Raw genomic sequence first — 72,089 nt, forward strand, 5'->3', positions numbered from 1 at the left:
GAAGGGTTTGTAACATCCCAAAAATTTCAACACAAAGAAAATGAATTTTACTTATTTCAAATTTTGGAGCCAACAAAAACTTTATTTAAATCACTTGATGTGCATAGTGCTCATGCAAGTATGTAGTGATCCTTGCCATGTTGGTATGTTGAAGTGATGAACATGTTCTTAAAAACCTAAACCTTGCTCTTTGAGGTCAACAAGAAACAATTTAAAACGGAAACAAAATAAGAGAAAAGGGCATATGAGAGCACATAGCCAAAATAGCAAACCTTGACCTATGCCATCATACTTTACCTAAATGGTTTGAAACCATCACTCAACTCAATCTAACCCTAAATGAACCCAAATGAATACATATTGGATCAAAGAGAAATAAAGAAAAAGAAAAGAAAATAAAAATAGCAACACATATGAGGCTATGACCACTTTTGCAAATCTTTAACTTAGGCCATTTTGAATTGTGTCAATGGTTTGGAAGTGTTACTAAACTAATAAGAATAACTTTTGAATCAAAGAAACACAAATCAAATCAAAAGAAAAATCAAATTCAAGTTACATGTGATAATGGTCACATGTGACATTTTTAGCCTGATGCCTACTTTGAGCCCCTGTATTAAGAGATTTCTAAACTAAAACCTCCCAACTCTTTGCACCTCATCCAAGACCTCATCAAGATGAACAACTTTGGTAAAAACCACCCCTACAAATTCTTTCTAGATTTCAAAATATCATCAAGCAAAGTAGCAACACCAAAACAGATTCTAGATTATGTCACTTTTGTTTTTTCACAAATCAACTCAATTTTGCACACCACCACCACCATTGTGTGCCAGATAATATATAAATCAACTCCACCAAAAATCTTTGCAAAATTCAAAAATAATTTTCTTGCGGCCATTTGGTCGAGCACCTTGTGTGCACAACCTTGCCAACTCAATACATGCTATAAACTGCTGGGTATTTGCCTAAACCGTCATGCCCAAGTCAGCTTGTACACCCTCCTCGAACCCCTGGACCAAAGCCAAGCCTCCTAGATCAAGTACATACATGATATCTTGAAGAACATGACCATGCCGTGGCATGTCATGCCTTTCCCATGCCACTCTCCTCTCTGGTCAAATCCACCGTGCATCACCATGTCCTGGAGCTTGCCCTTCATCCCCTGACCCTGCTGGTACAAGCCATAGACCAAGGAGAACAAGGCACGGGCCAGAACGCGACGTGCCCAGTGGCGCCCAGGCATGCCAGAGCGTGCACGACCCAGCCACTGGACACGCCGGTGCACGATCTCTCCCCGTCGATGCTGACCTACCCAAGCCCTCTCCTCTCTCACCCAGCGTCACCACGGTACCAGCTACCTACTAGACAACTCCAATCGGACGCTGGCACCCTGTAGACGATGAGCTCATCGACGACATCCGCCTCTGTCTCGCCGGACGATGACGTCGCCTGAACGCTACCGTGCACCATTTTCCGCGCCCTGACGCTCCCCAGGACCACCTCGACGTCGCCTACAGTGCTATGACGTCGTCGACGCCCCTCCGTCACCGTAGCGTCGCATCCGTCGTCGACATGGCCGCACCCCTCGGCCTCCTCGACCCGCTATAAAATGGAGCCCTCCCTTCACCCTCTGAGCACACCATTCGCATCCCCTCTCCCTCCTGAGCCTCCTCGACTCCTTCCCCTCCCCAATTAAGCCCTCTCTCGCCAGAATTTAGCCGGAGTCCGCCGCTGCAGTAGCTCGACGACGCCGACGATCCCGAGCACCCCTGGAGCCGCCGCGACCCTCCTTCGACTCGCCGTCGTCGACAACGTCGATTGCCCGCCTTGCCGGACTCGCTGGACACCGGTAAGACCCCTCCCTGGACCCTCCATGGCCGCCAGTAAGCTAGGGTTCCATCGAGCTCGTCTCGAGGACGAGGACGACCCACAGCCGTGCGATCGTCTTATAATCCAACGGCTACCCTCGCGTACCCTTTCGCATGTTTTAAATAGAAGCTGACAGGTGGGGCTCACTGTCGGGCAGCCTGCTGCACGCCAGAGTGAAGCTGGGCCGGCCCGTTAGCGTTTCCCGCCTTAGCCCACGAATTTGAATTCGTTTATTTCATTTTCACCCAAACTCAATACTGGTTGCTCTGTTCAAAGTTGAATAAAAACAAAACTACTAATCCAAATGAGTTGATTCCAATTTTAGGTGAAAGTAGATGAAAAGATCTACCCAACCCCACCGGTCTCAACTTTAGATTCATTGTAGAACTCATGTAGTAAAAATAACAAGGCAGTAACTTTTCAAACTTCAATGATTTATTAAAAATCAACCATAAATGATTTTGAGTTGATTCCAACTCTCATAAATCAGATTTCATATTTTCTAATTGATTATGCAAAAATATGACATGGTTGTTTCACATGATCATGGGCTAGAGCAAAATAATGGCCAGGTGGCCATTTCTAGTCCATTTAAATTACCCAAAATTATTTATTAAATGGTATGAGATGTATCATCTCATTTAAATCTTTGTCTCAAGTAATTCAATGTGAGGTAATAACTTTAGTATATAGAACCTCATATTAAATTACCTTGTGATATTAAATTGTTCCAAGTATTATTTAAATTGTATGAGATATAGTATCTCATTTAAATCTTTTTCCCAAATGATAAATATGAAGTATTGACATTAGTCAACATGTCTCATACTTATTATTTGAGGAGATTAAATCTTAACAAGATTCAATGAGAGGAATTTATTTCTCAAAGGAAATAAATAGAAACCCTAATAAATATTTCAATGAGAGGAAATTATTTTTCTTAAAAGAAAACCAATCCAACCACAATGTTAATAATGGTGTGATGCTAGATTAGCTGGTGTGAGCTTTTTGAGTATTAAGTCTAGCAATTAAGTTTTGTTTGGTGATTGTATGCCTCGTATCCGTTTATAGAAGCTAGTACCGAAGGCTACGAGGAGGAGGAGGTCTTCTACGAGGAAGAAGAAGAACACTTTGATCATTGTACCAACCAAGGCAAGCTATTACCAATGCCAGCAAATTTTATCATGAGCAAGCTATACTCTTGCAAGTTACCCTAGTGCAAGCTCAACTTGAGCAAGGCACTCATACCCTACTACTTTGTGTTTTACTTTACAAGTCCCAGTTTTTATCTCTCAAAGCTTTTACTTTGATTCCCAAGTCTTACTTTTACAGTTAACTTGAGTCTAGATAAGGAGTAGTGCAAGAACATCAAAGTTAGCCTAGAGAGCTACAAGCTAGTTAGCACACCTCATGACTAGTTGCTAGTGCTAAACTAAAAGTGACTACTCTAGCTGGGAACATGTGAATCTTTTGAATTTGAAAACCTTGGAATGATGAGTCATTCTATTGAAAGATTTTGAAGGTGAATATGACTTGAATGACATGGTGATTTTGATAAAAACTGATGATTGGGTTCGGATGCGATACCATTCCAATTCTTGGGTACCCCCACAATACCTGATTATGGGTAAGGCTTTAGCTGGAAATTTATGTGTCTTAGTATGGGTTCCCTCTGAACAAGCGTCATAGGGGTTATGCCGAGGCTGTCTCCGTTAAAAGTGAAATGATGTGAAATGAGGTGAATGTCCTACCCAAGCCCTGTGCAGTTCCCAGGATAGCAGTTGGTTATCACTGGGAGGCCAAACTCATGGGGAGGTGCCTATACTAGGGTGTGTAAATGAAAGGTTAATGGTTGATGATCCGCATACTGAGTTATGATTATTCAGGGTTATCCCTGACGGATGTAATCAAAAGTTGTGGCACAAGTGTACAACCTCTGCAGAGTGTAAACCTATTCGAATAGCCACGTCCGCGGTCATGGACAGTTGGAAAGGCCATACTGTTCCGTCATCAGAACTTTTCAAAATATGACGGGTGACTTGTGACTTGAACTTGAAAGGTGACTTTGACTTGAATCACAACAGAGTTGTGGAAATGACACTAATATTCCCACTTGAGTTAGTAAGGCAAATAAAGAGTCTTTTATTACTAAGTGCTTCTGAAATAAACCTGGCTTTATGCAAATGAACCTAGAGCTCAGAACCCCCTTACTATAGTTGATAGTGCTTACACTAGTATTAGTTTGCAAGTACTTTAAAGTACTCATGGCTTTGTCCCTGGCTATTCAAATGGCCAGACTATGAAGAGGAGAACCAGTACCGGGAAGATGGACAGCAGGACGTCTATGATAACTAGGACTACTCCTGACGTCAAGCGTTGCCTGTGGAACAGATGGACCGCTACTACGCTACTTCCGCTGGTGTTGTGTATTGGATCCTTAGATCCACTATGTTGTATTAAGACTGGATCATGTGATCCTTTGATGTAAGACAATTATGAGTTGTAATGAATGATGTTCTGTGATATCAATCTATTATGTCTCGCAAAAACAATATTCCTGGGATTGCGATGTATGGCATAATAGGCATCTGGACTTAAAAATCCGGGTGTTGATAGGATTGGATGACCTTTTGAGCAAGCAAAGGTCAAACAATCAAAAGTTTGTACTTGGGTATGCTCCCAAGCCCTACAAGAAGAACAACTACAAGAGGGAGAAGCCCGCTCAAAAGAAGAACAAGAAGGTCACTAATGTTGGCAAGGCCACTAGTGGTGACCGCACGGGACCAAACAATCACTATGCTTTATTTGTTGTTTATTATGGTGATGTTTATGCTAACTATGTTGGACCTCGTAATGGATATGCTTATAGAGGGTACTCAATTTGGGTACCAAAAGATCTTGTTGCCATGACTAGGGAACCCATTAATCGATGGGTTCCTAAATCCTCTACTTGATTTTGTAGGGGTATTCCTCCGGTGGTCCAAAATGGGTGTTTGATAGTGGATGCACCAATCATATGACCGGAGGAAGAGGTGTGCTTGACCAATTTATAGAAGATATAAACAAGAAGTCAAGCATCACCTTTGGTGACAATTCAAAGGGAAAGGTACTTGGGTATGTCAAGGTGGCAATCTCTAAGGACTTGTGCCTTGAGACGGTAATGCTTGTTGAATCCCTTGGCTATAATTTGCTTTCTATATATCATCTTGCGGATGCCGGTTATAATTTATATTTTACTAATTATTGTGTGAAAGTCTTTAGGAGTGATAATCTCAAATTGGTCCTTGTTGGATATGTGGAGAACAACCTTTACGTGGTTGACCTCTCGAAAGAGAGCCCCTCTCCCTCCACATGTCTAATGGCGGCCAAACATGACGAAGGTTGGCTTTGGCATCGCCGCCTTGGTCATGTCAATATGAGGAATCTCAAACAACTCCTAAAGGGTGAGCACATTGTTGGACTAACCGAAATTTCCTTTGAGAAAGATCGTGTATGCAGTGCATGTGTAGCCGAAAAGCAACTCAAGAAGAGACATCCCATCAAGAGCATTGTCACCACATCTAGGCCTTTGGAGCTCCTTCACTTGGATCTCTTTGGGCCATCACATTATGATACTCTTGGTGGGAGCAAGTATGGACTTGTAATTGTTGATGATTACTCAAGATACTCTTGGGTCTTTCTCCTTAAGTCTAAGGATGAGACCCATAGAGAGTTCATCATCTTTGCCAAGAAGGCTCAATGCATGTATGAATCTGAGATCAAGGTGATTAGGACCGACAATGGCACCGAGTTCAAGAACTGCACCATGCAAGAGTTTGTTGATGATGAGGGCATCAAGCATGAGTTTTCAGCTCCTTACACCCCTCAACAAAATGGTGTCGTTGAAAGGAAGAACCGGACTATTATTGAGATGGCAAGAACTATGTTGAGTGAATTCAACTCACCCCATAACTTTTGGGGAGAAGCCATCTCTACGGCTGTCCACTACTCCAACCGGCTCTTTCTTCGCCCTCTGCATAATAAAACTCCATACGAGCTTCTTACAGGTAACAAGCCTAATGTCATGTACATTCGTGTCTTTGGATGCAAATGCCTTGTTAAGAACAATAAGGGGAAGCTCGGTAAATTTGAAACTAGAACTGTTGAGGGTACATTTGTTGGATATGCGGAGAACTCTCACGCCTATAGATACTACAACAAGTCCACTGGGACTATTGAAGTATCTTGTGATGTGGAGTTCTTGGAGGATAATGGCTCCCAAGTGGAGCAAGTTGATCCATGTGTTGCAGGTAATGATGATGATCCATCTAGTGCCATCAAGCTTATGGGCATTGGACACATCCGGCCCACAGAAGTTCACAATGATGATCAAGATGATGGAATAGAAGTATCAAGCTCGGCACAAGTTGAGCCTAGCTCAACTCAAGCTGAGCCATCAAGTGCAACTCAAGATTTATCCTCTACTCAAGATGAGCCACATTCCGAAGAACAAGAAGAAAGCCCTCAACCCACTGAGCAAGACCATGATGGTGATCAAGAAACATCCTCAACTCATTATCAAGCTCAAGTTGTCCCTCATGATCATGTACTAGCAAGAGATGAATTTATTGATCATGAAGGAACCATTCGGAAGATCAAGGCCGCTACAAGGGCAAGTGACATGAAAGCAGATCAAGTCCTTGGTAGCATCTCGAAAGGAGTGGTAACTCATAGACACCATGCATTACTTATCACTTATTGTCAACACCATGCTTTTGTGTCTAGTTTTGAACCACTCAAGGTACATGAAGCCTTGGTTGATCCGGATTGGGTAATTGCCATGCAAGAAGAATTGGAGTGTTTCACTCGTAATGAAGTATGGTCTCTAGTTGAGAGACCCAAAGATCATCGCATCAATGTCATTGGGACCAAATGGGTATTCAAGAACAAGCAAGATGATAATGGTATTGTTATAAGAAATAAAGCAAGGTTAGTGGCGCAAGGGTTTGCCCAAATAGAAGGTATGGACTTTGAGGATACCTTTGCGCCGGTAGCCCGTCTTGAATCTATTCGTCTTTTGCTTGCATTTGCATCCTTTCACAATTTCAAACAATATCAAATGGATGTGAAAAGTGTATTTTTGAATGGTCCCCTAAAAGAAACCGCATATGTAGCTCAACCCCCGGGTTTCGAAGACCCACGCCGACCCAACCATGTGTATTTACTCCATAAGGCACTTTACGGTCTCAAGCAAGCTCCACGTGCTTGGTATGAGTTCCTTAGGGATTTCCTACTACATGATGGGTTTTGCATGGGTACGGTCGATTCCACCCTTTTCACCAAGCGGGTTAAAGGGGGTGGCTTATTTATATGTCAAATATATGTTGATGATATTATCTTTGGTGGAACTAACCCCAATCATAACAAAGCTTTTGAGCTATTGATGACTAGGAAATTTGAGATGTCCATGATGGGAGAGTTGAAGTTCTTTCTAGGCTTCCAAGTGAGGCAACTTGCAAAAGGCACCTTCATCTCTCAAGAAAAGTATGTGAAGGACATGCTCAAGAAGTTCAACATGACCAATGCAAGCCCAATGAGGACACCCATGCCCATAAAGGGGCAACTTGGCTCATGTGATGGTGAGAAGGATGTGGATATAAAGGTATACCGTTCCATGATAGGATCCTTGCTCTACCTTTGTGCCTCTAGGCCGGATATCATGCTAAGTGTAGGGATGTGTGCTCGTTTTCAATCTGCTCCTAAGGAGAGCCATTTGATGGCGGTCAAACGGATTTTAAGATACCTTGTTCTTACTCCTACTCTCGGGCTGTGGTATCCAAAGGGGTCAACCTTTGAGCTCATTGGCTATTCGGATTCCGATTGGGCCGGTGATAAGGTTGACCGGAAGTCTACCTCCGGGGCTTGCCAATTTATTGGCCGGTCATTGGTGAGTTGGTCATCCAAGAAACAAAACTCCACCGCTCTATCCACCGCCGAAGCCGAATACATATCCGCGTCATCTTGTTGCACTCAGTTGTTATGGATGAAGCAAAACTTGAAAGACTATGACGTGTCTCTTGGTACGGTGCCTCTTCTATGTGACAACGAAAGTGCAATAAAGATCGCTAATAACCCGGTTGAACATTGTCGCACCAAACACATTGACATTCGCCATCACTTCCTGCGTGACCATGTTGCCAATAGGGACATTGATCTCACTCATGTGGGGACAACGTACCAATTGGCGGATATTTTCACTAAGCCTTTGGATGAAGCCCGGTTTGTGAACTTGAGAGGAGAACTTGGTATTCTTGATCCTAAAAACTTAGATTGAATAACTTCTTGCACTATATTCTTGCATTTATCTTGCTATCTAGCTTAGAGGTGCAGCACATATGTGGATAGTCATCTTACCATGTCTTGGTATGATGCATACCTATGTGTGCAACATAAATAGACCCAATGTCATTATATGGACCCAAGCATGTCTCTTCGAGGTCTCATGACAATTGCGCTTTAACATAGGGGGAGTAATCCCCCGCCCCTCATTAAGCCTCATGTGCAAATTGATTTGACTAAATAAGGCAAAATGATCTTATTGCAAAAACTATTTCAAAATGATTTATGATTCTTGATATCCTTCGAATCATGCCCATTGTTGCTATTTACATCTTGTTTGGATTTCACTCCAATGGGTATGCCTAGAAAACCTTGTGTTTCCTACCCCATGTCTATGCTCATCTCATCATCTATCTATCTATCTATATGTACATGTCATCTTCTGAGCATACACACACACAATTGCACAAAGAATAGGGGCAAAACGAGGCAAAGCAGTAGTGGCCGGTCTCTGGCCCGGTCGGACCGGCCTCTGCGCCGGGCCACCCGGCCCCAGGCCCGGTCAACCGGGCGGCCGACCGGTCGTGCGGCAGATTTAGTGGGGAGGATGTTACCCTTTGGGTGTTCTTCTTCCTCACTTCCCCCCTCCACCATAGACACCATAGGCGCCGCCCCTTCATCTCCACCTCTCCCTAGGGCTATCCCACCAATAGATCCCTCCCAAACTTCACCAAACCATAGATCGGGCATATTGGATCATCTCCACCAAGGGATTCGGTCTCCTTCAAGCTACACTTGGAGATCTTGAGGATTTGGCTCTCAAGCCTACTCTTGCTGTTGTCCTTGTTCCTTTGGGCAAAGAGGACCATGTCTTCGGGGGGATTCAAGTAATGATGGCCGTGGTACCATTTCCAAGAGAGGGAGGCATGAGAGGCCCCCAGGGTGCCGGACTAGCTCTCGCATGCCTTCTAGAGCACCTCAGGGTACTGGTCCAAGTGGTTCAGCTGGAGGTAGAGGCAAGTCAGTTGCCAAGAGAAAGAAAGATAAGCATGCAACCCAAGATGATGATGATCTTATTGAGAGAGTGCCAAACTTCAATGTTGGCATAACGCATATTGCTAATTGGAGAAGAGTTAGAGAGGAAAATCCTTATCGGTTTGAGGAACGGACTTGCACTGATGGGGACAGGTCATTCTGGACCAACACTCAAGCGAGCCTATGGGATGATTTCTACAACTCCAGAGAGTGTATGAAGAATGGTACCATTGTGATGCCCAAGGCCATCAACAAAGAAGCGCTTACCATGCATCAAGCCACCAAGTACCGCTTTGTGGTTGATACTTTGAAGAATATGGGGCTATATGATCTTGTGTGCTTGAAGCCCGGTGATGAACAGGGCATTGGGTACTATTGTCCAATCCTTGTGCATCAATTCCATTGCATCGTATTCTTTCATGATGACCCCGCTCGCACCATGACTTGGATGACTGGTAAAGAGAAGTACTCTTGCAACTATCTTGACTTCTGTGAAGCTATGGGGTTTGGTGCTGGCCGTGCTCATGGGTTCAAGATTCACTCTCAGGAAAAGTTCACTCATGGGGACATTTCCTTCTGCTATCCTTTGAATCCTACAGCTGATCCTCCCACTATATCTGGGATGTATTACTCATACCTTGTGCTTGCCAAGCTATTCCGCGAGAATCTTATCAGCAAGTCAGGAGACACAAGTGAATGCCGTGCCTACCACCTTAATCTGATGTACTATTGCCGTCCTGATAACATGAGAACAATTGATGGCTGTGACCTTCTCTACTGTGAACTGAGGTGTTCTGTTCGGGACCGCATGACTCCAAACTATGCTCAGTACATTCAGCAGCTCATCAATGTGGTGGTGCCTTCTCCTAACAACAAGAAAGATGAACTGATCAAGATGGAACCATTCAAGTTTCCTAAGTAGGGAGATAGGTCGGAAGTTCCCGCTATGATGCCTTCTGAACGCCGTTCCAAGGAAACGCATGACCCTGCTAGCTCCAGCTATTCTATGCGCCCCAAGCGGGGTGCCTCTCGCTTCTTTGCCAGCCTGTGGCAGATGTGCAAGAATACCAATGATGTTGCTCATCAAAGTCTTGCCTTGAACCAGGAGACCAGGAGACGCCAAAATGAATTCATGGCTGCGAGAAATGCCCCTGTTCCTCCTCCTGGACCTGAGATGGAGCCTGTGGTTGCACCATCTTGGGAGATGCCTCCCATTAATGATGAGATGCTCCAGAACTTTGATCTATCACTATTTGCTCATGGTGGTCTTCCTCCTCCTACTACTAGATCTGCTCATGCTCCTGAGGCTTCTGGATCTGGCACCTATGATGAAGGAAGTAAAGCTTATGAAGAGGATGATGATGAGGATGGTGATGAGGACTCTCCACCCACCGGGACAGAGTTCTATTGATGGGACCGTTAGCATCCCTACTCTGGTCTTCGCCTTTTTGGTGTTTCGATGCCAAAGGGGGAGAAGAGAGTAGAGTCTAGGATCACGGGGTTTCTGGGGTTGCACAAGCCATGGTTGATACTTATTTTGCTTCTTATTTGGCTTGTGCTTATTTGCTTGCTTTTTCAAGAACCATCTGCTACTTTAAATAATTCGTGTATGGACAAGTACTTGTATGCTTAATCTCTATATTAGGATGATCATGCTTTATGCTTATATATCTTGATATTCATATGTCATACCATGCTTGTTTCCTAAAGATATTGGGGGAGCTTCTCATATTCCACAAATGGTGCACTTTGCATTCAAACGCAACTTCTCCAAGTGCACACATTATGGGGGAGTTGTCCTAATATCTTATATGGAATCAAGGTTTAAAGCTTATCATAATATCTATATGTGACCCTAGCTCGGTTTGTCATCGTATACCAAAAAGGGGGAGATTGTAAGGGTATTTTACCCTTATCCATTATTTTGGTAACAATGACACCGTGCTAGAGTATTTCGCCTAACACATGTCCATGAAGTTAATCCCAGGTATTAGCCAAAGAGGCACAAATGGTGTATCAATGGAATAAGAAGGTAAAGGGAGACCCCCCATTTCAACAGAAAAGAAGAAGGGCTGATCAGCAACTGGCCGGTCCCAGCTCCGGTCTGACCGGCCCTGGCGCCGGGTGGCCCAGTTCCGACCGGGCCCAGGACCGGTGCACACCGGGTCAATTCCAGTATCGCTGAACCCTTCGCCCGGTGCTGGCCCGACATATACTCCAGTCTGGACCGGCCTGTTCTGGTCTCCCGCCCGGTTGACCGGGTCGTGGATCGGCCCCCTGTTCTGCTCGACAAATCATCTCCAGTCAAGGTCCGGTCCTAGCTCTGGTTTGGACCGGACGGCCCGGTCACAGGTCCGGTCTGACCGGACCCTGTGCCGGCCGGCCCGGTCCCTGCCCCGGTTGATCGGGTTCCTCGAAGAAAATGCTGAGGTGTCAAGTGGCAACTGCCAGATTTCAAGTGACACTATAAAAAGCCCTTCTCCTACCTCTGGACAGTTAGGCAACACACTACAAGCTGTTCTTGAGCTCTCTCTCTCATACTCCATTGTTAGAAACACCAAAAGCCTCAGATCTCTCTCCTCCTCCACCCAAACTCAAATCCCTCCAGGGAAAAGATAGAGGAGGACCCGATCTACCGTTCTACCAAGCCAAATCAAGTTCCCCCTTGTATTCATCAAGATACTTGCTCTCTAGGGTTCCTTGGAAACCCTAGGTGGGCAAGAGTGGTCCGGAAGCATCCGGGCTGTGGATTTGCTCCTGACAAGATTGTGAAGGTTTGGAGGTTACCTCGAAGTCTACCACAAGTGAGTGAGCTATTCCTTCGTGGGATAGGCTCCGGAGAATAGGGTGAGCCTTCGTGGCGTTGGGGAATCCTTCGTGGGACCTCCACCCCTCCAAACGTGACGTACCTTCTTGCAAAGGAAGGGAACACGGGAATAAACCCTCGTCTCCGCGTGCTATCGGTTATCTCTAACCGAACTCCTTACTTGTGATATAATTGCCTGTGAGAGCCTTCGTGCTCGAGTTACTAGTATCATCATATAGGTTGTCTCACCTAGTTTGCATTAGGCTCACCTTTATATTCCGCAAAGCATAATATTGCAAAGAAAGAATTAAAATTTGTAGAAACCTATTCACCCCCCTCTAGGTTTACCATCTCTGAACTTTCACGTGGCCATATTATACAATGCTTCCTTGGGATCTCCCGCAGGTGGTTTGGATGCTAGCATGAAAGCATGTGTCGCCAGATATCCTGCTTCCGGCGTTTTTGGGATGATGTGCCCCCTCGTGTCTATTGACATAAAAGACATGTCGAGGTTCTGAATCAGGTTCTCTCTTTCGTGCTCAGGCACGTTTGCTAACCGAGATCTTGTTCTTGCATAGCCGTCTATGTGGTTGTTTCCTGACGTTCCTGATTGTCGGCTCAGTTCTGCCCTACGTGCGCTTGACGCAGAAGCTGCGGCTTTCCTTGCTTCAAGTACTCTTCTCTGTTTCTCTAACTCTCGTCCGGCGCGGGAGAGTTTATATTGGTATGCTTGTAATACTTCTGGTGTAACCGTGGTGGTCATCGGCTCCGTGCCATCCATAGCCCTCTGAGCTATGTCCCAAGCTGCTTGCGACAGCTGTACCTTCTCTCGCGGCGTGGGGCCGACGTATTTGGGGCTTGTTCCGCGCGTGAGATCTGCAGGGTCGATGTACGGGTTGCCCAAGTCATCGAAATCTTCCGACGCTTCGTCCTATGGTCGGCTTGATTCCCCGATTACGTAGACTTGGTGGTATATTGCAGTCGTGTTTTTGTCATCTTCAGGATCGGTGACACCGTCGTGTCGATCGGTGAAGACCTCCCGAATAGAAGTAGATCTGTCGATGAAGTCGAAGTTGTCGACGCTGTCCGAGTCGCTGCTCAGATCGGAGCCCGTGAACGACCCGAAAGACATGCCGCCGAGCAGATCGGCGAGTTCTCCGCCGATGACGGGCTTGATGAAGCTTGGCGGCGAAACTTCCTCATCGCCTGACTCGATTGATGATGATGATCCCGAGAAATCGGAATCGGCCGCTAACGGTCCCAAAAAAATCGGTGCCGCTAGGCGATGCGATCCTTCTTTTCCGACGCGGAAGTGGAAACTCCCGAACGTCATCTCCATCGACTCCTCCAGATCGGCATATGCATGCAAACGGGCGGGAGGGTGAGGAACAAAATCGACGAGATCAGGTTTGGCCTGTTTACCTCCGTCCATCACGTTGCTTGCTGTCGATGATGTTGATGATGTTGACGATGCCATCGAGATCACCTCCTTGATGCCTCTAGTTCCCACAGACGGCGCCAATTGACAAGGGATTAACTTGTTAATGCCTACATATTGTAGATTTGGGTTTTCATAGAAAGTAGAGGGTAAGTAGATCTCGAAGGTTCAGCCGAAAAAGGTGCTCGACTATGAAAAACTAGGGTTTGTGTTGACAATGATTCGATCATTTCTTTCTCCCTCGGCTCCCCTTTATATAGGAGGTGGAGCCGAGGCTTTCGTATCGTATAAGTTACAAAGTCCGGGAGACTATTTGAGTCCTTCCCGTATTGATACAAGACTCTTTATTCCTAATCTATCTCTATTTTCCATATCGATGCTTATTGGGCTTCCGAGCTTCATAATCTTCGGGTCGTGGGCCTTCAGCAGGCCCATTGGAAATGACCGTGTCAACGAGAAAATTATGCTCGTTCCCAATTAGTTTTAAGTCTTTGTTAAATATATAATAAAAAAATTGTACTTCCTCCGGTCCTTTTTAATTAACTCAAATTTAGTATAAAATTATGTTAAATCCGAATCAATTAAAAGAGACCGGAGGGAGTACATCATTTTGATGCAACGGCAAAGGGTTTCAGCCACGTTTTCCAAAAAAGAAAAACATCGCACACCACTTGTTGCACAGCTCAGTTGTTAGCATTCGAGGTCTGCACTGCGTGATCTAGATAGTCAAACAAAAAATGCTGGATGAAAAATCATTCCATTCTCCTGATTTTAATTTCCTTTAAAAAATCACTCCAGAGTAGAAACATTCTGATCAGCAACCAAATCGTTGACAAATCTGGTAGGGAGATATGCGGATCCAATAAACTACTGCTACATTGGCATTGGAATGATCTAACATGCAGTCACTGGGTGCCAGACAAGTGACAGTTCGAAAACTATCAAACAAATCCTAAAGTATCTAGTACGCGTAACAAGAAAAATATCTTAATCTTACTTAATTAACTCCGCGACATGGCAACCATCGTTTTCTGGTCAGATGCATGATGAGGAAAAACAACAAGCTTTGATTTTCAATCAATTCTCTTTATAAATATGTTCGCGACAAGACAATAATTAGTCTTTCTCTGTCTTTTCATATATTCATGGGTCACTTTCTCCCACTCTTTCAGCTGTCCAGCTCTTCATCTCTTTTGTTTGCAAGAAAACCAGGGTGATCATTGGGGATTGCTCTTCTTACACGATGACAACTCACAGGGTTAGTTGTATCATGTAATCTTCTCTGGAAGAACCAAAACTCCAACTTTTTCTCAATACTCTTAAGAATTAATTTTTACGAATTGGCAACAATTGGAGCCGCGGTCAATTTGTTGAGCACACGACAACATTGTTGGCGTGACATGACGCTTATACAGGCCGCGCGGCGCTGAATGGGTGATGTGTTTTGTTCGTGCCGCGTTTGGAGGACGTCGCTCCCCAGCCGCGTCCCCCAAACAAAATTATATATATATATAAAACTTAAGCGAATTCATTCAAACTTGCTATATATTACATATATTCGAACGAAATTCGATGAAATTTAAACTAAACATAATCTAGTAGTACTTGCGGTGGCCGGAGGCGTCGTAGTACTGGTGGAAGTTATACATGTCGTCGGTGATGACCTCCTGCTTGCCGTGCTCGTCGGGCTCGTCGATGGGCTCGTCCTTCACCGCGCGGTACAACGCTCACGCCTCCGCAACGGTGAAGCTGCCGCGGCCGAAGCCGTTCGCCGCAGCGATCTTGCGGGAGGACGAGGACATTGGATAGAGGTTGAAGCGGCGAGGAGAAGATTTGGGAGCGGCAAGAGATTGGGATGAACAAAAACTGCAGGGACGCTCTTAATGTATAGCGGCGGCAGGCAGGCGAAGCGGCAGCGGGTCGTTGGGCGCAATAACGTCGGCGCGGATGGCCACGCGGCCATGCACGATGAGACGCGTCCCTGCGTCGCCTGGGAAATCTGGGACGCCATTAACGTCGCTTGACCAAAGGTAGGCAACGGTGTTTTAGGCTTTCGAGCCGCTGGCGCGTCGGTCCCTCCACTCCTCGCCTCGCTTTTCGTTGTGTCCGGCGTCCCTGAGCGTTCCTTGTGTAGTGGAGACGGGCTCGGGGCGCCGGACATCGTATTGAGCCGCGCTGGACAAAAAGAAGTTTTGGGACACGCGGCTGGAAATGTTTTTTTGTCCGACGCGCCCCAAATTCCTTTAGGGGACGCTTTGAGGGATGCGGCTGGAGATGCTCTAATCGCCACGAAACTATTTCGGCGATGTTTATTGTGTGTGTGTGAAAAAGGGATACTTCCTGCCATGCTATGGCTAGCTCGGAGAGTAGATTTCCGCCGCAAAATATTACACGGCACTTTGCGAGTCTACCACGACAAGATTAACAACGGCGAATATACACGTTGTGGGAAAACGCATCTCAAACATCCAACGCAAACAGATATGGAGCGATCATTTGCGACCGAGCGATCGAAAAATACGCCTGCACCCAATTCTAGCGGTCCCCGCATAGTGATCAGGCTGTTCGCGGAGACACAATACCAAATATGCGTCTTGAATGCGTCTCGGCGGACGTTACACGGTCGCACCGAGGGTCATCGTATTCTAACCCGGCCCCGCATGTTAGGGACAACAAAATCGACAGCGCGGATTTGCTTCCTCCTCCCCTTCTTTGCTGCCCTAGGGTGACGCTACCACCCCAACCCCACCCCATCGCACCGCCGTAGTACCGACGTCTGTCCGGGCCTCGTCGCGTCGGAGAACAAGATCTCGGAGCCGGCGTATATTCTTGATCGCATCTGTCGGGTCTTCGGTAGCCACACATCTGCCGGTTGCGCCGGCCAGCCTCGCCACCTAGGATCTGTTCGGTCAATTGCGCCTGTAGATTTCCTAATACATTTTTGGGTGCTATTGTAGGCCACCATTGATCTGCATGAGGTGATGACCTGTTGCGTGATCATGCACACCATGATCGTTGAGGATGAGCGTTCCGAAGGCCGCAATGAGCATATATGTTATTTCCAGGGTGAGCTGGTTGCGCCAATGCTTGGAGCATCAATCTGGCAGTAGTATCTGTATATAAATGTTGAAGTCACTAGCGACAACATGTCTATCTATGATGGTTTTACCATCTTTGAGAGTTATCCATACGTCATCCCACTTCTTGCAACCTCGAGCTTCTTCAAGCAATGAATGAAGGAGAAGTCTATTTTCTCATTTTCTTCATTGTACATCTTGAGTGTGTCGAACAACAAAGCAAAGAAGACAAACATGAGTGCACAAGATGAAATGTATCGAATTGACATATGCACAAGACGGGTGAGCGGCCTGGTCTGTAGTCATGACATCTTGTAGCACAATGAGAGTATGCTGCATCTTCTTGTATCTATCTCACTCAACCGTGAGCAGCAGTGGCTACCCAGCCCGCCCGGATTCGACTCCCACGGGAGCGAATTTCCGGGTGTCTCACCCCGCGCACTGTTCATTAGGAACAGTGGCAGTGGTACTGTTCACTAGGTGAACAGTAAAATAAAATCTTCGGCGTCTTCCACGCATGTTTGTGCCACAACTGTCAGACCTCAAAATATGCGTACTCCGTGTGTGTAGTTGTAGATCTAGCTTGTGTATTAGGGGCGTACGTGTGGTGTGCGTGAGGTGTGTGTTAGTACCCAAGTTCAGATACTACAGCTATACCACCGATTAAGAGGCATAAAAAAAAACCGTGAGCGGGTGATGTTGCTCGGCTATGCAGAGCGTCTCCCGCAGTGGCCATCCCTCCCCATCCTCCCTGCTCTCCTCCATCCCATGCCACAAGCTGCTACAATCATACGATGGGTGTATGTGTGTGTGTGATGTAGACATTTTCTCTCTCTTCTCGCTCACCGCCTCCCTTCCCTAGTCAGCGAGGGTCTTGCAAACTTTCTATGTCTTTCAAATTATGGTTTCTAAACTTTTTTATATCCGCTTGAAAAAGTAGTCACAAAAATATGAAAATATTTTTGTTGGTTGGATGAAAAGATAGACAAAAACTTGTCCGCAAAGCTAGATTAATGTACCACACTTGGCTAGGAAGTGGATATACAACGTAGCCAACCAATTTTAAATCCGCACGGACACGAATTTTGGTTCTTATATTATTTAAAAATAAATCGTCATGGAGTACTCCCCGAGCACTCTCCATTTGATTCATCTTAATAGGTCATAAATATTGTTTATATTTTGAAATGACAAATATTAACCACTTGCTGCACAGCTGAGCTCAGTTGGTAGCTCTAGCCTCTGGTCTCGAAGTCGTACGTGTTCACACATATCACCCAACTACTTACAAAATGCACTTATAGTTTGCCTTAAGTGACTTGCATATTCCAAAAATACATGTACTAGACTAGACACAAGTATACTATTAGTCCGATTAACTTATTTCTCTCAATACAAACTAATCTCTCCATTCTCCCCACTTGTTAAGACGGAATTGAATGTACAAGGAATATTTTATGTAGAAATCCATTTACATGAGCCAAAGTTGGTAGCTCAGTTCAGTTGGTTTAGCCTTAAATGGAGCATAGGGTATCAAACGTGCCCTTATTGCACAGCTCAGCTCAGTTGGTAGCTCTAGCCCCTGGTTTTGAAGTCGTACGTGTTCATTTTTTTTGATAAAGGGAATATATTAATATCAAAAGATACCAATTACACCTAGCCTCTGCAACAACGCACCACCCTAATGGCACTATGGATGCACACAGCTAAAAAATAGAAAAGAAAACTAAGAAACAAAAGTCCCGCTACAGTATCTCGGGCCTAACAACATCAATACATCCACCGCCAAGACAACACCTGAAATACAAACTCTCAAAAAACGACGCCTTCAAGAAGGGAACAGTGCTCTAACACCGTGGTTGCCCGATCCAAGATCTTAGGTTTCACCCTGAAGATAATACCCGCTCTCAAAACAATGCCTCCAACAAGGTCATTGCCACGCACAACCAGTTAAGGCCAGACCTTGGGTTTTCACCCTGAAAGGTAGGACTCTGAACTTCACCTGTGTTGTCGCCCCCTCTTTCATACCGCTGCTGTAAAGCCCGGAACACGAAGCAAGTCCCTCAACAGCGCTGAGATTTGAACCTCCCTTAGCTAGTCCTCCCATCCGGCCTTCATGAAATTCTCTTCTTCCGACTTTCATCATGGATCCATAGTCACTTGATGTCAATACAGAAAAAGAGCTCCGCACTGCTCCCTCCAGAACCAAACGGTTGGAATAAAAGCATGGGTGCGCGCGACCGAATACCACCCGATCCAGCAAACTACAGGCAAAAGATGCGCTGATGCATTCGCCGGCGGAGCCTTCCGGAACTCAACACTCCGGCTAGATGAAAAGGATCAGCATCCGATAGGTCTTCATCTTCGCAGAAGAAGAACCCTAGGACCACCACCTTCAAACCCGAAGCAGATGAACAGGCCCCCACGCCGCCATCCGCTGACCAACGATGACGAAGGAGAATTTGGTGGACGGCAGAAGCCGCAACCACACCATCCTCGCCCCGCACATCGCCGCCCCCTTCCTCGCGCCGTCAGCAGAAGCCGACGATGGATCTCGGCGGGCACAAGATCCAACAACCGCCGCCTCCACCATCCATCGCTGGAGGCCGTGGAGGAGGAGCCGCCGCCGCACATCCAGGGACGCCGCCCTAGACGCGGAGCGCGCCGAAGCCGGAGGTCGCCGCCCCAGCCGCCACCTCCGGTCGCCGCCTCCAACAACCCCCCGGGCACTTTGGCGCCGGGGCCCGCCGCCACCGTGGCCAGCGCCGACGGCAGCGGCGGAGGGAGAGAAACGGAGGGAGGGGCGGCGGAAGGAAGGAGATCGGCCCCCGGCGGCGCCCTGGGGAGCGCCACGGGAGGGGGTTACGGGGTACGTGTTCATACACATCACCCAACTACTCAACCTGGCAGTAGTATCTGTATGACGACAACATGTTTATCTATGATGGTTTTACCATCTTTGAGAGTTAGCCATACGTCATCCCACTTCCTGCAACCTCGAGCTTCTTCAAGCAATGAATGAAGGAGAAGTCCATCTCCTCGTTTTCTTCATTGTACATCTTGAGCGTGTCGAACAACAAAGCAAAGAAGACAAACATGAGTGCACAAGATGAAGTGTATCGAATTGACATATGCACAAGACGGGTGAGCGGCCTGGTCTATAGTCATGACATCTTGTATCACAATGAGTGTGCGCTTCATCTTCTCGTATCTATCTCACTCGATCGTGAGCTGGTGACGCTGCTCGACTATGCAGAGCATCTTCCATAGTGTCCATCCCTCCCCATCCTCCCTGCTCTCATCCATCCCGTGCCACAAGCTGCTAGGATCATACGATGGGTGTGTGTGCAGTGGCGGACCTTGGATAGCTTCCAGAATATGTCCATGGGCTTGGGGGGCGGTGGCCCCCTGATTCCTTCATATATAGCTACGCCAGTGTGTGTGTGTGTGATGTAAGTATTTTCTCTCTCTTCTCGATCATCGCCTCCCTTCCCTAGTCAACGAGGGTCTTGCGAACTTATCTATGTCTTTCAAATTATGGTTACTAAACTTTTTTATATCCGCGTGGAAAAGTAGTCACAAAAATATGAAAATATTTTTGTTTGTCGAATGAAAAGATAGACAAAAACTTGTCCGCAAAGCTAGATTAATTGATCACACTTGGCTAGGAAGTGGAGATACAACGTAGCCAACCAATTTTAAATCCACACGGACACGGATTTTGGTTTATATATTATTTAAAAAGAAATCATCATGGAGTTCTCCCCGGGCACTCTCCATTTGATTCATCTTAATAGATCATAAATACTGTTTATATTTTGAAATGACAAATATTAACCACTTGCTGCACAGCTGAGCTCAGTTGGTAGCTCTGGCCTCTGGTCTCGAAGTTGTATGTGTTCACACATATCACCCTACTGCTTACAAAATGCACTCATGGTCTGCCTTAAGTGACTTGCATATTCTAAAAATACATATACTAGACTAGACATGAGTACTACCTTCGTTTCAAGGGATAAGGCGTACGCGTATTTCAAGACGAACTTTGACCTGACAAATTGAGCAATAAAATCTTAATTATATTGTAGTAATATTTTGAGTACTGAGTAGTATACTATTAATCCGATTAAATTATTTCTCTCAATACAAACTAATCTCTCCATTCTCTCCACTTGTTAGACGGAATTGAATGTACAAGGAGTATAACGAATGATTTAGGCTTAAATGGAGCATAGGGTACCAAACGTGCAGGCCTGACGAATAGCGCTCGGGCTCGTTTGCTCACGATAAAGTGTGTGGCTGTGGTGACTTCTTCTGCAATTAATGCTAGTCTTTAACAATTGTTTGAGTATCAATATACATTGCAATACATGCGTAGATGGAGGAGGTGAAGCGTAGGAAATTTAATGTAACTGGTTGACATGCGGTACAGGAATTAAATTTGGTCTGGTCTGTGCAGCTGGCCAGACCTGTACCAGGGGCTTGAATCTCGTTTGGCACATCCTGGACCGGTGATTAAGGGCACAACCCGGTCATTTGGTATTGTTTTTTTTAAGAGAAAGTGTGTGCGTTATTAATCAACCAGAAAATAGAGTCATTACAAATTACAACCTGGATATACTCTGGGGCACACCGCGCCACCCAGTCATACTACTCCGGTTCAAAATAATAGCTCAAAAGTTGATGTATCTAGACATGTTTTAGTGTGTAGATACATCCATTTTAAGGCAACTAATTTGAATCGGAGGGAGTAGCAAACTCACATGAACGAGCTAAGTTATGCGGTACAAAGTTTTTCTCACGACCAACATGTCGAAAAGAACAACTAGAAAAAAGAATTGGCATCTTCTTAATATCATGGATTATCGATCCACAGCTCGAACGACCCCTTTCATCAGCCTTGATCTGCTGCAGAACAGACAGGCAGTCAGAGGCCACGATGAAGCCACCCAGACCCTTCATCCATCGCCTAGGAAAGGGCAAGCCTGATCGCCATCGCCTCGGCCAACTCAGGGTTCGAAACATCAGGGGAGCTATCACCGATACCAGCGATGAACCCACCCATTTGATCACGTAAAACGGCCCCGACTCCCATCCTGCCTGAAGTAGCCAAAAATGGCAGCATCTACATTGAGCTAAAGCATACCTTCCGGCGGCGGAGACCAGGAAACTGCTCGAGAGGTCTCGCATATGGATAGGCGAGGTCATTTGGTATTGTTGGTTAAGAGGTACTACTTCATTTTTTTTGTTGCCAATGTATTTCCAGAACTGTCAAGTAATACGAGTCTAAGGATCCTTCAGCCCTACGAACAACGCACTATCATGTCAAAAACAAAAACAGAGCACCACTGGTGGAAAAACAGGCTTCGGGTGAGCCCCATAAGTCGCGATGCTGCAGGATCCGCGACAAATGGTACCTTTAGTCGCGGTTCGGGAGGAGAACCGCGACCAAAGGCCTGGGCCCAGGGCGCTCGGTGGCCAGCCGGTGCACGTGGGGGGTCTTTAGTCGCGGTTGGCCAGGCCAACCGGGACTAAATGCCGAAGGCCTTTAGTCGCGGTTGGCCAGGCCAACCGGGACTAAAGCCCCTCCCCTATATATACCCATCCAGCAGCCAACACTTAGCCATTTGGTGCCATTCTCTTCACAAGCTCACAAGTGGGTGTTAGGTTTGCTTTTGGTTCCTCTTATGCACATAAGGTGTTTGATGAAATGCCCCAAGAGCATGAAACAAACATGATATGAAGTGTTGGAGCCACACTTGAGCTTTCTCATTTATTTTTTCCTCCTCGATCGCGGTTAGCAACTTGAACCTTTGATGTGTCGTTGATAAAATGTGCATGTGTGTGTAGTTCATTGTTTAATTTATATTGTTTGTAGCTAGTTAGTTTAACAAATGCATGATGGTTAATTATATATTTTATATTATAATAATGCAGATGAATCGACAATGGATGTACGGTAACCGACTCTCCGGCGAGTTCAGTGCGGGTTTGAAAGATTTCCTCGTAGTGGCTAATGCGAACAAGCAGGAGGGTTTTGTTATCTGTCCATGTGTTAAATGTAAGAATCAGAAGGGTTACTCTTCCTCAAGAGATGTTCACATGCACCTGCTTCGGCACGGTTTCATGCCAAGCTATAATTGTTGGACCAAGCATGGAGAAAGAGGGGTTATAATGGAAGAAGATGAAGAAGGGGATGATTTCATCGATGAAAGCTATCTTGCTCATTTCGGTGATACTTTCATGGAGGATGCTGAAGGTGAAGGGGAAGGTGAAGGGGAAGGTGAAGAAGAGGCACGTGATGATCCCGTTGATGATCTTGGTCGGACCATTGCTGATGCACGGAGACGCTGCGAAACTGAAAAAGAGAGGGAGAATTTGGATCGCATGTTAGAGGATCACGGAAGGCGCCAGTACCGGATGCGATGATGGTCTGAAAAAGCTGGGCTGCACCTTTGGATTTGCCGAGATGGAAGGCACGGGCAGGTGTAGCTGACTCGGCATTTGAAAACTTGCTGAAAATGTTGAAGAATATGTTTCCAAAGAATAACGAGTTGCCCGCCACTACGTACGAAGCAAAGAAGGTTGTCGCCCTCTAGGTTTAGAGGTTACGAAGATACATGCATGCATCAACGATCGCATCCTCTACCGCGGTGAATACGAGAATTTGAATGAATGCCCGGTATGCCTTTGCATTGCGTTATAAGATCGGGGCGATGACCCTGGTGACGATGTTGAGGGCCGAGAAACCCAGGAAGAGGGTTCCCGCCAAGGTGATGTGGTATGCTCCTATAATACCACGGTTGAAACGTCTGTTCGGGAACAAAGAGCATGCCAAGTTGTTGCGATGGCACAAAGACGACCGTAAGTCGGACGGGGAGTTGATACACCCCGCAGATGGAACGCAATGGATAAAGATCGACATAGAGTTAAAATATTTTGCATGTGACGAAAGGAACATAAGATTTGGTCTAATTACAGATGTCATGAATACTTTTGGCGAGCAGAGCTCCAGCCATAGTACCTGGCCCGTGACTCTATGCATCTACAACCTTCCTCCTTGGTTGTGCATGAAGCGGAAGTTCATTATGATGCCGAGTGCTCATCCAAGGTCCGAAGCAACCCGGCAACGACATCGATGTGTACCTAAGGCCATTAGTTGATGAACTTTTACAGCTGTGGGGCAGACTGGTGTCCGTGTGTGGGATGAGCACAAAGAAGAGGAATTTGACCTACGAGCGTTGCTTTTCGTAACCATCAACGATTGGCCTGCTCTTAGTAACCTTTCGGGACTGTCAAATAAGGGATACAATGCATGCACGCACCTTACATGAGACCGAAAGTGTACATTTGCCAAATTGTAAGAAGAACGTGTACCTTGGGCATCGTCGATTTCTTAGAAAGGTCATCCAAAGAAGAAAGAAAGGCAAGCATTACAACGGCAAGGCGGATCACCGGCCGAAGCCTGCGGAACACTGCTGGTGCTGAGGTATTTGATATGGTCAAGGGTTTGAAAGTCATCTTTGGAAAGGGTCTGGCGGACAATCAGTTCGAAGGGAGCTGACAGGCACGTAGCCATGTGGAAGAAGAAATCTATATTCGGGAGCTAGAATATTGGAAAGTCCTAGAAGTCCGCTCTGCAATCGACGTGATGCACGTTACGAAGAATATTTGCGTGAACATCCTAAGCTTCTTGGGCGTGTATGGGAAGTCAAATGATACAAAGGAAGCACGGCGGGACCAGCAAAGTTTGAAAGACCACTGATGACCAGGCATCCGGAACGGTTTCAAGGTCGTGCCGGCTACGCTACGACCAAAGAAGAGAAGGTCATCTTTTTTGAATGCCTGAGCGGTATGAAGGTCCCGTCAGATTCTCGTCCAATATAAAGGGAATAATAAACATGGCGGAGAAAAAAGTTCCAAAACCTGAAGTCTCACGACCGCCACGTGATTATGACGCAATTGCTTCCGATTGCTTTGAGGGGGCTCTGCCGGAAAATGTTCGGCGCCCATTGTGAAGCTATGTGCATTCCTCAATGCAATCTCTCGAAGGTAATCAATCCGAAGTTCTACCACGATTCTGAACGATGTGATCCAATGTCTTGTCGGTTTCGAGTTGGTGTTCCCGCCATCCTTCTTCAATATTATGACGCACCTCCTGGTTCACCTAGTCGATGAGATTTCCATTCTCGGTCCCGTATTTCTACACAATATGTTCCCCTTCGAGAGGTTCATGGGAGTATTAAAGAAATATGTTCGTAACCGTGCTAGGCCGTAAGGAAGCATCGCCAAGGGCTATGGAAATGAGGAGGTAATTGAGTTTTGTGTTGACTTTGTTCCTGACCTTAAGCCGATTGGTCTTCCTCAATCGCGGCACGAGGGGAGACTAAGTGGAAAAGGCACGATCGGAAGGAAATCAATGATATGTATGGACGGCCATTCTCTGATGAAGCACACCACACGATTCGACCAATTCCAGCTTGGTTGCTCCGTACTTTGAGAAACACAAGAATATTTTACGCTCGGACAACCACAGGAAGCTGAATCCTGGATTAGGAAGGCCCACATGGAGACTTTCGGCGATTGGTTGAGAAAACATTTAATGAGTGACAATAAGGTTGTAGATCAGCTGTACATGTTGGCCAAGACACCATCTTCGACTATAACGACTTTCCAAGGGTACGAGATAAATGGGAATACATTTTACACGATCGCCCAAGATAAAAAGAGCACCAACCAAAACGGTGGTGTCCGCTTTGATGCGACAACCGAGAATGGGCAAAAGGTCACATATTATGGTTACATAGAGGAGATATGGGAACTTGACTATGGACCCTCCTTTAGGGTCCCTTTGTTCGGTGCAAATGGTTCAAGCTAACAGAGGTGGGGTAAAGGTGGACCAGCAATACGGAATGACAATGGTGGATTTCAACAATCTTGGTTATCTTGACGAACCATTCGTCCTAGCGAAAGATGTCGCTCAGGTTTTCTATGTGAAGGACATGAGTAGCAAATCGAGGAAACGGAAAGATAAGAAAACGATCAAGACATCATGCGATGATCCAAAGCGCCACATTGTTCTTTCGGGGAAAAGAAACATCGTGGGAGTGGAGGACAAGACAGAGACATGTCGAGAAGATTATAATATGTTTGCTGAAATTCCGCCCTTCAAAGTGAACACCGACCCAAGCATTAAGTTAAATGATGAGGATGCTCCATGGATACGGCACAATCGTAAGCAAGCGGGGACACAAGGGAAGAAATGATGTGTAATAATTTATTGTACCAAACTTTGTTGAATGAATCATGTGAATTATATTACCCGTGATGTGTTTGGTGTCCATTTTCGAATGATTCAATTGACTCGAGATAGCACCGATGATACATGAAATTTGGAGTGACTAAGTCATACTCCTGCATGCATACATGAAATTTGGAGTGACTAAGTCATACTCCTTCATACAGAAATTTGGAGTGACTAAGTCATACTCCGCATACATGAAATTTGGAGTGATTTAGTCATACTCCTGCCTAGGCGTATAATATGCATACTCGTAGTCTTCATAGCCGCCGCCGTTGTCTTGGTAGTCGTCGCCTTCTAAGTTGCCGGCATCGTCGTCGCTCTTTGTCGTCGCTGTCGTCGGGCGGCGCTCGTGGCTCAAGCGAGGGTAGCGCGGGCGGGGATATCGCCGGCCGTGATGTAGTCCATGACGCTCTGCGAGTCCCGGCCGTACCACCATAGCCGACGGCCGGCCTCGTGGAAGTTTCCGGGAGGCGGACCGTCCTCCTCATACCAGCGAGCGCCCTCTCACGCCGATTGATGAAGAAGGCGTCCCAAGTATGCTGGTTATCGGGATGCCAACGGGGATTCATCCGCTGCTCCGGCGTGAGGTCGAGGTAGTAGTGGTTCGTAATGGCCGCCGGCGCGCAGTACCCGAGGGACGGGAGGGACCGGCACGCCGCCGGCGCTTAGGCTCCGGCCGGCGAGGACGCGGTAGCCACGAGGGCAAGGGTAGTTCGAGGCGCAAAGCTCCTCCACCTGCCGGTAGGTTAGAGTGGGTGCGGTGGAAGCCATGAGAGAGTGATGAGAGATTGTAGAGATGTGATCTTGGCCAAGGCGGGCTACCTATATGTCTTGACAAATGGCGGGAAAAATGGGAGCGGGAAGACGGGACGCGGGAAGAAAGAGGCGGGGAGAAAGTGGCGGGGAAGAAATTGGCGGGAAAAAATTGGCGGGAAGAAAGAGGCCGAAAGAAATTGGCGGGAAACAATTGGCGGGAAGAAAGAGGCGGGAAGACGGGGAAGAAATGGCGGGAAGACGAGGAGGGAAGAGGGGTCGGCGGAAAGAGGCGGGAAGAGGGGGTTTTAAAATTTTGAATTGAATTAGTTTTATTTTCTGAATTTTTTGATATATTATTTGTATTTTAAGATTTTGAATTGAATTAGTTTTATTTTTATGAATTTTTTGATATATTATTTGTATTTTTAAGATTTTGAATTGAATTAGTTTTATTTTTTATGAATTTTTTGATATATTATATGTATTTTAAACATTTTGAATTGAATTAGTTTTATTTTTCTTAGTTTTTTGATATATTATTTGTATTTTTAACATATTGAAATGAATTAGTTTTATTTGAATTAGTTTTATTTTTCTGAATTTATTGATATATTATTTGTATTTTTAACATTTTGAATTGAATTAGTTTTATTTTTCTGAATTTATTGATATATTATATGTATTTTTAAAATTTTGAATTGAATTAGTTTTATTTTTATGAATTTTTTGATATATTATATGTATTTTTAAAATTTTGAATTGAATTAGTTTTATTTTTATGAATTTTTTGATATATTATATGTATTTTTAATATTTTGAAATGAATTAGTTTTATTTTTCTTAATTTTTTGATATATAATTTGTATTTTTAATATTTTGAATTGAATTAGTTTTATTTTTCTGAATTTATTGATGTATTATTTGTATTTTTAAAATTTTGAATTGAATTAGTTTTATTTTTATGAATTTTTTGATATATTATATGTATTCTAAACATTTCTGAAATGAAATAATTTCGAAAAAAAGCCTTTAGTCGCGGTTGGCCAGGCCAACCGCGACTAAGGTCATTTTCCATGAGGAACCTCAAATGGGGCGAAAAAAGGCTTTAGTCGCGGTTGGGGTCACCAACCGCGACTAAAGGGTAGCCTTTAGTCGCGGTTGGTGACCCCAACCGCGACTAAAGGTCATTCGCTATAAATATCAGCGCGGCGAACGGCCGCGCGGTTCTTCTTCCTCCGCCCGTTCGTGTCTTGAGACGATCTCTGCGCCGCGCGCCTCGGCGACGCCGCCGACGCCTCGCTCGGCGCGAGCCGCCGCGCTCATCGGCGCCCGCCGCCACCGCGCGCGCACCATCGACCGCCGCCACCGCGCGCCATCGACCGCCGCCACCGGCTCGCCGTAGCCCCGTAAGGATCCAAACCGCCCGCCGCCGCCCGCCCGCGCCGCGCAGTGTCGCCGCGGCCGCCGCGCGCACGTACCCCGGCGCGCCGCCGCCGAGAGAGAGGCGCGGGCCCCGCGCGCGCCACCGCCGAGAGAGGCGCGCCGCCGGCGGAGAGAGGCGCGCCGGCCACGATAGGGGCGCCGCGCGCGCACATCTGGCCGGCCCGGCCAATTTTTTCTTTTTTTTAGTTTTAGTTTTTGTTAATTTCGAAATTAAAATTAACTAAAAATTGAGACTTATAATTTGAGACTTAAAAAACTACAAGAAGACATAAAATTTGAGACTTAAAAATTTGAGACTTAAAATTTTAGACTTAAAATTTGAGACTTAAAATTAACTAAATAATTGAGAGTTAAAATTTTGAGACTTAAAAAACTAAAAGAAGACTTGTAATTTGAGACTTAAAATTTTGACTTTTTTTGACTTAATAATTTTGACTTAAAATCTTGACTTAATAAAACGTACTAGATCTAGGGGAGACGGAGGCGAAGGCCGGCCGGGCGCGCGCCACACACACGCATTAGGACGGCGTGCCACACACACGCACTAGGGCGCCGAGGACACATAACTTAACCACCGCGCGAGGGTTATGTGTCCTCGGCACCGCCACCGCCCTTTCGCCACCGCCCATTCACCACCGCCACCGCGCGCGTATGCGAGGGGGAGCGAGCCCCTCGTCGCCCCCTCCGCATACGCCTCCCTCTCCGTGACGCCGTCGTCTACCGCCCCGTCTCGCGCTCTTCCGCGACACCCTCTCCCAACCCCTTCCAGCTCGCCGGCCCCCTCCTTTTTGCCACCGCCCTTTTGCCACCGCCACCACCCCTTCTTCACTTAATTAATTTGTTTTGACTACATGTTTTCGGGGTGACATATGGCGGACGATAGAGCTGACCCGATTACGGACAACTATGATCCGGACGCTGAAGACCATATGTTCGGCATCATAAAAGGCGATATTCCATATGTGCCGACCGGAGAAGAAGAAGATGATATCTCTTCTTATCTGAACCTTGAGTGTGAAGATGAAGGGCGCCGTCGGCAAGCGAGATGATGCCGAAGAAACGTCGATAAACGACGATCTTCAATTGGAAGTAGCAACCACCTCACGGCGCCGAGGTATATATATATATATACATATTGAGCGTACGGTGATACAACTAACGATTTGAATAAATGTGTGTGTACTAACGCGCGCGACTCTCTTTCTTATTTTAGCCCTCGGCCGGATCGTCGAAAAAATCGAGTACGTCGTCAAAGCGTGGCGCAACCAAGACGATGAAAGCGGGGAGAAACATGCACCATCGATGTTGTCGACGAAGAAACCGGCAGCGCCGGAGCCCGGCAAGAACGCCACCAAGTTTGTCGGCCAATGCGGAGCCGTTGTTAGAGACAACGTCTCGATCACCCGCCCGAGTGGAATGAGCCAAAGAAGGCACGTGTTGGTTTCACTTTTGTCGATAAGAGAGAAAAAAAGATTGCTTCAACAAGCTTATGGAACATTTCGTTCTACCTCAGGAATACCGCAAATACGATGAGGAGGGTAACAAGATTGCGGAAAACAAGAAGAGGCGCAAGCTAGTCAAACGATTCGCTCTTTCTAGGATGGCCAACGCATTCGGAAATACAAGCAAAATCTAGCCCATGACTTTGTCAACCAGGGCAAGACTCCGGATTTCAAAGGACAATATGAGAAACTGCAACATGATTGGCCAGAATTTGTGAAGCAAAAGAAATCGGAGCAGTTCCTTGAACTATCGAAAAAAAATAAGGAAAATGCGGCCAAGAAGGAGTACAATCATAAAATGGGGCCGGGGAGGGTATCGCTTTTGGCAGCCTAAGTGGGAGAAGATGGAGAACGAGGCTGAGGCGCGAGGAATCCGTCCAGTACGGAGGGATGGGACCCAAGGGCCAAAAGCTGGTGGTACGGGCATGGGGGATCGCTGAACCCGGAGACGGGAGTGTGTTTATCGGGGCAAAATAATTACACCCACCCAAAAGCTTATTGAGGCAATGAGGGAGGCTCAAGAGGGGAGGATCGGGTTCAACGAGAGAGAACGACGCCCGACAAAAGCCCTCGGGAATCCACGAACACGGAGGACGTATACGAGGCATGGGGCCCATTCCGTGGAAAATAGGGTTCCCCGGAACGATGACCCGTACGGTTACGAAGCCGTAAGAGAAAGATGGATCGGGATGCGAGATGTTGTGGCGAAGTTGGTAACGGAAATGGATGTGATGAAGAAAACCGTGAGTGTACTAGTCGCGAAAGAGATGCGGCTCGGGCGCGACATCTTTGAAGATCATCCAATGGATCTCGGAAGCCAGCAGAGAAGAAGCGGCGTGGCTTCCACGGAGGCCTCACCGGCTGGTGCACCGACGATAGAAATTACTGCACCGGAGCCTCGGTGGTCGAAATTACTGCACCGGAGCCTCCTCGCTACCCGTGGACGATATAAAGGAGATGAAAGCATGTCATCTGTATTATCCTATCGGGAACATGTCCATGAAGGTAGCCATCGGCGATGCTTTACCACCTGGAGCACTCCACCACAACAACCCCATTCAAGATGGCTATGCTCGTGTGACGGTGGAGGAGATAGTCCAAGGGTTTGAGGACCTGGACATTGACATTGCTACACACGAAGGGGTGAAAAGACTTGGAGATGTCAAGCGCCGATTCATTCTATGGCGTAAGAAATTTATCAAGTTTCCGGGCGAGGCGCCAACAAGTCCACCCCCGTACGGTGGTGGTGGTGGCGATGGCGGTGACGGTGGCGGTGGCGGTGGCGGTGACGGTGGCGGTGGCGGTGACGGTGGCGGTGGTGCTTCACCTAATACACCTCATTCACGTCAGCCCACGCCGCCGCCCCGATCCTCGTCCGGCGGGTGATCGGACACCGGTACCGCCCCCAATCCACCTCCGGCGAAGAAGCGAAGCAGTCCTGGGTTATTAACCCGGACCCTTACGTACCTAAGAAAACAAAGGTACCGGAGGTATCACGAAGCCTCTCCCCACGAGGCCTTGGGAAAGTAGTGCCGAGGAAGTCGAGGCGGGCGCGGCTGCTGATTTAGAGAAATGGAAGGCGGCGTCAAGAGGAAAATAGAGGGCGAGCCCAAGCCGGTATATTCGACAAGGAAAAGCGGTGGGCTAAGTCATTTTTGAACACACCGTCCCAAGCCGCGAAGAATCTGCTGACGACTATTTACGTGAACTTCGTAGGCAAGCACTCGCGTTCAAGAACAGGAAAGAGTTGGCGGAGAAGAAAGCCGTGAAGGACGAGGCCGAGTCAACATTCGAAAGGGGGAAAGAAGGTGGCCAGCTCGGGGCACAATGGAAACACTCGATCGCCCCGCTCATAGTGCAAGCCGCCGATCCGGATGCCCCCGATATCATAGCAGCTGCGGCACATGGATTGGCGTAACGAGTGCCGAGAGAACAAGCGGCCGAGTTAGGTATCACTCTTCGTGCACTTGCTAGGCCTTGATGTGGCGCCAATGAAGGACGTAGTATTTAAATATGTGAAGAATGTCCATCTCGTCGAGCCTGCGCAGGTAGGGTATCTACCTAGACAAATTCTAGGTCTGCTAATTTGGTACCCGGGTTACATAATACATAAAAACGCCCAAGACTATATCTATGCGGAAGTTAGATATGAGCATCACTTCAAACATTCTTGGGTACAAATTCCTCTGAGTGAATTGTTCCATTTGTTCAATCTGCGCGACCTCGACAAATCTATCATCGGTTGCTACGTTACGTAAGTGATTTATTAATTTCTACCCCATCTCGTTCATTGCACCTTTGTCCTAACTATCTTGTTGTGTACGCTATTATGCAGAATGAAGAAGCGGGAAATGCGAATAAGGAACATCCATGATGTTGGGTTCATTGACCCACACATCGTTAATTCACATGTGTTAGAACACCACCCCGCCGACGTGGAGGATGACCTGTGGCGGTTTATTAGAAAACAGCAACAGAAAAGTGATATTCTATTTCCTTACCATTTTGGGTGAGTGTTTCTGTCTTGAGCACATTCTCTTTTGTTTACTCCATGATGCTTCGGGTGGTAGCTCTAGCCCCAGGTCTTGCAGTCGTACGTGCTCACACACATCGCCCAACTACTCAGAAAATGCATTCGGAGTCGCACGTGTTCACACACATCGCCCAACTTTTTTCATATTCCAGAAAATGTATGGACTAGATGCAGATAATATTTTTAGTAATGAGTACTACTAGTCCAATTAACTCATTTCAAACTAATCTCTCCTTTCTCAAGAATGACTTTGAGACAGTGACAGTGAGAAGAACATGTCACGATATGATACAGTTTAGTTCCAATTCAACCCTGTTAGTATCTGCAACACAAGCAAAGGTGTTCCGTATAACGGTTTAGCTATGTATGATGTCACGTAAATTCCACAAACAAACAAAAACGAAAAGAAACAAACAAACAAAACTATGTTATGAATGAAGAGGAACAAAACAAAATACTAGATTGTTTCTCAGAAATCAAGAGAACAAAAATTAATGGTTGGTGATATTAGTTGGCCCTTGGATCACATATATATTCATACAAGAAGAAAAAAATAGGGTTATCCTGTCACGTACTCCATGTGACGGAAATGAATACCCAAGCAGCAAAGGTGGGACAGCTGCACATGTGACAGGTGGGCCAGCCAGACTGTAGGCAGGTGCCCATCACGTACTTGCTTCCCCGCAGCACCAATCTCCATCTCACATGATAAACGATCCTCTTCCCAAAAGTCAAGGCCCATCCCTGCCTGCCTGCTTTGACAACATCCATTGATTTCATCATCAATAAACTAGTAATTAGTTTGGAGAAGGAACAGCTTCTTGCGCACACATGGCTGCTAGCATAGAGATTGGGGCTACACCAGTATAAAAACCTCATCGCCTTCTTGGACAGAGCAAGAGAGCAAGACCAAGAAAGTGAATAAGTACTATATAGTGCTTGGTGAGGAAGAAGAGGGATGATGGAGGTGGTGGCGGAGCCGGCGTGGGATCAGTTCAAGGAGGAGGTGGAGATCATGGAGGAGGAGGGAGGCAGCGATGCTGCCGCAGGGGAGCTGCTGACCAGGGAGATCAAGAAGAGGCTGCTGGAGCATGCTGCCCATGAGAACGGAAATGGGAATAATGCCCATGTCAATGGAGGAGAAGCAGAGGCTGCTGAGGAAGAGGAGCAGCACAAGAGTATCTCCTTCGATCCAGCCAAAGGTGACACGCCTTTAATTAGTACCCTGTTTCTTCCACTGCTGTAGATAAGATGAACTTGCTCCTGCTCGATTCATTTATTTTCTCTTCCTTGATTATTTTCTTGAGGAGACAACTCCTGCTGTACTTCTTACCATTTCTGGCAAGCAATAATTCATTCATGTGTTGTCATATTGTTTTTAAAAAGATCGTGTGTTGTGTCTGGACCCAAAAATGTGGGTAAGTCATCGCTACTGCATCTGTTCCCTCATTCATGTGTTGAGATGCAGTGAACAATACTGCCATCAGTTTAGAGGAACAGAGAAGAAGACATAGCTCGCAGGGAAAACACATGCTAAATAAGTACGGATCAGGAGAGGGTAAGACACATATGTCAGATAGTGATGGCTACCAACATCCTTTGGCTGCCAACTCTTGCTTTTATTGGGCTACAGATCCCTCTCACCCAATCTAATCTAGGCCACACCCAAAATTACCTAGGAAAATTCGGTGTCCACTCAGAACAGTGATAGGTAGCCTTCCACGGGCAGACAGATGATCGCCGTGGCCCGGAGGCTCCCAAAATCTTAAAATTTTATCATTGAGTTATGAACTACAAAGCTCTGTTTTCTTTCATTAGACTGCAGACAACAATTTTCACTTTGTCACAATTTGGTTGATATATAACATAGTAAAGTTAGCTTTCTGTTGCTTTACTGAAGGGCTATGGAAGTGCCGGCACTGCGATTGGACGTACCGCTTGGCTAGTCCGTACGGGAACAGTATCCTAAATCATCAGGGCTATCGCCACCAAATTGAACAGAAATTGTTAGTTCGGAAAGAGCCGTTTTACTGTTCACTTAACAGAGGTTAGTGTCAGAAACTGAAACAATACGGCGATATGACAAGATTTAGCAATAGCAGTGATCAGCTTCAGTTCATCTCGCATATCTGCACTTGGGTTATTTGTGTTTCTTGTCATATTATTTCAAATTGTTTTGCTGCACAAAGTAGTCTCATATGAAAATAAACTGAAGAAGAAGGTGCTCCACTGCGTCTAATTCTGTACTGATATTGCTCTTTTTGTTTTATCAGTTCCTCATATCATTACTGAAGTAAGCGCCAGATACCTGGTCAGGGAAGCGGCCCAATCAGGCCCTGAAGAGGAGGAGACAAATGAGACTCCGAGTCCTAAAGGCAAAGAGATTGACACACATGAAAATGGCGATGCTCAAGAATCTAATGGATCACACACAAATGGTTCACACCAAGTCTGTAACAGCGACGAACCTGAGATTGCAGACATGATGCTTCGGATCGACAAAACTGAAATTTTCCCAGATGAAGTTAAAAAGGAAGAACATGTCACGGAGGCTCAACTGGAAGAAAAAGGATCACAATCGAATGGCTCACACCAGCTCTCCACCGGTGCCGAACCTGAGATACCATACATGTTAAGAATCGACAAAACTGAGATTTTGCCAGATGAAGTTGACAAGGACGAACATATAACAGAGGCCCAACCTGAAGAAAACGAGTCGCACTCCAACAGTTCACACCAGGTCCCCAATGGCGCTGAACCTGAGATGACACACATGTTTCATATCAACAAAACTGAAAATTTTCCAGCTGAAGTTGCCAAGAACGAACATGTCACCGAGGTTCAGCCTGAGATCGAAGAGTACGATCTGGAGAAGATTCTGGATCAGCAAGAAACTCATGACCTATACTGTCCCAACTGCAATTCGTGCATAACCCGGAGGGTGATCCTGAGAAAAAGGAAAAGGAGAGCGAGACCAACGACACCCACTGAGCAACCAAAAAGACTGCATACTCAAGAAGCGCCTTTGGCTCCTACACCTGAAAGTGGTGGGCAAGAAGCACCCGACGTGTTCAGATGTTTGTCATGCTTCTCTTACTTCATTCCAACAGGTATCGATAACCGCTTCTTTTTTCAGTTATATATTTCTTTTTCAGTTTCAGAACAAAGTTATTGTATTCTCACTATACATGTGCTTGTGCATTGGTTGCTTCAACATTTCATTTTGATCCAATGGGACATGCGTAACTTGTTTCTTGTCACCAGGATGTAGTTTCAACATATTTCGAATATTTGGAAGGAGGGAACAACAAGTTGATGTTCTGCCTCCTCCTGCACCAGAGGACATGCCTCCATCTGAGAATTGCACAAGTTGGCTTCTGTCTTGTTTCCAGCCAGGAGATAGCCCAAACCAAGCTGCTGCACGTATGCAACAAAATTCATAAATAGTTCTTTGTTAGTTATATTTTGATAGAATGATTCTTGTTTAATTATCTTGCAATTCATTCTTACATAAGCTGAACAATTGAACGTCGTGCAGATTCACTACAGACTCCACTGTTACATGATGCAGCGACTTCCGGTGAACATCGTGCAGATTCGCTACAGACTCCACTGTTACATGATGCAGCGACTTCCGGTGAACATCGTGCAGATTCCCTACAGACTCCACTGTTACATGATGCAGCGACTTCCGGTGAACATCGTGCAGATTCGCTACAGACTCCACTGTTACAAGGTGCAGCGACTTCTGGTGATACGGCCACCACAACAACTGCAACTAGGGCATCATATGTGCATACTCATGACACAGTTGTAAAACCCGAGCACTCGACAGATGAATTATCTTCTTCAACACATCAAACTACCACTACTATAATCACCACTACAACCACATCAGCATCAGCTACCACGTCATCTACGACCACATCGGCAGCAGCTAGCACATCATCTCACACGTCATCTGCTGTAGGTATGGAACCTAGTTTGTATGGATTGACTGATGATTACTTTTTAGGAATAGGCTGCAATGACTATGTTTGCATAAAAACACAATGACAAAGAAGAATCAACAGTTTACTTAAGAACAGTATGTCAGGGTGGTGGAATAGAGTAACGAAAAATAGACATATCACATTCAGGAATCATTCACACCGACGAAATGGAAGTGTTAACCGGTAAAATGCCTCCCCTAAAGCCTGCTGGCGATGCTATTTTGGGTGGAAATCACCTAGTTGGCCAAGAAGGTGGGTCTGATTAAGTGATTATTATGCATGAGCTACTGTGATCGAGAGATACAACCTGATAGTAGTACTTGTTCAGATGTTCAAGGAGCTGCCAAAGAAGCCTTCTGGAATGGTTCATTTTCCACCCCTGCAATTGACACACCAGGAGTGAAGGTTGATAGCCCGAATGTGACGAATATTGCACCAGGTGTGGTTTATTTACCTTTTAGATCTATTCCCAGTATCTGCAAAAATAAATTAAGATAAGGTTGGCAGGTATGCACCTACGGATGTATGGAACAAACAAATTCTCTTTCAAGTATCTATAAATGTTGCCAAATAACATCACATAACCGAAACTAAATTAGTAAAAAATGCAGCGCAAAAAATCTGAAATTTGTCCACTCTCTTTTTAGTTCCATCTGGATCTCTCCTGTGTACCTAATGACCAAGTGTTTCCTGGTGACAGGTATCATCCCAAGGGGCGACATACTGACTTCACCGAATCCTCGAGCAGCAGATCCACCTCATGTAGCAGTACCAGTCTCGGAAGATGTGAATCCAGCTGTTCCTAGACCACAACAGAGGGATGACTGGGATATACTGAAAGCTATCGTGTATGGAGGCTTGGTCGAATCCATCACCAGCCTGTCTGTTGTCTCAGCAGCAGCATCAAGCGGCGCCAAAACATGTCAGTTACTACTTTCTTCTTGGAACCGCATGTTTGCTTCACTATTTTTGAATTTTTGACACTGATATATATTGTTTCATCTAATGAAATTCTGTTGTTATCTTGCCTGCAGTGGACATATTCATCTTGGGAATAGCCAATCTTATCGGAGGACTTCCTCTCATTTTCCACAATGTAAAAAACTCCTCCTGACTGTATCCACTCTCCTTTTCGATGATCGTCACAGAAGACTCGCCCACAAACTTCAAGATACTAACATATCCTTCCTGGTCGATATGAAAACAGATTGCCGACCTGAGAGACATCCAAGACGTGGACGGGGACGACGAACGGGTTGGCCACTACTGGGTGAACCTTGGAAGGCGGTCGAAAGCCCAGCTGCACATGGTCATGGCCTTGCTATCATACGTCGTCTTCGGGCTGCTCCCACCGGTCCTCTACGGGCTGTCGTTCCGCGAGAGCAATGACCGGGAGAACAAGATGATGGTGGTCGCCGCCGCGACCCTGGCATGCATTGCCCTGCTAGCGCTCGGGAAGGCGCATGTCAAGAGCAGACCTAGGACCTACTTCAAGACACTCATGTACTACCTGATGATAGCCGTGAGCTGCTCCGGGCTGTCGTACGTCGCCGGCGTGCTGATCACGAGGATTCTGGTGAGTTATGGCGTCATTGACGAAGGTGCATCAGGTGCTCCTGCTCCTCCAGGTCTGTCGCTGTTCCCTCATGCAGTGGGTGCAAAAACATCTTCCTGGGCCTCGTTCTGAAGTTTAAAGCTCCTGTGAGCATTGGTGCAGAGAGAGAAGACATGGATTATGAGTTCAAGAGAAATTCCCTAGGGAAACATATGAGAGTTTTGATTGAGTTGCTAGCTGTCATTTTGTTGTAATTTTGGAGTACCATTAAGTTTTGATGCTTTTCCGACTATCTTCGTCACTGAACTATGTCCCTTCTGTCAGTTACTTTTAAGCAGGAATAGCAACCAGTTCAGTCGTGCTCTCTTTTTCCGTTGAAAATAGTTCAAATTCTGAAGGATGCAAATAATTCAGCTGTTCTGAATGAAGTACACAGCTATTCGGCTTTTCTGGGTTAGCTTAAGTTGTCTCGCGTTTGCATACCAAATCACGAGCAAATATCTCATATTATATCTACTAGTGGAATGCCCGTGCGCTGCCACGACCCTAAAATTACTTTTTCTTCACACCATGTGTTAAACACAATATATATTATTCTAAAAATGGTCAAATATATGTTGGATAGAACTGCAATTCGATAAAAGTTATAGTTCAATGTAGTATGTAGAATTCTATCTAATTTAACGAGTTAAACAAAATGAGATGTTTGTAAACGAAAATGTGACCGCGAATTATTAGCTTTTATTACGACACAATAACGGTAACCAATAGTTTCCCGTGGTGCAATTCATCTATGTTTAATCAAATAGAAAATGATAGTTTAATTAGTGCAATAGCAAGCAACACAGAAAGCAATTCCTCTCAATTTCTCTAAAACAATCTCGCTCTCGTTTCTTTTAAGCCACATCTTTTAATCTCCCGATCTCACATACACACCAACAATCATAAATCAAATTATCCCATTTTATCGAAGCGGACAACACTCAAATTATCCCATTTTATCGAAGCGGTATGTTGCAGATATAATCATAAATCACTGTAATAATACTATACTTATATCCGTGAACAGCCTCAGTTTTTCACAGAATTTTGAATTTTTTTTCCAGATTACTAATGTGCTGACACGTAGGTTCTTTGGTGGTTAGTTCCTGCTGTTCTTTTTCTGTGTGCAGCTTGGGTGCCGTATGAGAATTTAGGGAATCTGCCAGTATGTTTGGTGCAAACGCGCGTACAGTTTTACGTGTTCTCTTCTCTTCTCCTTTGTTGCCGCATTATATTGGTCCAATTACTGTGTGGCTTTTGTTGTTTATAGTGGGCCACCTGATCAGAACCGCTTTGACCATTCACCTTGTCTCTTTCTCTCCTCAATTTCTTCCGCGTGTCGTCATTTGCTCTATCTAGAAATCTCCCATGGAGTCCCGTCGCTCCATCTTCGTCTACCGATCTCTTCCGTGGCCGTCGGCCTTGCGTGTAGGTTCTCCAACGCCGTACTCCTCACGGAGCCGCTCCCGCCGTCCCCCGTCGCGGCCGTAGCGATCCTCCTAGATGGTGGCCCTCGAACCGGCTGTCTGGTTCGGCTGGTGGGCGCACGCCGGTGAACAGTGGTGGCCGCTGCTTCGAGTCGGGGACACTGCCTTGCCTTGGGGGGCTGCACCGCCGCAACCGACAACTACGATGTCGTCGGTATGGCGGAGCGCAGATGATGGTGCTAGCGGAGAAATCCAGCAGCCGGAGCGGGGAAGAGGCGCATGGACGAAGGGGATCCCCGTGGCGGCGGTCCTCACGTGCTGCTCCCTGGGCGGCTATTCATCGGGCCATGCCATGGGGATACAGTGGGAGAAGCGGTGGGAGGTGCCGACCCGCTGCACGGCCTCCTTCGCGGCTGTCGGCCATGGCCTCGGTCGCGCCCGATTTCTCCCCGCTCAGATTTTGCGAAATTATCCCCGCCTGAGTTCTCCCCGGCCGTGAGATCTGCCTGACTCCTCCGTGGCCAGCAGCTGTGGTGTAGGTCGTTTCAGCTCCGATTTCGCGGCTGTCGACGAGGTGCTCCGGCTCTCCGTCCCTGATGGCCGGTGCGTTGTGTACTTGTGTAGTCGTTCAGGCTCAACGACCGACGGTGCTCTGCATGGTGGATAGAAGTGGTGCCTTGGTTCGTCGTTTCCGATCGTCCGGCCAGAGCTCCCGTGCGCTGCCCCGCACCGCCGTTGGTTCATAGGTTGCTGCAGCAGGTTGTCTGTCCCACACGCCCTCCCAATCCTCGGTTGGTTTCCTGCCCTGTCTTGCTCCCCTTTCTCATCTCTTTGATTTTATCACATTTGCATCTGTGTGATGATTGGCCTTAACTAGACTATGCATTTGTTTTGTAGGATCCATCGTTTTATTTTGTAGTGGCCGTTACATTTATTATCTGTAAACGACTGTTGATTGAATTAAAAAATGTCAACTTTAGTGCTTCAATTGATTATGACGTCTAGCCATATAGTTTAGAGGTGTTGGAGGACCATTTTTCTATATGAAACTACATCGGTTGATAACTCAGTTGATTCAGAATTCTACACCACACTAAAAACTATAATCATTTTATTGTGCCCTTTTTTGTACTTAGACCGGGAAGTACAAAGATTAAACACCAGGGTGAACCATTGAGAAACAGGAGCCGTCTCCGCCTACTTCTCTTCCTCTATGGTTCACCTTGTTGCTTCGCCGAGCTTTGATAGCCTGCCTCTGTTGTGCTCTGGAAGCATGAAACAGTGAAACGGGGCGGTCTGTACTATGGCATCAGATGCTACCACGTCAATTTGATCTGGGTGATGTTTTTGATTTCGTAATTTCTTGGGAGCCACTAGCCACCCCCATTGCTCTGCTAGGTATATTCACTACCTTCCATTCTGGCCTGACACACCCACACCTGTTCTGGACTAATTAGCGATATGACCGTTAGGCGGTCTGGCGATGGCCCAGGCGACGGAGGCGAACTGCCGGCCTCCGCCGGCGTCTCTTCGCCGCCGCTCTCGACGTCAAGGCCTCCGCTAGGGCGTTTCTGGGCTTTGTCTAGCGACGATCTCGACTCTAGTTCAGATGAAGGAGATGATGAGGGATGCCCAGCCAAGGCGTTGGCTTATCTCTGTCGATCTCCTTCTCCAGACGAGGGGAGAGATCTGAGTGAGACCTCGTCAGGATTTGCTCGGCGGGCGGAACGACGGCTGGAGCGTCAGCGACAGCAACGGCTGGCCGCCCGGCAACTCTGTTCTCCAGTTAAGGTACGTTCGCCGACGCTTCTGCCTTCGTTTTCGGCAGATTTTCTTCCTTCTTCTCGTCTTCCCGTTCTCCAACCTTCTACGTTCACTATCGATGCCGATGATGCTGTTGGATGGACATTGGTCCAACGACGGCGTCGTGCATCTAGTTCGTCGTTCGTCGCAGGTTTGGATCCGGTTTTTCCGCTCGTTTCAAAACAGAAGCTACTGGGCTCTGTTTTGAAATCAAAACATACCAATGCATGTGTGTCGGGCCGGCCTCCTTTTCTAAATGCCGCACGTCGTGAGGCGCGTCGATCCAAGGCCCAGGCTGTTCCCACGAAAAACCCTATCGACGGTCACATCGCTGTTGGGCGTTCGTGCCGACGGAATCTAGGGCATTCGCGTGCGAACGCAAACACTCGTGGCGGCGGCGTCTCTGTCGTCGGCGGATCATCTGCGGGCGATATGAGTAATGGCAATGGAGGTTTTGGGCCGGGACGTGGTGCTGGTCCAGGCAGGGGGCGCGGTGACCGCGGTGATCGCGGTGGATTCGGAGGTCCTGGCCGTGGTGCGAACTACGGCAACAACGGCAATGGTTTCGGCGGTCCATCGGGGTTTAGCAATCACGGCAATGGTCGTGGCGCTTTCTCTGGCCGTCCTGGGAACTTTGTCACCGGCGAGTCTAGTGGCACGGCGGGAGAGGATGTTGCTCAAGGGCAGCGCTTCAATGGGGAGTTTGCTGCAGAGGTTGGGCAATTCAACCGAGGTTCCAACTTCAACAATTACAACCGTCCTGGAGGTAATCAGCATTATCGTCCTCGTTCTTATGGGAACAACAACTACTATGCCAACAATCGTTATGGGTTCAATGGAGGCCGATCTAATTTTAGTCAGAACCGTAGTTATGGAGGTGGTTCTAGTGATACAGGGAATCAAAACAATGGTAGTCTTGCTGGTGTTAACCCTGATTTGTTTAAAGAGGCAATACAGGGGGTGGTAGCGGCTATTACTGCAGCGGCACAGAAAGGAGGGCTTGAGGTGCCAACTTCGGCTTCGGGTGTTGCCGTACCGGCGACAACACAAGCAGCTGCTCCTGTGCAACAACCTCAGGTTACTGGTTTGCAACAAGTTCAGCCGATGCAGGTGGAGACTGAAATCGTGCCAAGACAGGAGGGTACCAACCCGGCTAAGAAGGCGAAGAAGACAGAGAAAAATCCTTGTTTTAGATGTAAGCAGCCTGGGCATCAGATTGATACTTGTACTGCGCCTGTATGTGATATTTGTGAGTCAACGAACCATATTTCCAGCGCTTGTCCTCTTCTACTTGCTCCTAAACCATCTGTGACTCTGTATGGATATGCAATAGAACAACTTATGTTCTTTGAGGTGCCCACAGGGGGTTCTTACAAGCCGAAGGTGGATAATTTGAAGCTAGTGAAGGTGACAGTTGAGGGTGATCCGATGTCCATTCCTGATATTGCAGACTGTTTGAAGAGAATTGTACCTGTGGAGAATTTCCAATGGGAAATTTATAATTTCCAAAACAATGTGTTTAGGGTCAAATTTCCAAACAAGTCTGAAGCTCAGAGGATGAAGAATTTCCGCACTTATCCAGTTCCAGACAGAGGCTCTGACCTTGTCTTTGAGGATTGGTCAGCTCTAGAGGACCCTTTGTATATGTTGCCTGAGGTTTGGTTGAGGGTGAGAGGGATTCCAGCTGATGTGCGAACTGATTTTTTGTCCTTGTGGGCGGTTGGTACTCTCTTTGGCAAGACAAAGGAAGTGGATATGGTTCACACTAGGAAGAACAAGGAGTTGAGGTTGCGAATTGGTTGCCTAGATCATACTCTCATTCCGGAGACGACATATGTTTTTATACAAAGGGGTTTCTTTAAACTGAGCTTTGAGGTTGAACCAGTAACAGTGATCCAACTTGAGACGGATGGCTTGGATAATGATGGAGGTAACAATGGGCGAGGAGATAATAATGGATCAGATAAAGATAACACGGATGATGCAAGTGACATGGATTTTGAGAAGACAATAAACTCTATACAGCAACAAAACAACAATGGTCAACAGGGTACAATGAAGAATGTAAGCAATGCTAAGTCTGTTAGTGCTCACCAAGCTCAACACCAAATTGAGGCTCCAATATTGTTTGGTTCTCTTAAGAAAGATTTGTTGAGCTCAGGTAATATTGTTAAAAATATTATACATGCTCATTCTGTTGAACATTGTGCTTCTTCTTTTTCTGGTGAAAATAGCCATATTTTTTATTCTATTCCTATATTGCATGATGCAGCACAAAAGGACATAGAAGGTGCAGTGTTCAAGGTTGTTTCTGCATCGGGATCGCCGAAAGGGCAGGCTGCTGTCGCGTTGGGATTGGAGACGCCAGGTTTGGCTGACGCTGATCTGCCACTGGGCAGACAACCCACATTTGGCGTGCAGCTAGTGGACGCAGACGTTGCAGCCCCACCTCGGGCGATCACCCCGCTGGCTCCGCTGTCACCAGGACGCCGGTCGCCGCGGTCCCCTGGCAGGCCAACATCTGAAGCAGGTGGGGAGGGCGCAGACACTAGTGGCACTCGGGCGTTGGTGGCAGAAAGCCAGCTGGGTCCCGAGGCGCTGGCCGCTGCGCTACTGGCCACCCAGACCACCCAGACTGCTCCTCCTGTTGGCATGGCGCGGAGAGGTGCGTCTCCGTTGGCTGCTGTCAGCGTCGGCTGCAATCCCAAGGGCGGGTCTGTCCAGCCAGTAATGGCAAGGGAGCATGGTCTGCTGCTGCAGCATGGACACCAGATGCACATGGGATCTTCTGTGGCCAGCCCTACTGTGGGCTGCTCTATTGTTTCTACCAAAAACACAGGTATACATATTGTTGTCGATACAGAAAATATTTCATCGCCAACAGTGGTAATGAGACATCTTTCAGGTACCACAACACCTACTGCTATTGTACTTGAAGAAAGGGCAAAGAAGGCTAGTTTGGAAAATGATGTGGTGGCTTTTGGGGGAATTGCAGCCCCATCTATGTCTGTCAGGGCGAGCGATAGGATTCGCGCGCAGCCAAATGCGGATGCTACTCAGATGGAAAGAGCGATGCAGAATGCTAACTTCAGACATGACTTTACCGCTCCAGGTAAAGTTCCTTCCAAGCCATCTATTGTTGCTTTATCTAATGAGGATATTGTAGCTAAGGCAAATCGTTTGGGTATTTCTTTTGGGAAAAATAAAAATGAGGTTTTAAAAACTGTAGAATCCATTAAGGAGGTAGAGGTTAATCGAACTTTGGTAATTTTGAAGAAAAATGTGGAGTCTCAACTGAATAAGGATGAAGGGCAAAACAGTTTGCTAACCTCTAAATTATCAAGTCTTACTGGAGACTTGTTAATAGAAGAGGCGCAAGAACAGTGGGAGCAGGATGATCTGTTGATGCCCATTATTAATCTTAAGAAGCCTCGTAGGAAAAAAGAGTTTGACTTATCTGGGGTTCGTAGAAGTGCTAGATTCAAAACAAAAATTGTAAGTTAACATGTCTTCTATAAAAGGTCTTTTTTGGAATTCAGGTGGTTTCGGGGACATTGCCAAACACTTGTTTGTCAAAGAACAACTAAGGGAGGAAAAATTAGATTTTATCGCCTTACTGGAGACGGGAAGATCTAATTTTTCAATACCTTTTCTGCAAAATTTGGCAAATGGGTTAGACTTTTCTTGGTTTTGTCTTCCACCTCATGGGAGGTCTGGAGGCATTTTGGTGGGAATAAATAATACATCCTTACAAGTTGGTACAGTGGTAACTGGGGATTTCTGTGTCAAACTTCATGTTAAATGTAAACATGATGGTTTTGAGTGGGTATTGGTGCCAGTCTATGGGGCTGCTCAAGATACTCATAAAGCAGAATTTCTAGCTGAACTTGCCAGAATGGGTGATTCGGGATCCATACCTTCCCTCATTGGAGGAGATTTTAACATTTTGAGGAGAAAAGAGGACAAGAACAATGATAATTTTAAGCCGCATTGGCCTTTCGTTTTTAATGCCATCATTGAGAGCCTAAACCTGCGAGAGATTGCTCTCTCAGGTAGGCAATTCACTTGGGCTAATCGAAAAGAAAACCCAACTTTTGAGAAGCTTGACCGAATCCTTTCGACAGTTGAGTGGGAGCAGAAATTCCCTTTAGTCACAGTTCGAGCCTTGACAAGGACTGGTTCAGACCATGCTCCTTTGTTAATTGACTCGGGTAACCATGCCCATATTGGTAACAAATCTCACTTTTCTTTTGAAACCTTTTGGTTCAAGCATGAGGGTTTTTATGAGATAGTGAAAGCTGAATGGGAGGCTGAGACACGAGGGAATTCTCCCATTGCCATCTGGCAGAATAAAATCAGACACTTGAGGCGTTTTCTCAAAGGATGGGCAAAATGTTTAAGCGGACAATACAAGAAACAAAAGGAGAAACTAATTTTATTAATAGATGAACTTGATTTGAAAGCGGAGTTTATTCCTCTAGATGATGATGAGAGAGCAAAGCTTAGAAAGGCAAATGATGATTTAACTAAACTCCGTAGAGATGAAGAATCAAAATGGGCACAAAGGGCCAAGGTCAAATATATTCAAGAAGGGGGGAATAACACTAAGTATTTTCATCTAATTGCAAATGGCAAACACAGAAGGAAGAAAAATTTTCAATTAGAACAAGAGGAAGGAACCATAGTGGGTGATGAAAATTTACAATCTTATATCTCTGAATATTATAAGAAACTGTTTGGAGAGCCGGCTACTTCTACTCTCACACTGAGTGAGGAATATACACAGGACATTCCGCAATTAACCCAAGAGGAGAATAACATCCTGGTTGCTGAATTCACAGAGGAGGAGGTTAAGGATGCTATTTTTCAAATGGAGTTAAATAAATCTCCGGGTCTGATGGTTTTCAGTGAGTTCTACCAAACCTTCTGGGAAATAATCAAGGGTGATTTAATGTTAATGTTCAACCAACTGCATTTAGGGGAATTACAGTTGTTCAAACTGAACTTTGGTGTTATCACCTTGTTGCCTAAGAAGGAGAATGCAATTCAAATTCAACAGTATAGACCTATCTGTCTTCTCAATGTGAGTTTTAAAATATTCACGAAAGTCGCTACTATTAGAGCTAATACTGTTGCTGAAAAAGTTATTAGCCCTACACAGTCGGCATTCATGCCTGGAAGACATATTCTTGAAGGAGTTGTGGTCTTACATGAAACCATTCATGAACTTCATCGGAAGAAATTGGATGGGGTGATATTTAAAATTGATTTTGAGAAGGCATATGACAAGGTTAAGTGGCCTTTTCTTCAACAAGTTATGCGTATGAAAGGTTTTGATCCTAAATGGTGTCATCTCATCGAACAATTTGTTAAGGGAGGAAGTGTTGGGATCAAAGTTAATGATGACATTGGTCATTACTTTCAAACCAGGAAGGGTCTTTGACAAGGTGATCCGTTGTCACCTATGTTGTTTAATATTATTGCAGATATGTTGGCCATACTTATAGCAAGAGCGAAAGAGGATGGTCAGATAGGAGGTCTTATCCCTCATTTAGTTGACGGAGGAATATCTATACTGCAATATGCTGATGACACGATACTCTTCTTGGAGCATGATTTTGAAAAGGCGCTAAATATGAAACTTATTCTACGTTTCTTTGAAGAATTATCAGGACTTAAAATAAATTTTCACAAGAGTGAGATCTTTTGCTTTGGGAAAGCCAAAGAAGAAGAAGAGCAGTATAAACAACTATTTGGTTGTGAATCAGGCTCTTTGCCCTTCAGATATTTGGGTATCCCAATTCATTATAGAAAATTAAAAAATTCTGAATGGAATCCAGTGGAAAGTAGATTTGAAAAAAAACTTGGGTGTTGGGCTGGAAAATTACTATCATATGGGGATCGCCTTGTATTGATTAATTCTGTGCTCACTAGTTTACCTATGTTTATGTTATCTTTCTTCGATTTACCTAAAGGGGTAAGGAAGAGATTAGATTTTTTCCGATCACGCTTCTTTTGGCAATGTGAGGAAAACAAAAAGAAATATAGGTTAACTAAGTGGAACATGATTTGCCGGCCTAAAGATCAAGGTGGTCTTGGCATTGAGGTTCTGGAGATTAAAAATTCTTGCCTTCTTAGCAAATGGTTATTTAAACTACTTTCTGAAGAAGGCTTATGGCAACAAATATTAAAAAATAAGTATCTCTCGCAAAAAACCTTGGCGGAAGTTCAGAGTAAACCTACTGATTCTCCTTTCTGGAAAGGACTAATGAAAGTTAAAGATGCTTTCTTTAGTAGAGGAAAATTTGAGGTAGGATCTGGAGAAGGTGTGCGGTTTTGGGAAGACAAATGGCTGGGTGATCAGACTCTTGCATCACAATATCCCCAACTATACAATATAGTTCATCGTAAGCACGATACGGTGGCAAAAGTTATGAGTTCAACTCCGTTAAATATTGGTTTTCGGAGAAGGCTTATTGGTGACAAATGGGATCAATGGGTACACCTATGCCAAAGATTAATGGAGATAAATTTAAATGATGACCAAGATAGGTTTATTTGGGGGTTAACTTCTTCTGGGAATTTCACTGTTAAATCTATGTATGGTGATATGATAAATGGACAGAGGAGATATCCTCGGAAGTATCTTTGGAAAATAAAAATCCCACTCAAAATTAAAATTTTCATGTGGTTCCTTAGTAAGAAAGTCCTTTTGACCCGCGATAATCTAGTAAAGAGAAATTGGAATGGGAATACCAAATGCTCTTTCTGTGACAATGAGGAATCGGTTGAACATTTATTCATTTCCTGCCCTTTTGCTAAGCTTATTTGGCGAGTGGTTTTTGCTGCATATAATATCCCACCTCCTTCCAATATCACAAATATGTTTGGGAAGTGGCTGAACGGTACTGACAAAACTGATAAAGCTAGGATTCGTATTGGGGTTTCCGCTTTATGTTGGTCAATATGGAATTGCAGAAATGATATTGTTTTTAACAGAAAAGACTCTACTAATTTCTTACAGGTTATCCACACTATGGTTCACTGGATCCAGCTCTGGCGTTTCTTGCTCCCGGAGGATCAGCGGGAGTGCATGGTTTCTGGATGCAACCGCCTTCGAATGGTTGCCCAGGATATTTTCTACCAGGCTACTTGGCGGCCTATTAGAAGATTGCAAGATGCCTAGCTCGCTTAGCTTTTCCCTATTTTTTCGATGGCTGATATTTGTATCGACCCTCGATGATCCTTGAGTTGTAAACTTTTGAATGATCTTTATTTATTAATAAATGGCTGTGTGCATCAACCGATGCAGAGGCCGGGGTAATCCCATTTAGAAAAAAAACTACCTTCCATTCTTCACTGTTCCTATTCTTTTCTTTCAGTACGAGTCATGCTACTTGTTGATCATATTTCTTTTTTATGTTGATTTTGCAGCACATACATGGGTGGAGATGAAGGAAGAATTGGTTAGATAATCTCATGGCAGACGTAAGGTCATGGGCTCTTCTATCTCTATTCTCATTTTTGCTTGGGAGTTTTTTGTTTTTCTATTGAGGATCTTTGATACACACACTGATGACACTGGGCTAAGAACGATATGGTGATTTCATATGCGCACATGGTGTTCACTGAAATGCCTGCAAGGTTGAGTGACTTCTCCGCCAACGATTACTTAAGCATGTCGATTGCGATCTCCTTTCATGTGCCAGTAGATGAGGGGTGGCTGCATATGTGCAACTTTACTTTCTTTTTGGGGCACGCATGATGAATTTGACATATAGCTGTCCTTTTTAAAGTCGACGAAGAATGCAGTATGTCATCTTTCAGGTTTCCTGGGTAGGTAAGATCAACGAGTGTAAATGGCGTAGTAGAAATAATAGGGGTATAGGTTTTTGTCAGATGGTCGTCAGCCTAAAATGTGTACATGTAAGTTGCTCACGTATCTTACATGTAGATATTGGCCCTCTGATCAATGGTTTATGCGGTTATTTGATTTACCTATTGATCTAGACTGTAGTTTTAGTGATAAATTTATAATTATTCTCTAGAAAAAATGATTAGTTCTTACTTGAGTTGAAGGTATCTCTAAGATTTCATATGTTGTTCGGATGTGTCATTGTATATTATCCTATTTGAGACAAATAGATTCAAAATTGTCATGTGTAGTGCACTTTCGTTAAGAAAGAGTCCAGGACATACTGAACTTTTTTTATAGTATACATAGTCGTTACATTAACTTAGTATGGCTGAGATAGGTTACTATACAGATAAATAATCAATATCATGATAAGTGAGTTCTACTTGAACAGTGTGTTATCATAGCTTTCTAAGAAATAAATTATAAAGCTTTGTTTCGAGAGTTCAATGGTCAATCGAAGCTAAACAGAGAATTAGAAGCCTGGTAGTTGGCATTAAGAATACAATATTTTCTTGGAAATTCATATCTAGGATAAAATTTCGTCTTGGTAACTATTGCATATTTTTTCCACCTTACCTTTGCAATTGCGCCAAAAAAAATTTGTAGACTGAGCTGAGTACTCACACCAAGATTCCGTTGGTTAGTCATGGTAGCTCTGCCATGACACTGTAGTGGTATTGTATTGATTCTTGAACTCCTGTTGTGGTCATGCATACAATAATCTAACAAAAGAAAATTTCCGTGATTCAAAGCTATCTAAAGGTGTTACACCAAGATAATCCACCTTCCAGATTAGTTGTTAATTATTTCTCACGTTCGACATGAGTGTATGAGACATAAAGAGTATATTATTCAAATTTTAGTAAATCTGAACTCTTTTTTGTGAAAAAATGAACTCTTTCGTGCCAGCATCTAGATGCATGAAAGAAGGTGCAACAGCTAAATGCATCAACGCATTGTCTGTAAGGCTCTAAGGTTAGGTTAACTTTTTTTCTTTTGCTTATACACCAAGCTTCTTCAGTTCAGCTAATATACGGTTTTTAATTTGCGATGTCTGGGAGTTTGTAGTTTCTGGTGCATACTCTAGATTTATGATTTATTTAACCACATTTTTTTATGTCTGTGATGGGAGTTTGTAGTTTCTGGTGCATACTCCTGGATTTTGATTTATTTAACCAGATTTTTTTGAAATAAAATTATGTGACCAGATGGTATATAACAGTTCCTTTTCTTAAAGTTGTTGCTATTAGAGAAACGTAAGAATTTGACCACTAAGTTTACTAATCGATGTGATGTAGTACATGATACACGATCTGGTTTTTTTCCCTCTCGACTTTGGATCTTAGCACCAATTAGTCTATCTGTACTAATGATGACGGCTTATATTCAGAGTTTTCCTAGGATTGGTAAAACACGCACATCATAAAAACATAACCCACCATAGAGAGTGGCAGAAGTGCCAGCAAATTCAAAAAAGGGCCAATGGGTACAGTCATCGCTGTAGTAGGAGCTCTGGAACCCAATGATATCATGGTACGGTGCACAAACTTGCAGATAATATTTCAACTAACTATTTCGTGTTCTAATGCCTACAAGATTTCTTTTATTTAGACATGTTAGACTAAACTGCAGGTAATGTTTTCTATTTAGAAATTGCAGCTGTGACCAAATCATCTAGATAGGTATTGTAGATATAGATCTTTTTTTGTAATAACATATTTGGTCTTTGCCTTTTCATAATATGAGCTTTTTTTGTCCAGGAAGATTGAAAGTAACATGAAAATTCTTCAGTATTTTAGTCTGCAGAACAACATAGACGTGCGAGGAATATATAGCTTAGAGTTTTGAAGACAATGGAAAGGGCTCCCGATCGCTTTATTTTCCCCCCCTGAAAGGGCTTATTTTCTGAGTTTCGGTTCAGATTCTGAGATTGACATATTTGGTCTCATAAATGAGCTATGTCAACTTCATCCAAAGTTCCCTAGAGTTGTTTAAAACAAGCCTCGGAGAAAGTCTCGAAGGATCAGCGGAAGCAAGAAAGCACAAATTGCAACAAGCTATAAGGGGCCTGAGGGTTATCTCATTTTATTTTAGTAGGGAATGGTTCTTCACATTATCTGGATGTGCTGCATAAGCAATAGTTTCTATCTTTTATTTTGGGTCCGTGGATGCGTAGTTGTCTGTGGAATTTTTCATGACTTCTGAACATTACAAGTTTTGAACATTACAAGTTTCAACTGTGCTGAACTTCTCTACTTACAACTCTTGTGCCTTTTCGGCCATATGATCTCGATTGTGCGGTTGCATCCATCCAAGAAACAAAGTAATTCCTTCTCCCCTCATCAGCTTTTGTCAATCAGTTTCTCGGGTACCACTGGAATAATTCTACATTAATCTTATTTTTTTACATCTGGCCGGCAATTCTATAAACACAGTTGGGCAGGAAGGTTGATGGTCTTGACCTGAACCTTTACCTGCAAGCTTTGATCATCTGACGACAACATGAAGCAAGACTACTAAGATCCAAAGTTGTGGGACGATCTTTCATGGTCAGACGGCAACATGAAGCTAGACTATTCAGTCTCAACCTGGCAATGCTCAGTGTTATATCGAGGTATTGGCCAGGAAGCCGTGGACAGCTGAGGTAACGTTGGCATGATCTACTATGTTATGTATTGTCAATTGTTGTTCATATCTAGGGGGTGTGGATACCGCTTCTGGCTCTGGTCGTGAAACTGTTTCTTGTGATGGGTGCAGAGATGTACAACGTGTGATTCGAATGACCCAACTGGACACGTATCAGACTCTACATAGCCTTGCGTAGGCGTTTTTTTGCTTCAGTTCTTTTTCTTTTCTTTTTGCTGTTACTTTGATAGTTGGATTTGCACTACTTCAGTTCTTTCATCAGAAAAAAAAAGATATGTCCATCATTTGCGGACAAGAAAAGTTCTGCCAATTTCCATTCACTTCACTATTAGATACACAGCAATAATATCCTAGAGGACACAAGTGCTAAATGCAAAAAAAAAAGCTTTATGTCAGTCACAGAAACATGATTGCAGTACAACAGTGGTGTGTAAACATGGACTGGTATAGTCTGTTATTCTATAAATGATTGAAATAGAGTTAGTTACAGAATTCATTATTATCCTGATATGGAGTTAGTTTCTGTATTTTATTGAGAGGTTTATGATGCTTAGTTTCATGTTGGGATTTTAGTTTTGATAAATCATTAGTTGAAATAGTCAGCTACTATTTTTAGATTATATAAACCAAGGCAGATCATCTATTATTTTTATATGTTCTTACCAATCATGGTACATGAAAGTAGAGTTCATACTACACGTGTCATGGTGACCCGGTAAAGTAAAATTATCTATATTTACATTGCCCTGCTTTCACTGAAAATAATCTGTTGTTTTTGGAAACAAATGCATAGGCTCACATCTTCACATGTTAAAACATGGATGTACACCGGACAAACTTAGACGATGCAATTGTCCTCTTTTGCTGTAGCAATTTGAGTATTTCATCTTACTCTCTCAATTATTTTAGTGTAGCAGTTTTTTCTTTCTTTTTAGATGTTTTTAATAAATCCAATTCTTAGAAGGATGCAGTTACCCCCCACGGTCAGTTTCCTACATGTGGTAACTAGCTGATGATTTCACGTAGTATATGAACTCTTATTTTGACAGCTGGATACATGAACCATCTGTGTGGATAGATGACCTAGCATTTTAAGATGGCCAGTTTATGCTTGGCGTTCTTTTATCGTGGTTCAACATGACAAGATAGGAACTCTGCAATTATTGTGAGTGGTATAGATTTTTAAAATCATTCTAATGATGATTACGATAGATAATTTTCTGACTGGCGTGTGTACATGGGGAGAAATTTTGCACAGTTGCATTGTCCTGTTTAATTTGCTTGTGCGTGCATGAGTGGCTGTTTTACAGGCTACAGCCCGATGCTTGTGTTGAACAGTTTCTCCATGTCAGAATATAGTTTTTTAATACGGCTGTGTATTCCCCTCAAAAGTATAACATACCATGAATTATTCTCTGCTTTTTTAATACGGCTGTGTATTCCCCTCAAAAGTATAACATACCATGAATTACATGCTAGTCTAACATAATGGAAAACAAAGAGACCCGCAGAGATAGCTTCTGGGTGGCCACTTCCATGATTTTTTTTTAGGCTTCAAAGATAGGCATTCTCTCCCTTCAGTAGTGAATATAACAGAATGGTTAACAACCTTCCTTCAGTAGTGCATATAAGAGAATGTTTAACAACCTACGAGTATAAATAATTACTTGTGAAAAAAGGAGGCGCTGAAAAGAAAACAAAGCCATGCATGCAATATTAGGTTGTGGCGTGGCTTCACTTTCAGGTTGCTTGTTCTTAATGTGGTTCTGCTCGACTCTTCGTACAACAGTTGCCTCTACAACCATACCGTCAGCAAGGTCACTCTGCATATCATGAGAAAACATGTTGAACACCTTGCTTCTAGGCTTGGAAGAGGGGGCCTTCCTCTTCCCTCGACAGTCCCATCACCACCCTTCCAGCCCTGCCCCTGAGGAGTCACATTGCCAATTTGATTGTGCAAAAGCTGCAGAAACATCTATCGAACAATAATAAGCACGCAATTACAGCAGGCAGCAGGGATGAGAGCTCAGTTAGGCAACATTGCGGTGATGAGATTCATGTTGCTTCGGGAAAAAGGAAGGAGGAGAACTGTACCATTTTAGGCGGTGTTGGCATGGTGGCATTACCAAGTGCTCCAGGTTGAGAAGTTAGGACATTTCACCTATTCATATGACATGATGCAGTCGGTGCCAAGCCTGAACCTGCTGCCAGAGTACAAAAGTCTGATCGACAAGGGTCAGCCTCATCTGGTGCTAGACGTATGGCCTGCTCATTACTTCCAAATAGTTTCACTTTCTGGATCTCTGAACATACTGCTTTCTATTCTGGATGAGAAGCTGCCTATGCTCGAGACCTCACTGACGAAAACGACGGATTCCTCGGCCGCTACCTTGGATAAACAACCTTACTTGTAAGTCGTCTACAGGAGAGGCAATGACTCACATAGCGCCGTCCAGCTTCTCCACGAGAAGGGATTCCACTCCGCAGCCCTGCAAGACTTAAATATTTCATTTCCGCTACATTTACAAATATACATGGTACCATATTTCACATGAAAAAGTTCACAAGCATCTCATGTCTGAAGAAACCGCAAGGATTCTAATAAATCCTAGCAGATTAATTTGCAAGGTGTCATCACTTTTGATTGCCATGATATGAGAATTGCCTTAAAATCAGATGCACGAAGTCAAATTGCACATCTACTTTTTCCAGATATTCATTCATGTAACATTAAAAATTGGATTACATATGTTCTTTTAGGAGAGAACGGAGTGCTTGTTCCAACAAGTATTACCATACCTTGATGGGCATGTAGTAGGCATCGAGGAAAGTAAATATGAACCTGCCGCAAGAGCAATCCAACTATCAAGCAAACACCAATCTACATTTGAGCACTGAGACAAAACAAGTAGAAGGTTAAGTAAAAGAAGAGTTCATGGCTTCACACAGAAAGTACAATTGAGAGTAGAAGCAAAACCCAAAAACTCAATCACGGTTAATGAGTGCATACCTCCAACATCGGTTTAGTCTCCATCACCAACAAGACAGAGCACAAAGAAGATTGTGCGCGATGACAGGCTCAAAGCTTGACAAATAGCTGACAAAGATTCAGATAAACTCACATAAATTTGCCTCTTTCTTTCCTAGAAATTTACAAGCACGAGGTGATATTAACAATACACGCAAAAAAAGATCTTGGGAAATTATTTTTTGCATCTTAGGTGCAACTTAAAATTACACACAATATCATTACTAACCTGTGACTACATCTTCCGCAACATAAATATTGATGAAGTTGTGATGATCCATAGAAAGAGTAGAATGCTTACTTTGAACTCGTGTAGAAGAACCATCCAATATTGAGGACATCAGGCATCAATAAGCACACTACCAGAACCAAAAACTTGGTGCATATTTAACTTGAGCATGGCATATGTAACATGTGTACCTTACACATGCAATTTTTCTGTCTCGTCCATCAATTTTCCAACAATTAACTTGCAGTCCACATGGATAAATACGAACCTTAAAAAATAATATATTCTATTTTTGACAGATGGAAGAAACTTCACTAACCCTGTGGCTTATTACAAATAAGGTTTGATATAATACGTGGTAATGCCCAACTGACACATTTAGCCTACTGTTAAAAATAAGTAAAGGTAACTTGAGGGCTTTCACCAAGAAATATCTTGGGTGTATGGGAGTTGAGTTGAGGTTGTTCGGAATGTAGAATCATCAATTCAGTAAGAAAATACAAGCATATGTATAGCACACTACTGAAGTATGAACATGAAGATAAAAATCAAAATTAACCTTTTTTCGAAATGGGGGAGATCACCCCAGCATCTGCATCCAAAGGATGCACACGGTTTTTTATTAGATTATTCACAAAACTTTACAAGAACAATACAAAAGATCACCCTCGAAGCCACCTCACTAAACCTACAGTGGGGCAAAGGGGGTGACAATACACCAACTCACATCATCCAAAAAACCAAAATGCCTTCCCAAACCGCCCAATAGCAGGTGAGAAGCACATCTAGTCGAGCAGACTCTCAGCGCACGCCAACGCACACGCCACAGAAGTTGCTACCGCCGTCTTCCTCGACTCCATCTTCAGTTGCATCTTCCTGTGAACACTGTATTTGATAACAACTAGTACACCTTGAAATAATGTGGTTTTGAAAGTGAAAGTGTTAGCACCCAATTGCAATATGCAGGAACTACTATTCATGCCAAAATTGGAGAAGGGGCGTTAGCACTGAGGTGGTAGCATCAGATGAGCCAGTGAATGCAGTTTTGCTGGTGCTACTCGAGCCTTGAGGTAGTATGTGACGTCGAGGTCAGAAGAGGAGAAGCAGGGATGTTGGGATTACGCAGCGGCGACCACGACCCTGTCGCCCCACCTTCGATGTCCTGTGTCGGGTCGCAGCCCCTCCGGATGTAGTCAGATGTACCACAGAAGGTAGATGCTCCTTACCATGTCAAATTTGTTAGATCCAACCTACTTCTCATGACCAATGTGAAGTTCAGATAAACTTTGTACAAGTGTACACCATTCTAACTGCATTTATCAACCTTCCTAAAGCCTGGCTGTACTGCCTTCGCAAGATGGAATAGTAGAGTACAAATTGGCAGAGTTGTTGAGGCTTGCCGAAAAAGAATCCATATAAGAGCATGACATGATATAAAATAAGACACATCACCTCTAGTACGAAATTATCGGGTTCAGATTACATGGAACAAAACCTCTCTCCCCCGACCTAACCTCTTTCCCCCGACCTAACCTCTTGATACGTCCAAAACGTATCTACTTTCCCGAACACTTTTGCTATTGTTTTGCCTCTAATTTGTGTATTTTGGATGCAACTAACACGGACTAACGCTGTTTTCAGCAGAACTACTCTGGTGTCTCGTTTTTGTGCAGAAATCCAATTTTCAGGAAAATCCTCGGAATTTATGCAAAAGGCCCTATTTTCCCAGAATACTGACGGAGCCAGAAGGACAAGTCAGGTGGAGGCCCGAGGGCCCCACACCATAAGGCGGCGCGGCCCAGGGGGGGCCCGCGTGGCCCTGTGGTGTGGCCCCCTCGGCCGGCCTCCGACGCCCTCCTTCGGACTATATATTGCCTTCGACCTAAAAATGCACGGGGAGAAGTGGAAGTCGCCAGAAAGCCTCCAGAACGCCGCCACATCGCGAAACTCCGTCTCGGGAGCCAGAAGTCTCCGTTCTGGCACTCCGCCGGGACGGGGAATTGGAGGAGATCATCGCCATCATCACCACCGACGCCTCTCCATCAACCAGCCATGTTTCCCCCATCCATGTGTGAGTAATTCCCCCGCTGTAGGCCGAAGGGGATGGTAGGGATTGGATGAGATTGGTCATGTAATAGCATAAGATTGTTAGGGCATAGTGCCTAGTGTCCGTAATTGGTACTTTGATGATATTGTTGCAACTTGTTATGCTTAATGCTTGTCACTAGGGCCCGAGTTCCATGATCTCAGATCTGAACATGTTATTGTTTCATCATGATATTCATTGTTTATGATCTTACCTGTAAGTTGTATACACATGTCGCTGTCCGGAACCAATGGCCCCGAAGTGACAGAAATCGGGACAACCGGAGGGGATGGTAGTGATGTGAGGATCACATGTGTTCACGGAGTGTTAATGCTTTGCTCCGGTACTCTATTAAAAGGAGTACCTTAATATCCAGTAGATTCCCTTGAGGCCCGGCTGCCACCGGCTGGTAGGACAAAAGATGTTGTGCAAGTTTCTCATTGCGAGCACGTACGACTATAATTGGAACACATGCCTATTGATTGCTTTGTACTTGGACACCGTTTTATTATTATCTGCAAATGCCCTGCTATGATTGTTACATGAGTTTCTCTCATCCATGCAACGCCCATCATCCGTCCCCGTGCCTACAGTATTTTAATCCTGCTGTTTACTATAATCACTACTGCTGTCTATGTTACTCTGCTGCTGTTATTTCACTACTGCTACTGCTATAAAACTGTTACTACTGATAAACTCTTGCGAGCAAGTCTATTTCCAGGTGCAGCTGAATTGACAACTCCGCTGTTAAGGCCTCCAAGTATTCTTTGTCTCCCCTTGTGTCGAATCAATAAATTGGGATTTACTTCCCACGAAGACTGCTGCGATCCCCTATACTTGTGGGTCATCACCTCTCTCCCTCGAGGCGGCGGCGGCGCCCGCCGTCCCCGGGGAGTTCCCATCCACACTGCCCTCCTCCCCTCCCCCTACGGGCCCCCCTCCTCCACCGCCGTCGCCGAGGACGCCGCGGGGCAAAGCCCCTGTGGTGAGACGGCGGTGGCGGCTCGGTCCTCCGTCGGCAGAGCGCAACGCGGCCTGCGGGAGCGTGTGGGGGCGGCGGCCTACACCCTCCTCCTCCGTCGACTGAACGCAGCGGGATGGCGGTGGCCGGCGGATCTTCGGCGGCCGGCGGCGGATGTTGCCTGCGGTGTGGTCGGATCTGGGCCCGAGGTTCGGATCGCGATCCATCGAGGCTGCGTCTCGTCAATGGCACGAGGAGGCTTCGCTGGGTCTTCTTCGCGGCTTGAGGACGTCCGGGTCTTCGGCCCGGGCATGGTGGTGGTGGCTGACTTCATCCACCGAAGGCAGTCGGCCAGGCTGGCTGTGTTGGATTTTTGATCGCACTTTCAGCGCCGGCAGCGAGACGGGGAGGCATAGTAGCCGGTGAAAACCGAGCCGACTCCGGTCATGGCGGGCGATGGTGGCATTTGCGCCGTTATTTTGTTGAAGGCATCGTCAAGCAACTATCGCTAACCTACTCGTTCCGTCGGCGAGATGGAGGAGCTTGGAAGCCGGCGATGGTGTCGCCGGTGGAGGGTTGGAGTAGCCAGCCCAGGATGGTCGCCGACGTGGGGGTCCGACCTGAATAAAGGCGGCGGTCCTAGGGCCTCTCTTGCGTGAAGAGGAGGACCTACCGAAGGCCTGGACTCGTGATCTGGCCGGAGTGTTGAGTTCCGGAAGGCTCCTCCGGTGAATGTAACAGCGCTTTGCCTGGAGTTTGTTGGATTGGAGGTATTCGGTCGTGCGCACCCATGTTTTTATTCCGACCGATTGGTTCTGGAGGGAGCGGCGCGAAGCACTTTTTCTTTGTTGACATCAAGTGACTATGGATCCATGATGAAAGTCGGAAGAAGAGAATTTCATGAAGGCCGGAGGGGAGGAATAGCTAAGGGAGGTTGATAACCCACAAGTATAGGGGATCGCAATGGGCTTTCGAGGGAAGTAAAACCCAAATTTATTGATTCGACACAAGAGGAGACAAAGAATACTTATAAGCCTTAACAACTGAGTTGTCAATTCAGCTGCACCTGGAAAAGCACTAGTAACAGGGGTGATGTGAAAGCAATAGTAATATGAGAGCAATAGTAACTGTAAGTCTCAGAACACAGCAGAGCAGAATACGAGGCAATGGCACCAGAAAATAGTTGATACTACTTCTAATGGCATATAGGACCGAGTGAGTATTTGATGATGAAAGATGGACCGGGGTTCCCAGCTATCTACACTAGTGGTAACTCTCCAATAACAAGTGTTGGGTGAACAAATTACAGTTGGGCAATTGACATAATTATTATAGCATTAAGACAGAACATCCAGTTTATTAATCATGTAGGCATGTTTTCCATATATTGTCATACGTGCTCGCAATGAGAAACTTGCATAACATCTTTTGTCCTACCAGCCGGTGGTAGCCGGGCCTCTAGGGAAACTACTGGTAATTAAGGTACTCCTTTTAATAGAGCACCGGAGCAAAGCATTAACACTTGGTGAAAACATGTGATCCTCATATCTAAGCCATCCCCTCCAGTTATCCCAGTTGCTGTCACTCTGGGGCCTCGGGTTCCGGACATAGACATGTGCAAACAACTTGTAGATACAATCTAAGCAATAATTGTGGTGATTAAATCTAAGATCATGCCACTCGTGCACTAGTGACAAGCATTAAACACAACAAGATTACAGCAACAATAACTTCACAAACTTTATAGATAGACTGATCATAATGTAACAATTCATCGGATCCCAACAAACACAACACCGATTACATCAGATGGATCTCAATCATGTAAGGCAGCTCATCAGATCATTGTATTGAAGTACATGGGAGAGAGAGTACCCTAGCTACTGCTAGAACCCGTAGTACATGGGGGAACTACTCACGGAGCATGATGGAGGTGGTGGCGTCGATGGAGAAGGCTTCGTGGGTCGATCCCCCGTCCCGGCAGGGTGCCGAAACAGGAACTTCTGACCCCCGAAACTAGGTTTCGTGATGGCGGCGGCGCTCCGGGAGTCTTTCTGGAGTATGATAGATATCTCTCGGGTTTTCGCGTCGTGGGGGAACAAATAGGCAAAGGGGCGATGTCGGTGGAGTCCCGAGGTGGGCTCTTGATGACCCACAAGTATAGGGGATCGCAACAGTCTTTGAGGGAAGTAAAACCCAATTTATTGATTCGACACAAGGGGAGACAAAGAATACTTGAAAGCCTTAACAGCGGAGTTGTCAATTCAGCTGCACCTGGAAACAGACTTGCTCGCAAGAGTTTTTCAGTAGTAACAGTTTTATAGCAGTAGCATTTGTGAAATAACAGCAGCAGTGGAATAAGGACAGCAGTAGTGATTATAGTAAACAACGGGATTAAAATACTGTAGGCACGGGGACGGATGAACGGGCGTTGCATGGATGAGAGAAACTCATGTAACAATCATAGCAGGGCATTTGCAGATAATAATAAAACGGTGTCCAAGTACAAAGCAATCAATAGGCATGTGTTCCAATTATAGTCGTACGTGCTCGCAATGAGAAACTTGCACAACATCTTTTGTCCTACCAGCCGGTGGCAGCCGGGCCTCAAGGGAATCTACTGGATATTAAGGTACTCCTTTTAATAGAGTACCGGAGCAAAGCATTAACACTCCGTGAACACATGTGATCCTCACATCACTACCATCCCCTCCGGTTGTCCCGATTTCTGTCACTTCGGGGCCATTGGTTCCGGACAGCGACATGTGTATACAACTTGCAGGTAAGATCATAAAACAATGCATATCATCATGAAACAATAACATATTCAGATCTGAGATCATGGCACTCGGGCCCTAGTGACAAGCATTAAGCATAACAAGTTGCAACAATATCATCAAAGTACCAATTACGGACACAAGGCACTATGCCCTAACAATCTTATGCTATTACATGACCAATCTCATCCAATACCTACCATCCCCTTCAGCCTACAGTGGGGGAATTACTCACACATGGATGGGGGAAACATTGCTGGTCGATGGAGAGGCGTCGGTGGTGATGATGGCGATGATCTCCTCCAATTCCCCGTCCCGGCGGAGTGCCAGAACGGAGTTTTTGGTCCCGAGACGGAGTTTCGCGATGTGGCGGTGTTCTGGAGGGTTTGTGGCGACATCGACTTCTCGTCTTGTGTTTTTAGATCGAAACCCTTAAGTAGTCCAGAGGAGGGCGTCAGAGGCTGGCCGAGGGGGCCACACGCTAGGGCGGCGCCCCCCCCCCCCTAGAAGCCGCGCCGGCCTAGTGTGTGGGGGCCTCGGGCCTCCACCTGGCTTGCCCTTCTGGCTCCGTAATTCTTCTGGAAAAATAAGACCTTCAACATAAATTCCGGGGATTTTCCTGAAAGTTGGATTTCTGCACAAAAACGAGACACCAGAGCAATTCTGCTGAAAACAGCGTTAGTCCGTGTTAGTTGTATACAAAATACACAAATTAGAGGCAAAACAATAGCAAAATTGTTCGGGAAAGTAGATACGTTTTGGACGTATCAACTCCCCCAAGCTTAGCTTATTGCTTGTCCTCAAGCAATTCAGTTAACAACTGAGTGCGATAAAAGAACTTTCACGAACACATTTGTTCATATGATGTAAATATTCTCATGATATGGACAAGTACCTAGGCAATTCATAATAAGATACATGCAAATAAGATCATCTAATAGCTATGTCAATCATGGAAAAGGTACCAACAAATTAATAATAAGCATCATGAATCATGTCTATCAGCAGGATTGCAATGTTCATAAAAAGATATGATAAAGTGGTATCTCGCTTGCCCGTATTTGTACAGCAAAACATAAATGCGCGAGCACCTCTGAAGTTCATGGAAAGACTAGAAATAGAGATTGTCAAAGATAAAAGCATCAAAGTTATACCACAGTCAATCACATTTTGGGACAAGCATATTATACTAAGAATGACAGTTGTGCTCTCAAGAAAGTGCTCAAAGAAAAGATGGTGACACAACATGAAAGTAAAAGATTGACCCTTCGCAGAGGGAAGCAGAGATTAACATGCGCTAGAGCTTTTCATTTTTAAAACAGGAGTAAAATTATTTTGAGAGGTGTTTGTTGTTGTCAACGAATGGTAATGGGTACACCAACTACCTTGCCAACCAGACTTTCAAGAGCGGCTCCCATGAAGGATGTTATTTCTACCAGCAAGGTAGATCATCCCTCTTCTCTTTTGTTTACACACGTACTTTAGTTTTATTATGGGTGACACTCCCCCCAACCTTTGCTTACACAAGCCATGGCTAACCGAATCCTCGGGTGCCTTCCATTCAATCTCATACCATGGAGGAGTGTCTATTTGCAAAATTAAGTTGCTTACTGATGAATCAGAGCAAAACGTGTGAAGATAATTATTAATGAAGTTATTAATTGGGGCTGGGTACCCCGTTGCCAGCTCTTATTATGCAAGTCTGTCAAAAGTAAATGAAAAGGTCGAAAGATAAACACCACATACTTCCTCATGAGCTATAAAACATTAACACAAATTGAGAAGCATTTTGAAGGTTTAAAGGTAGCGCATGAGAATTTAATTGGAATGGTTTGAAATGCCATGCATAGGTATTTATGGTGGACACTTTGGAATAACTTGGTTTTCAGGGGTTTGGAAGCACGAGCAGCATTCCCGCTCAGTACAAGTGAAGGCTAGCAATAGACTGGGGAGCGACAATCAAGAGAGCAGTCACTGTCATAATCATTCTTGCGGCAAAATAAATTAACTGAGGCATAAAAGTGATACAAGAACTCTGAGGCAAAGTAAATCATCGAGGCTTAATTGACTTTTGTTCAGTCATATGCATGCGTGAGCATGTGCCAAGTCGATTCGAATGAATTATTCAGAGGAGGATACCACAATGTCATACCTATTTATGAATAAAAAAATGCAAGCAAACATCCATGACATGCTACTCATATTAATAAACTGGAGCTAAACATGAGAGATCATGAACTACTAGACTTTCTTAAATGACATATACCTCACATGAACCAACTAAGCATGCTCACATGGATGAGTATATATACAAAAATGAAAACAAATAGAGTTCATACCAGCCTCTCACCACAGTCGAATTGTCGTAGATCGTCATTATTGCCTTTCACTGGTGTAGCTTGAATAATATGGAATGAAAACCACGCTCCAGCCACCGAAGACCATTGAACTCATAATGAACTTTACAAAACCAAAGAAGAACATCAAATATTTTTGGTTTTTTCGAATTGAAAACAAGAACAAAAGGAAACAAGCAAACAAAGCAAAAATCTTTTTGGATTTTCTTATAGCAAACCAACGATAGCAAATAAAGAAAAATAAATGCAAGAAACCAAAATAAGCAAATGGTGAAGAGAAACAACAGAAATATTTTTGGTCTTTTTGTGTTTTAGGAAAGAAACAAAGCAAAAACAAGAAAATAAAAACTAGAAGAGTCACATAAACACAAAGCAGCAGGAATTCGTCAAACTTGACAGCAGTACAGTAATCGATTTTTAAGAAATTCTTCCGCTGCCCAGCTCGAAAAGTGTTAAACTAATGAAAGTTAGATAACAACCTGGGGAACATGCAAAAAAATTGACTTCGAAAAATAACGTTCTGGCTGTTTTTGAGAATTTTTTTGGTATCAGTCGAAAATCTGTTTTCAGGCAGTACTCAAATATCATCTCCCTCTTATTAGAAAACCACTCAAAGAAGCTAAACAAGTATATACAAGTATCCAGCAATCATAATATGCAAAGAATGAGTGATGTCGGTATACCTCCCCCCAAACTTAGGCTTTTGGCCTAAGTGGAGATCAATCCCATGGTGCCCATGAAGTAGCACCTCCGTAGTACGACGAAGATGGATCATATTTCGGGTATGTGCTGGAAGAAGCACCCGGATACGTGACGGTGTAGTCGTAGGAGGGCTCGGCGTCCTCGGAGTCATGCTACTGGTGGAAGCCATTATCTTCAGTTGCTCATCCACCTCCTCCTTAGAGCGCGACCATGGTTTCCTGTCAATACTAAACAAATCTGGCTGCGGCAAAGGGATTTCCCTCTCATCCCCATCAGTAAACAACATTCTATAGACCATATTATCTATACTAGAGTCAGTTGTAACAAATTGGTGACTCTTCATAGCAGCAATATCAAGTCTTACAGGGGTTAATTTCACATCAGCAGGGTCAAGAGGAAGATCTAGATATGATAAAATACGCGATGCAATAATTCCTCCAAAAATAGGCCCCTTGTTAGACAAGCGGCGAGCAATAAGAGCACCAAGATGATAAGGTGTCTCTCCAGTGAGTGCAGCAATTAAGAAAGCAAGATGATAACTAGAAATATTGCTAGTGTTCTCCCTACCAAGAATGCTAGTAGCAAGGTAATAAGCAAAATACTTAATGGCGGGGAGTTGGATGTTTCTTATCTTGCCACGCTGAATGGTGCGGCAATTATCATTGGTGATATCTCGATAGAGCTCCAACAAGGACCTGGGATTGTCCTCAATCTTCTTCGCTGTACCTACAGGGGCAATATCCAATGCAATACAAAAATCCTCCAATTTCATAGTAACAGGATTACCATAGATCTTGAATGCAACTGTCGGGTGATAGTGCTTGTTGTTGAACTTAAACCTCTCAGCAAAGATTTTAGTGAGCATGTGGTATTGCTCCCTCTCATCTCGCATGTAGGTGGTTAAGCCCGCCTTACCGATGACGGTCAAGAAATCATCCAGCAACCCTGCATTACTCAAAAAGTTATAACATGGTAAAGATGAAGCGTTAGGGACTCCATTGTCCTCTTCGGGCTCGAAGCTTGGTACGATGATGTCCTCATTATAGGATCGCCTGAATCGGGTGGCGGTCCTAGAAGGCCTCCCCGTGCTTGTTGATTCTCTTTCAAACACTTCTCCAAAGTTATAATTATCCATCTTCCTTTTCTGAAATTTTTCAACAAACAATATAAAATTTGATTTGGTGGCATATAATTGAGGGGAACTACTATAGGAACTTGCTAGAGTACTAATCATGCATCAAAACTAGTTTTTACAACTTAGAACAAGCATGCAAGCTCACTAAACATGTTATCCACAGCAGCAAAATATTCAAGATATACTCAACCAAACAAAATTCTACTTGGATAATCGGAGGAGTCACATACCGGAGAGCAAATGTGCCAAATTTCAGACAGAAATCTGGGCTGAGCAAAGAGATCGAGAAATCTTGAGCTCTTGAGCAGAAACGCGAGTGAGAGAAAGCTGGTGCGAGTTTTTTCGGGAGAGAGAAGAGAATGGGAGAAAGAGATGAAGTAGTGGGGCAAGGAGGGGCCCACACGCCAGGGTGGCGCGCCCCCTTGCTGGCCGCGCCGGCCTGTGGGGTGCCACCCTGGGGTGCCCCACTGGTCATCCCCAGGTGCTTCCAGGTTCCTCTTCGAAAAATAAGACATACGGTATAATTTTTGTGAATTTTTGAAAACTTTGAAAAATGCACATTTCTGGGTATTAAATTTATTATTACTAGGCAGAAAAAAAATTGAAATTTCTATACAACTAAAGAACTTTGCAAATCAAAAAGTGCTACAGCAAGTAGAACAAGTGGAGGAAGAAAGAGATGTTGTTTACCTCCTCTATGCATATAAAAAGTATTTGTTAACAAGGTTGATCAAGTCTTGCCACCAAATAAATTTTACATAGCATAAGAAGAAATAAACCTCAAATCAATCATGTTACCTTGAATTGTATTGATATGGATCCAATCATAATATTTTGATATCCTTCTTTAAGCTCATATATAGGACAATCCATAGCTCCAACTTTGATAGTTCTCACATTAGAAATGGTATTAACTCCACATACTTTATCAATCCTCTTGGGGAAATAAACAGTATGCTCCTTGTCATCAACATTGAAAGTAACTTTTCCTTTATTGCAATCAATAACAGCCCCTGCGGTGTTAAAAAAAGGTCTCCCAAGAATAATAGACATATTATCATCTTCAGGCATTTCCAACACGACAAAATCAGTTAATATCAAGTGGTTATTAGTAACTTGAACAGAAACATCCTCACATATACCAACAGGAATAGCAGTAGATTTATCAGCCATTTGCAAAGATATATCAGTCGGTATCAACTTATCTAAATAAAGTCTCTTGTAAAGAGAAAAAGGCATAATACTAACACCCGCTCCCAAATCACATAGAGCAGTTCTAACATAATTATTCTTAATAGAACAAGGAATAGTCGGTATACTTGGGTCGCCCAACTTCTTTGGAACTTTGCCATTGAAAGAGTAATTAGCAAGCATAGTGGAAATCTCCTCATTAGGAATTTTCCTTTTGTTAGAGACAATATCTTTCATATACTTTGAATAAGGAGGCAATTTAATAGCATCAGTCAAAGGGATTTGCAAGAATAAAGGTTTCATCCAATCGCAAAATTTATTATAGTGTTCTTCTTCCTTTGATTTTAATTTCTTAGCAGGAAAAGGCATTTGTTTTTGAACCCATGGTTCCCTTTCATTACGATGTTTCTTAGCAATAAAATCTTCTCTAGTATACTTTTTATTTTTAGCATGCTTTTCAGGTTCATCTTCAACCTCTTCTTTATCAGAAGCATCATTCTTATCATTATCATTATCATGTTCATTACCACTTTCAGTTTTAGCATCAGAATTAAAAATGCTATTAGGATCATTGACAGGTTCAGGGGATTCTACAACATTTTTATGTTTCTTCTTCTTTTTCTTAGAATGAGCACTAGTTTCAGTTCGTTGAGAATCTTGTTCAACTCTTTTGGGATGCCCTTCAGGATATAGAGGATCCTGGGTAGAAACACCGCCTCTAGTTGTTACTTCATAAGCATGTTTTTCTTTAGAATTATTTTTTAGCAAGTCATTTTGCACTTTAGTGAGTTGATCAATTTGAGTTTGAACCATTTGAAAATGTTTAACAAGCATCTTAACATCATTGGAGGTTCTCTCCACAATATCATGCAAATTACTAATAGCTTGAGACTTTTCCATTAAATGATTCTCTACTCTCATATTGAAATTTTCTTGCTTAACAATATAATTATCAAACTCATCTAAGCATTGAGCGGGAGGTTTTGAATACGGAGTATCTTCCCTAGTAAAGCGTTGAAGAGAATTTACCTCAATCATGGATGAAGGGGGAATTATCTCACATAAATCTTCTATGGGAGGTAAATTCTTCACATCTTCAGATTTAATACCTTTCTCCTTAAGAGACTTCTTGGCTTCCCTCATATCTTCATCATTTAATTTAATTAAGCCCCTCTTCTTCAATATTGGCGTCGGGGTTGGTTCCGGTGTAGTCCAATCATCATGATTCCGGCCTATTTTAGCCAATAATTCTTCAGCTTCGTCTGGAGTTCTTTTCCTGAAAACACAACCAGCACAACTATCCAAATATGCCCTAGACTCGATGGTTAGTCCACTATAAAATATATCAAGTAAATCATGCTTTTCCAGATCATGTCCAGGTCGAGCTCTGATAAGAGAACAAAATCTTGCCCATGCTTCGGGAAATTTCTCTCCATCTTCCTGGTCAAAGCTATAAATTTTCTGCAAAGCAATATGTTGAGCACTAGCAGGAAAGTATTTCTGAAAGAAAACATCAAGCAAATCACTTGGACTATTAATAGAAGCAGGAGGCAAATTATTATACCAAGTTTTAGCATCATCCTTTAACGAGAAAGGAAAAATTTTAGCAACAAAATAAGTACGCATCTTGACATCATCAGAAAACAAGCTACTCAAAGTAGAAAGCTCATTCATGTGTTCTATAGTACTTTCTTTTTCAGTACCACAAAAAGGTGTTTTCTCAACAATAGCTATATGAGATAGATCAAGAGAAAAATCATAATCCTTATCCTTAATGTTTATAGGAGATGTAGCAAATTAAGGATCAGGAGACAGTTTATATCTAACAGTATGTTGTGCAAGGAAATTTTTAATTTTTCTTGCATCAGCAGTAGCATTGCATCTATTAATAAAATCATCATCAAGTTCCACATAATCTTCATCAGGATCATCACTAGAGTATTCAAGCTCAGGTGAATTAACAGGTGTAACAGTATTTTCATGAGGAGTTTCAGCATTTTCAATTTGTCTAGACCTAGCAATTGTAGCATCTAGAGAAGATCCCAAGGAACGACTATCATCAAGCACAAATGTAAGCATCATCAATATTATAATAATTTTCAGATTCAGCAGAAGTACCAGCAAGTGAAGCTTGCGGTGGTGAAACAAGTTGACCTATCACAGATGGTGAATCAAGAGCAGCAGAGGTACTCAGAGTTGTACCTTTTCTTGTAGTGGATGGTAATATGTCGACTTTAGAATCGCGAGATTTACCCATGATGGAGAATTTGCAGCGAACAATATCAATCCAAGTGAACTTCCAAATAAAGCTATGCTCCCCGGCAATGGCGCCAGAAAATAGTCTTGATGACCCACAAGTATAGGGGATCGCAACAGTCTTCGAGGGAAGTAAAACCCAATTTATTGATTCGACACAAGGGGAGACAAAGAATACTTGAAAGCCTTAACAGCGGAGTTGTCAATTCAGCTGCACCTGGAAACAGACTTGCTCGCAAGAGTTTATCAGTAGTAACAGTTTTATAGCAGTAGCAGTGGTGAAATAACAGCAGCAGTGGAATAAAGACAGCAGTAGTGATTATAGTAAACAACAGGATTAAAATAATGTAGGCATAGGGATGGATGAACGGGCGTTGCATGGATGAGAGAAACTCATGTAACAATCAAAGCAGGGCATTTGCAGATAGTGTTATCACCAGATTTTGGACAAATCCAGAGGTGGGCCATAAGAGAGATGGGCTTAGAGGACTACACGTGGAAGATCTCTGAAGCGGCCTTGCACGGAGAATTTGGGCTAGTTTGCCCGTGTATCTTTAATTATAGTAGGTCATATCTTAGATCAAGGTTTAGAATTTGTATCGCGCACGGTGGGATATTCCCACGTTAGAAAGTCCGCTGGACTATAAATATGTATCTAGGGTTTATGGAATAAACAACAACACAACGTTCACCCCAAAACAAACCAATCTCGGCGCATCGCCAACTCCTTCGTCTCGAGGGTTTCAATCGTAGCGACATGCTGCCTAGATCGCATCTTGCGATCTAGGCAGCACAAGCCCCACGTTGTTCATGCGTTGCCCGCATCAAGCGTCTTTGATGGCGGGCAACGTAGTTATCATAGATGTGTTAGGGTTAGCATAGCTCTTCGTATAAACATGTTTACGTAGTGCAACCCTCGCATGTCTAGCCGCCCTCACGCCTATCTCAGGCGTGGGGGCGGCACCCTGCTTGTTCATCATCTAGTAGATCTGATCCGTTACGATTGCTCCTTGCTCTGCAAGGATTAGTTTAATATCTGCAATAGTTAGGCCTTACGAAGGGGGGGAGGATCCAGCGGCACGTAGGGTGGCGTTCGCAAGTCCTAAACAGGATGTTCCGATGATCAACGTCACGTTGGTTGTGTGGCCTTGTTTAGGATCGGCTTACGAGCACCGTGCGTGGCCGCGAGGCCCAACCTGGAGTAGGATGATCCGATTATGCGGTGAAAACCCTAAATCGTCGTAGATCTCATTAGCTTTATCTTGATCAAGCAGGATCACCAAGTATTCGTGCACCCCGTACGGATCATGGGTGGATCGGCTCTTTGAGCCGATTCACAGGCTAGCCGGAGAGCCGATCGAGGCTCGATTTAATGTTTACGTGTATGCCATGCAGGAACTAAGTGAGGCATCCCCATCACCTTCCGACCAGGTATAGGTCAGGTGGCACGCCCTGCACTTCGCATCGCCGCGTGTGACCGTAAGAGCATTGCGGGCCGTCGCTCGGAGGGGTCTCAGCCAGCCGCAGCTCTAGGCTCTTCCCGGCTCTACCGTGTTGACAGGCCGCTGCCCGCCGGTGGGTTTTGGCGATCAACACATTCTGGCACGCCCGGTGGGACAATCATCTACATCAACCACATCGCCATCTACATCTGAGATGGCGGCGGACGGCACGCCCGATCACCTACGAGGAGCTGCTCGCTGAGCTCAAGAAGAAACATGACGAGATCAAGGCCACCCTCGAAGCCGACCTCATCGGCTCTTTTCAGAGAACCCGTACCCATGGCATCAGATGGAAGGGGTTCTCACCACAAGGTGCACTCGATGGGATAGATCTCTCTGCCCCGTCGGAGGAACGCACCAGGGCCCTTCGGCAGGAGATCAACTACTTGGTGGCTCACTCGCTACACCGCCACTCTGAAAACTTGGTCAACGTGTTGGAGCGTCTCGCTCTGCGCGTGATCCAGGAGATCATGAGCCACCAGTACTCGCCGTCAGGACCAGCTCTCGGGACGCACCAAGGAGAGTTGCCACTCCAGTCCCGTCCACCGCTGCCATACGCGTTGGCAGCACCAGCTGAAGTGCCGGCTACACCGGCATTCGTCGTTTACAAGATCGGTGGTGACCCTAGTGACTACCAGTTCTTGGCTGAGGCGCCCAAGGAGATCCCTCAAGGATACGCGTGCACGTATGTGCCAGATTGTGGCAACTGGCCACTCTCAAACCAGGCCACAACGTCAGGGACTCCGGCGCAAACAGGGGGAACGTCAGCAACAGAGCTTGAGAAGCAGACGTGGCTAACTAAGTACGCCACCCCGACGAAACTCCCGAGCCTAGCTCCTGCAGTTGGCTCAGAGCTGGAAAAGCAAACATGGCTGGCTAAGTACGCCACCCCGGCGAATCTTCATAATACATCTCCTGCAGCCAGCACGGTGGATCAGATCAGTACCATACTGAGAGACCAGTTCGGCATTATGCCGAAAAGGAGGGCAATCGGCTATTCCAAGCCGTACCCCGACGAGTACGAGATGATCCCGCTGCCACCTAAATATCGGCTCCCTGACTTCTCCAAATTCAGTGGATCAGATGGCTCCAGCTCCATCGAGCACATCGGCCGATATATGGCGCAACTAGGACCGGCTTCAGTGTCGGATCAGCTACGCGTGAGGCTCTTTTCACAGTCCCTCACAGGATCGGCTTTTGGATGGTATACCTCTTTGCCAGCAAATTCCATCCAGTCTTGGAAGCAATTGGAAGAACAGTTCCATACGCAATACCATTCAGAAGCTTCCGAGTCTAGCATTGCTGATCTAGCACAACTACGTCAGAAGCGCGGAGAAACGGTGATAGAGTACATCCAGCGCTTCAGGAATCTTAGGAACCGATGTTATTCGGTTCGTATAACTGAAAAGGAAGCAGTCGAATTGGCAGTAGCTGGCCTTGCAACACAGCTCAAGGACATGGCCTCCCAAGCAGATTATCCCTCGCTGGCGCACATGGTTCGAAACTATCGGCATATGAACAAGCGCCACCTGCACTGGACCACGACCAGTTCCAGCGTGCAGTAGTCATGGTCGATACAGAGGAAGGTGAAGTACCTGCGGGAGACCAAGAAATAGCAGTGGCTGAGTGGACTCGGGGACGAACTCCCGTATCCTGCAAATGGGTAAAGCCACCAGGGCCGCCCAGGGATTTGATTTTGACGTGACCAAGATCAACAAATCTTCGACCTCCGCTTAAGGAGAAACAGTTGACGATTCCTGAAGGTCTCAAGTTCCCTACGGCGCAAGAGCTAAACGGAAAGCCGTATCGCAAATTCCACAACTCGCTTTCCCATGCCACCAACGACCGCAGGTGTGGCGTCGCACATCCAAGCGGCGATAGAGAAGGGGCGTTTAATTTTCAACCAATACGCCATGAAGGTAGACACCCAGCCCTTCCCCGCCGTTAACATGGTAGAAGTCATCTACCCCGAGGGCTGCCAGCCAGGTCCCACGTTCAGCATCAACATGGTGGGGCCTGGGAACCACTCCGCAAAGATGGAGATGAGGGCAGCTGCTCTCATAGCAAGGACACGTAAGAGGCCGCTCCACGCGATCGGCTCCATCATGATGGCAAGCGCTACGTCGCGTAGGGAGAAGTGAAGAACATAAGATATCAGCGACCTCTCTCGATCACCTCCTCAACAAATATGTGAGTCAGTATGACCAACGCCGACGGTCCAACTATGATGATGAAGGAGATCGTCTGGCTAGAGAAGCCAGAAGACATCGTCGGCAGGATCGCGATGAGGAGGAGCACGAGCGCCGTGCCGCGGACAGGCCAAGAGAGCAAGATGACAACGCCGTACACCGGGATTGCCCTTTCTTCGTACATCGCTGGGATTCAGGAATGAGCCGAT

At 44.9% G+C, this 72,089-nt stretch overlaps 2 protein-coding genes across 9 annotated transcripts; both read left to right on the forward strand.

The window, feature by feature from the left end:
- The first annotated feature begins 32,796 nt into the window (after positions 1-32,796).
- LOC127311711 (membrane protein of ER body-like protein) lies at positions 32,797-38,088 on the forward strand. 3 transcript variants are annotated; one of them, XM_051342175.2, is made up of 10 exons: positions 32,798-33,286; positions 33,985-34,131; positions 34,358-35,194; positions 35,349-35,507; positions 35,623-36,054; positions 36,224-36,328; positions 36,405-36,515; positions 36,777-36,998; positions 37,111-37,172; positions 37,284-38,088. In XM_051342175.2, the coding sequence occupies exons 1-10, from the start codon at positions 33,043-33,045 to the stop codon at positions 37,761-37,763; spliced, it is 2,799 nt and encodes a 932-aa protein (XP_051198135.1). In that variant the 5' UTR covers positions 32,798-33,042; the 3' UTR covers positions 37,764-38,088. The 3 variants fall into 3 exon arrangements, with proteins under 3 accessions (XP_051198137.1, XP_051198135.1, XP_051198139.1); XM_051342177.2 differs by lacking the exon at positions 36,224-36,328 and having other exon boundaries at positions 32,797-33,286; XM_051342179.2 differs by lacking the exon at positions 33,985-34,131 and having other exon boundaries at positions 32,799-33,286.
- Positions 38,089-38,984: 896 nt separating this feature from the next.
- Positions 38,985-51,887, forward strand: LOC127311710 (uncharacterized). 6 transcript variants are annotated; one of them, XM_051342174.2, is made up of 5 exons: positions 40,399-40,498; positions 40,573-43,064; positions 43,176-43,742; positions 43,809-44,015; positions 47,928-48,251. In XM_051342174.2, the coding sequence occupies exons 2-5, from the start codon at positions 41,336-41,338 to the stop codon at positions 48,068-48,070; spliced, it is 2,646 nt and encodes an 881-aa protein (XP_051198134.1). In that variant the 5' UTR covers positions 40,399-40,498; positions 40,573-41,335; the 3' UTR covers positions 48,071-48,251. The 6 variants fall into 6 exon arrangements, 5 of the variants coding, with proteins under 5 accessions (XP_051198134.1, XP_051198132.1, XP_051198131.1 ...); XM_051342172.2 differs by lacking the exons at positions 40,399-40,498; positions 47,928-48,251 and adding exons at positions 48,338-48,396; positions 50,582-51,064 and having other exon boundaries at positions 40,507-43,064; XR_007857810.1 differs by lacking the exons at positions 40,573-43,064; positions 43,176-43,742; positions 43,809-44,015; positions 47,928-48,251 and adding exons at positions 48,338-51,144; positions 51,257-51,465; positions 51,579-51,887 and having other exon boundaries at positions 38,985-40,498.
- The last annotated feature ends 20,202 nt before the right edge of the window (positions 51,888-72,089 follow it).

The sequence above is a fragment of the Lolium perenne genome, chromosome 7 (assembly GCF_019359855.2).
Source record: "Lolium perenne isolate Kyuss_39 chromosome 7, Kyuss_2.0, whole genome shotgun sequence".
Classification (NCBI taxonomy): domain Eukaryota; kingdom Viridiplantae; phylum Streptophyta; class Magnoliopsida; order Poales; family Poaceae; genus Lolium; species Lolium perenne.

Excerpts from the sequence above, each read along its gene's own strand:
- LOC127311711 (XM_051342175.2), top strand. The coding sequence starts at position 33,043 with ATGATGGAGGTGGTGGCGGAGCCGGCGTGGGATCAGTTCAAGGAGGAG. Across the intron at positions 35,195-35,348 it reads CTCTTACTTCATTCCAACAG|GATGTAGTTTCAACATATTT; the intron begins GTATCGATAACC and ends TCTTGTCACCAG. Across the intron at positions 37,173-37,283 it reads TTCCTCTCATTTTCCACAAT|ATTGCCGACCTGAGAGACAT; the intron begins GTAAAAAACTCC and ends ATATGAAAACAG.
- LOC127311710 (XM_051342169.2), top strand. The coding sequence starts at position 40,562 with ATGACCGTTAGGCGGTCTGGCGATGGCCCAGGCGACGGAGGCGAACTG. Across the intron at positions 43,065-43,175 it reads GAAAGATTTGTTGAGCTCAG|CACAAAAGGACATAGAAGGT; the intron begins GTAATATTGTTA and ends TGCATGATGCAG. Across the intron at positions 43,743-43,808 it reads TGTTTCTACCAAAAACACAG|GTACCACAACACCTACTGCT; the intron begins GTATACATATTG and ends GACATCTTTCAG.